The sequence below is a fragment of the Dendrobates tinctorius genome, unplaced genomic scaffold (assembly GCF_039654945.1).
Source record: "Dendrobates tinctorius isolate UK_male_01 unplaced genomic scaffold, ASM3965494v1 ptg000035l, whole genome shotgun sequence".
NCBI lineage: Eukaryota > Metazoa > Chordata > Amphibia > Anura > Dendrobatidae > Dendrobates > Dendrobates tinctorius.
In genome coordinates this window covers 12151782-12223870 of record NW_027361703.1, presented here as the reverse complement: position 1 = coordinate 12223870, position 72089 = coordinate 12151782, and positions in this window count along the sequence as shown.

The window sequence follows — 72089 nt, the reverse complement described above, 5'->3', positions numbered from 1 at the left end:
TCCGATTTTGTGTTTGGGGCCCCTCAGGGTCTGATTTTGTGGCCGGGTCTACTCAGGGTCCGATTTTGTGGGTGGGGCCCCTTAGGGTTTGATTTTGTGGGTGGAGCCCCCTGGGTCCATTTTGGTGGGCGGGGCCACTCTGGGTCCGATTTGGTGGGCGGGGCCCCTCAGGGTCTGATTTGGTGGGCGGGGCCCCTCGGGGTCTGATTTGGTGGGCGGGGCCCCTCGGGGTCTGATTTGGTGGGCGGGGCTCCTCAGAGTCCGATTTGGTGGGTGTGGCCTCTCTCGGTCCGATTTAGTGGGTAGTGCCCCTCAGGGTCCGATTTTGTGGGCGGGGCCCCTCAGGGTCCGATTTTGTGGCCGGGATCCCTCAGGGTCCGATTCTGTGGCCGGGACCCCTCAGGGTCCGATTTTGTGGGTGGGGCCCCTCAGGGTCCGATTTTGTGGGTGGGGCCCCTCAGGGTCCGATTTTGTGGGTGGGGCCCCTCGGTCCGATTTTGTGGGTGGGGCTCCTCAGGGTCCAATTTGGTGGGCGGGGCCACTCTGGGTCTGATTTGGTGGGCGAGGCCACTCTGGGTCCGATTTGGTGGGCGGGGCCACTCTGGGTCCGATTTGGATGCCAGGGTTGCTCAGCCTCCTTTTTGTAGGCCATGGTCTATCAGCCTCCGATTTGGAGCCTTGGGTCACTCAGCTTTCGATTTGGCGCGCCGGCCCTTTAAGACTCATTTTGGTGCGCCGGCTCTTTAAGAATCACTTTGGCGCGTCGGCCCTTTAAGAGCCAGGGTGGCTCACTGGGCTTCTAAATCCACTTTGGCGCACACATTCTCTCTCAGGGGCATGTGTCATGTGATGAAGCTAGATTTGCATTTGTGCTGTGGGTTTTGCTTTAAGAGCTGATATTATGTGGCAGAAGCTCTGTCTTGGAGAGGTCATGTGACGCTTGTAGGCGTTGGCATAGTAACTGAGTCTGCCTGCGCATATCAATGAGCTCAACTGCCATTTCAATCGCCTCAGGGCACGTTTTAAGCTTCCTATTAAAAAGCATTGGAGACAGTGCATTCCAATGACGGAAAAAAAAAATTTCAAACGCAAATTGCGCAAAAGCTACAAATCCGATCGACACAAAAAATACTTAGCACACCTCTCATGGTCGCTTGCTTCGAAATGACACCTCAACGGAGTCTGTGCGTGTAGCGGTTCAGGCTGTATTAATTGCGGAAATCAACTTAATAATAATAACTAGATGTGTATTTCCTGAAGGAAGTACAGATAGTGGTTTGAAATGATGCCCGGGCTGCCCCTTTAAGAGAGACTTGCCTGCTGCCCCTGCAAGACTTTCAACTCAGGATCCGTTTTAACTGTGAGTGCCTCTCAGAGGCCACTTTGGCCTCAGGGTCTGATTTGGTGGGTGGGGCCCCTCGGGATCCGATTCCTTGGCCTGGGCTCCTCAGGGCTTGAATTGTTGGCGGGGATCTCTCAGGCTCTGATTTTGTGGGTGTGGCCCCTCAGGGTCCGATTTTGTGGGTGGGGCCCCTCAGGTTCCGATTTTGTGAGTGGGGCCCCTCAGGGTCTGATTTTGTGGCCGGGGCCCCTCAGGGTCTGATTTTGTGGCCGGATCCCCTCAGGGTCCGATTTTCTGGCCGTGGCCCCTCAGGGTCCGATTATGTGGGTTGGGCCCCTCAGGGTCCGATTTTGTGGCCAGGGCCCCTCAGGGTCCGATTTTGTGGCCGGGGCCCCTCAGGGTCCGATTTTGTGGCCGGGGCCCCTCAGGGTCTGATTTTGTGGTTGGGACCAATCAGGGTCCGATTTTGTGGTTGGGGCCCCTCAGGGTCAGATTTGGTGGGTTGGGCCCCTTAGGGTCTGATTTTGTGGGCGGAGACCCTCTGGGTCCGATTTGGTCGGCGGGGCCACTCTGGGTCCGATTTGGTTGGCGGGACCACACTGGGTCTGATTTAGTGGGCGGGGACCCACAGGGTCCGATTTGGTGGGCGGGGCCCCTCAGGGTCCGGTTTGGTGGGCGGGGCCTCTCTGGGTCCGATTTTTGTGGGCGGGGCCACTCGGTAAGATTTGGTGGGTGGGGCACTCTGGGTAAGATTTGGAGGCCGGGGTCGATGAGCTTCCGATTTGGAGGCCGAGGTCAAAGAGCCTCCGATTTGGAGGCCGGGGTGGCTCAGCCTCCGATTTGGAGGCCGGGGTGGCTCAGCCTCCGATTTGGAGGCCGGGGTGCCTCAGCCTCCGATTTGGAGGCCGGGGTGGCTCAGCCTCCGATTTGGAGGCCGGGGTCGATCAGCCTCCGATTTGGAGGCCGGGGTGGCTCAGCCTCCGATTTGGAGGCCGGGGTGGCTCAGCCTCCGATTTGGAGGCCGGGGTGGCTCAGCCTCCGATTTGGAGGCCGGGGTGGCTCAGCCTCCGATTTGGAGGCCGGGGTGGCTCAGCCTCCGATTTGGAGGCCGGGGTGGCTCAGCCTCCCATTTGGAGGCCGGGGTGGCTCAGCCTCCCATTTGGAGGCCGGGGTCGATCAGCCTCCCATTTGGAGGCCGGGGTGGCTCAGCCTCCCATTTGGAGGCCGGGGTGGCTCAGCCTCCCATTTGGAGGCCGGGGTGGCTCAGCCTCCCATTTGGAGGCCGGGGTGGCTCAGCCTCCCATTTGGAGGCCGGGGTGGCTCAGCCTCCCATTTGGAGGCCGGGGTGGCTCAGCCTCCCATTTGGAGGCCGGGGTCGATCAGCCTCCCATTTGGAGGCCGGGGTCGATCAGCCTCCCATTTGGAGGCCGGGGTCGATCAGCCTCCCATTTGGAGGCCGGGGTCGATCAGCCTCCCATTTGGAGGCCGGGGTCGATCAGCCTCCCATTTGGAGGCCGGGGTCGATCAGCCTCCCATTTGGAGGCCGGGGTCGATCAGCCTCCCATTTGGAGGCCGGGGTCGATCAGCCTCCCATTTGGAGGCCGGGGTCGATCAGCCTCCCATTTGGAGGCCGGGGTGGCTCAGCCTCCCATTTGGAGGCCGGGGTGGCTCAGCCTCCCATTTGGAGGCCGGGGTGGCTCAGCCTCCGATTTGGAGGCCGGGGTGGCTCAGCCTCCGATTTGGAGGCCGGGGTGGCTCAGCCTCCGATTTAGAGGCCGGGGTCGATCAGCCTCCCATTTGGAGCCTGTGGTCACTCAGCTTTCGATTTGGCGTGTTGGCCCTTTAAGACTCATTTCGGTGCGCCGGCCCTTTAACAGTCACTATTGCACTTCGGCCCTTTAAGAGCCAGTTTGGCTCACTGGGCTTCTAAATACACTTTGGTGGACATTCTCTCTCAGGGGCATGTGTCATGTGATGAAGCTAGATTTGCATTTGTGCTGTGGGTTTCGCTTTAAGAGCTGATATTATGTGGCAGAAGCTCTGTTCTGGAGATGTCATGTGACGTTCGTAGGCGTTGGCATAGTAACTGGTTCTGCCTGCGCATATCAATGAGCTCAACTGTCATTTCAATCGCCTCAGGGCACGTTTTGCCATTTCCCCATTCAAAAGCATTGGAGACAGTGCATTCCAATGACGGGAAAAAATATTTTCGAACGCAAATTGCGCAAAAACTACAAATCTGATCGACACGAAAAATACTTAGCACACCTCTCATGGGCGCTGGCTTCGAAACGACACCTCAACGGAGTCTGTGCGTGTAGCGGTTCGGGCCGCATTAATTGCGGAAATCAACTTAATAATAATAATAAGAAGAAGAAGAATAAGTTAGCAGCGTTCGGATTACAATATAGTGGTTTTTTCAAACCACTATAATAATAATAACTAGATGTGTATTTCCTGAAGGAAGTACAGATAGTGGTTTGAAATGCTGCCCAGGCTGCCCCTTTAAAAGAGACTTGCCTGCTGCACCTGAAAGACTTTCAACTCAGGATCCGTTTTAACTGTGGGTGCCTCTCAGGGGCCAGTTTGGCCTCAGGGTCAGATTTGGTGGGTGGGGCCCCTCAGGGTCTGATTTGGTGGCTGGGTCCCCTCAGGGGCTGATTTGGTGGGTGGGGCCCCTAAGGGTCCGATTTTGTGGCCGGGGCCCCTCAGGGTCTGATTTGGTGGTTGGGGCCCCTCGGGTCCAATCTTGTGGCCGGGGCCCCTCGGGTCCAATTTTGTGGGTGGGGCCCCTCAGGGTCCGATTTTGTGGCCGGGGCCCCTCAGGGTCCGATTTGGCGAGCGGGGCCCCTCAGGGTCCGATTTGGCGAGCGGGGCCCCTCAGGGTCCGATTTGGCGAGCGGGGCCCCTCGGGGTCCGATTTGGTGGGCGGGGCCCCTCGGGGTCCGATTTGGTGGGCGGGACAATCGGGGTCCGATTTGGTGGGCGGGGCCCCTCAGGGTCCGATTTTGTGGCCGGGTCCCCTCAGGGTCTGGATTTGTGGGTGGGGCCCCTCAGGGTCTGATTTTGTGGCCGGTGCCTCACAGGGTCCGATTTTGTGGTTGGGTCCCCTCAGGGTCCGATTTTGAGGCCGGAGCCTCTCAGGGTCCGATTTTGTGGTTGGGGCCCCTCAGGATGTGATTTTGTGGCCGGGGTCCCTCAGGGTCCGATTTTGTTGCCGGGGCCCCTGAGGGTCCAATTTTGTGGGTGGGGCCCCTCAGGGTCCGATTTTGTGGGTGGGGCCCCTCAGGATCCGATTTTGTGGTAGGGGCCCCTCAGGGTTCAATTTTGTAGGTGGGGTCCCTCAGGGTCCAATTTTGTGGCCGGGGCCCCTCAGGGTCCGATTTTGTGGCCGGGGCCCGTCAGGGTCCGATTTTGTGGTTGGGGCCCCTCAGGGTCCGATTTTGTGGGTAGGGCCCCTCACGGTCCGATTTTGTGGGTAGGGCCCCTCAGGGTCCGATTTTGTGAGTGGGGCCACTCAGGGTCCGATGTTGTGGCCGGATCCCCTCAGGGTCCGATTTTGTGGGTGGGGCCCCTCAGGGTCCAATTTTGTGGCCGGGGCCCCTCAGGGTCCAATTTTGTGGGTGGGGCCCCTTAGGATTTGATTTTGTGGGTGGGGCCCCTCAGGGTACAATTTGGTGGGCGGGGCCACTCTGGGTCCGATTTGGTGGGCGGGGCCACTCTGGGTCCGATTTGGTGAGCTGGGCCCCTCAGGGTCTGATTTGGTGGGCGGGATCTATCAGAGTCCGATTTGGTGGGCGGGGCCGTCAGGGTCCAATTTGGCTGGCGGGGACCCTCGGGGTCTGATTTGGTGGGCGGGGACCCTCAGGGTCCGATTTGGTGGGCGGGGCCCCTCAGGGTCCGATTTTGTGGCCGGGTCCCCTCAGGGTCTGGATTTGTGGGTGGGGCCCCTCAGGGTCCGATTTTGTGGCCGGTGCCTCACAGGGTCCGATTTTGTGGTTGGGGCCCCTCAGGGTCCGATTTTGCGGCCGGAGCCTCTCAGGGTCCGATTTTGTGGTTGGGGCCCCTCAGGATGTGATTTTGTGGCCGGGGTCCCTCAGGGTCCGATTTTGTTGCCGGGGCCTCTGAGGGTCCAATTTTGTGGGTGGGGCCCCTCAGGGTCCGATTTTGTGGGTGGGGCCCCTCAGGATCCGATTTTGTGGTAGGGGCCCCTCAGGGTTCAATTTTGTAGGTGGGGTCCCTCAGGGTCCAATTTTGTGGCCGGGGCCCCTCAGGGTCCGATTTTGTGGCCGGGGCCCGTCAGGGTCCGATTTTGTGGTTGGGGCCCCTCAGGGTCCGATTTTGTGAGTAGGGCCCCTCAGGGTCCGATTTTGTGGGTAGGGCCCCTCAGGGTCCGATTTTGTGAGTGGGGCCACTCAGGGTCCGATGTTGTGGCCGGATCCCCTCAGGGTCCGATTTTGTGGGTGGGGCCCCTCAGGGTCCAATTTTGTGGCCAGGGCCCCTCAGGGTCCAATTTTGTGGGTGGGGCCCCTTAGGATTTGATTTTGTGGGTGGGGCCCCTCAGGGTACAATTTGGTGGGCGGGGCCACTCTGGGTCCGATTTGGTGGGCGGGGCCACTCTGGGTCCGATTTGGTGAGCTGGGCCCCTCAGGGTCTGATTTGGTGGGCGGGATCTATCAGAGTCCGATTTGGTGGGCGGGGCCGTCAGGGTCCAATTTGGCTGGCGGGGACCCTCGGGGTCTGATTTGGTGGGCGGGGTCCCTCGGGGTCCGATTTGGTGGGCGGGGCCCCTCGGGGTCAGAATTGGTGGGCGGGGCCCCTCGGGGTCCGATTTGGTGGGTGGGGCCCCTCGGGGTCCGATTTTGTGGTTGGGGCCTTTCAGAATCCGATTTACTGGGCGGGGCCCCTCAGGGTCCCATTTGGTGGGCGGGGCCCCTCAGGGTCCCATTTGGTGGGCGGGGCCACTTTGGGTCCGATTTGGCGGACGGGGCCCTTTAGGGTCCAATTTGGTGGGCGGAGACACTGAGTCTGATTTTGTGGGTTGGGCCCCTCAGGGTCCGATTTTGTAGCCGGTGCCCCTCAGGGTCCGATTTTGTGGTTGGGGCCCCTCAGGGTCCGATTTTTTGGGCCGGGGCCCCTCAGGGTCCGATTTTGCGGGTGGAGCCCCTCAGGGTCCGATTTTGCGGGTGGAGCCCCTCAGGGTCCGATTTTGTGGCCGGGGCCCCTCAGGGTCCGATTTTGTGGCCGGGGCCCCTCAGGGTCCGATTTTGTGGCCGGGGCCCCTCAGGGACCGATTTTGAGGGTGGGGCCCCTCAGGGTCCAATTTTGTGGGTGGGGCCCCTCAGGGTCCAATTTTGTGGGTGGGGCCCCTCAGGGTCTGATTTTGTGGCCGGGGCCCCTTAGGGTCTGATTTTGTGACTGAGGCCCCTCAGGGTCCGATTTTGTAGCCGGTGCCTCTCAGGGTCCGATTTTGTGGTTGGGGCCCCTCAGGGTCAGATTTTTGGGGCCGGGGCCCCTCAGGGTCTGATTTTGCGGGTGGGGCCCCTCAGGGTCTGATTTTGTGGGTGGGGCCCCTCAGGGTCCAATTTTGCGGGTGGGGCCCCTCAAGGTCCGATTTTGTGGCCGGGGCCCCTTAGGGTCCGATTTTGCGGGTGGGGCCCCTCAGGGTCCGATTTTGTGGCCGGGGCCCCTCAGGGTCTGATTTTGTGGCCGGGGCCCCTCAGGGTCCGATTTTGTGGCCGGGGCCCCTCAGGGTCCGATTTTGTGGCCGGGGCCCCTCAGGGTCCGATTTTGAGGGTGGGGCCCCTCGGACCGATTTTGAGGGTGGGGCCCCTCAGGGTCTGATTTTGAGGGTGGGGCCCCTCAAGGTCCGATTTTGTGGGTGGGGCCCCTCAGGGTCTGACTTTGTGGGTGGGGCCCCTCAGGGTCTGATTTTGTGGGTGGGGCCCCTCAGGGTCTGATTTTGTGGTTGGGGCCCCTCAGGGTCCGATTTTGTGGCTGGGGCCCCTCAGGGTCTGGATTTATGGGTGGGGCCCATCAGCATCCGATTTTGTGGCTGGGGCCCCTCAGGGTCTGATTTTGTGGGTGGGGCCCCTCAGGGTCTGATTTTGTGGGTGGGGCCCCTCAGGGTCTGATTTTGTGGGTGGGGCCCCTCAGGGTCTGATTTTGTGGGTGGGGCCCCTCAGGGTCCTATTTTGTGACTGGGACCCCTCTAGGTTCGATTTTGTGGCCGGGGTCTCTCAGGGTCCGATTTTGTGGTTGGGGCCCCAGGGTCTGATTTTGTGGCCGGGCCCACTCAGGATCCGATTTTGTGGGTGGGGCCCCTTAGGGTCTGATTTTGTGGGTGGAGCCCCCTGGGTCCATTTTGGTGGGCGGGGCCACTCTGGGTCCGATTTAGTGGGCGGTGCCCCTCATCGTCTGATTTGGTGGGCGGGGCCCCTCTGGGTCCGATTTGGTGGGCGGGGCCCCTCTGGGTCTGATTTGGTGGGCGGGGCCCCTCTGGGTCCGATTTGGTGGGAGGGGCCCCTCTGGGTCCGATTTGGTGGGCGGGGCCCTTCAGGGTCCGATTTGGTGGGCGGGGTCAATCTGGGTCCGATTTGGTGGGTGGGGCTCCTCGGGGTCCGATTTGGTGGGCGGGGCCCCTCAGGGTCCGATTTGATGGGCGGGGCCCCTCTGGGTCCGATTTGGTGGGCAGGGCCACTTTGGGTCCAATTTGATGGGCGGGGCCCTTCAGGGACCGATTTGGTGGGCGGGGTCACTCTGGGTCCGATTTGGTGGGCGGGGCTTCTCAGGGTCTGATTTGGTGGGCGGGGCTCCTCAGGGTCCGATTTGGTGGACGGGGCCCTTCAGAGTCCGATTTGGTGGACGGGGCCACTCGGAGTCTGATTTGGTGGGCGGGGCCCCTCAGGATCCGATTTGGTGGGCTGTGCTACTCTGGGTCTGATTTTTTGAGCGGGCCACACTGGGTCCGATTTGGAGGCCAGGGTGGCTCAGCCTCCGATTTGGAGGCCGGGGTGGTTCAGCCTACGATTTGGAGGCCGGGGTGGTTCAGCCTACGATTTGGAGGCCGGGGTCGCTCAGCTTTCAATTTGGCGCGCCGGCCCTTAAAGACTCATTTCGGTGCGCTGGCCCTTTAAGAATCACTGTGGCACGTCGGCCCTTTAAGAGCCAGGGTGGCTCACTGGGCTTCTAAATCCACTTTGTCGCACATTCTATCTCAGGGGCATGTGTCATGTGATGAAGCTAGATTTGCATTTGTGCTATGGGTTTCACTTTAAGAGCTGATATTATGTGGCACAAGCTCTGTCCTTGGGATGTCATGTGACGTTCGTAGGCGTTGGCATAGTAACTGGGTCTGCCTGCGCATATCAATGAGCTCAACTGCCATTTCAATCGCCTCAGGGCACGTTTTGCCATTACCCATTGAAAAGCATTGGAGACAGTGCATTCCAATGACGGGAAAAAAAAATTTCAAACGCAAATTGCGCAAAAACTACAAATCCGATCGACACGAAAAATACTTAGCACACCTCTCATGGATGCTGGCTTCGAAACGACACCTCAACGGCGTCTGTGCGTGTAGCGGTTCGGGTTGTATTAATTGCGGAAATCAACGTAATAGTAATAATAATAAGAAGAAGAACTAGATGTGTATTTCCTGAAGGAAGTACAGATAGTGGTTTGAAATGATGCCCGGGCTGCCCCTTTAAGAGAGACTTGCCTGCTGCCCCTGCAAGACTTTCAAATCAGAATTCGTTTTAACTGGGTGCCTCTCAGTGGCCACTTTGGACTCATGGTCCGATTTTGTGGGTTGAGCCCCTCAGGGTCCGATTTGGTAGGTGGGGCCACTCTGGGTCCGATTTGGTGGGTGTGGCCCCTCAGGGTCCGATTTGGTGTGCGGGGCCCCTTAGGGTCCGATTTGGTGGGCGGGGTCACTCTGGGTCCGATTGGGTGGGCGGTGCTCCTCAGGGTCCGATTTGGTGGGCGGGGCCACGCTGGGTCCGATTTGGAGGCCAGGGTGGATCAGCCTCCGATTTGGAGGTCGTGGTGGCTCAGCCTTCGATTTGGAGCCTGGGGTCACTCAGCTTTCGATTTGACGTGCCGGCCCTTTAAGACTCATTTCGGTGAGCTGGCCCTTTGAGAATCACTTTGGTGCGTCGGCCCTTTAAGAGCCAGTTTGGCTCACTGGGCTTCTAAATCCACTTTGGCGCACATTCTCTCTCAGGAGCATGCGTCATGTGATGAAGCTAGATTTGCATTTATGCTGTTGGTTTCGCTTTAAGAGCTGAAATTATCTGCCAGAAACGCTGTCCTAGAGAGGTCATGTGAAGTTCGTAGGCGTTGGCATAGTAACTGGGTGAGTCTGCGCATATCAATGAGCTTAACTGCCACCTCACGACTGTCCCATGTTTTCCCTATGGCAACATTTTCCCATTGAAATGCATTGAGGAAAATGTTTTTTCAAACGCAAATTGCGCAAAAACTCCAAATCCGATCTACATGAAAAATACTTAGCACACCACTCATGGACGCTGGCTTCGAAGCGTGGCCTCAACGGAGTCTTTGCGTGTAGCGGTTCGGGCCACATTAATTGCGGAAATCAACTGAATAGTAATAATAATACTAGATGTGTATTTCCTGAAGGAAGTACAGATAGTGGTTTGAAATGGTGCCCGGTCTGCCCCTTTAAGAGAGACTTGCCTGCTGCCCCTGCAAGACTTTCAACTCAGGATCCGTTTTAAATGTGGGTGCCTCTCAGGGGCCACTTTGGCCTCAGGGTCTGATTTGGTGGGTGGGGCCCCTCAGGATCCGATTCGGTGGCCTGGGCTCCTCAGGATTTGAATTAGTTGCCGGGATTCCTCAGGGTCCAATTTTGTGGGTGTGGCCCCTCAGGGTCGGATTTTGTGGGTGTTTGCCCCTCAGGGTCCGATTTTGTGGGTGGGTCCCCTCAGGGTCCGATTTTATGGGTGGGGACCCTCAGGGTCTGATTTTGTGGGTGGGGCCCCTCATGGTCTGATTTTGTGGGTGGGGCCCCTCAGGGTATGATTTTGTGTCCGGGGCCCCTCAGGGTCCGATTTTATGGCCGGGGCCCCTCAGGGTCTGATTTTATGGGCGGGGCCACTCTGGGTCCGTTTTGGTGGGCAGGGCCCCTCAGGGTCTGATATACTGGCCGGGGCCCTTCAGGGTCTGATTTTGTGTCAGGGGCCCCTCAGGGTCCGATTTTGTGGTTGGGACCCTAAGGGTCCGATTTTGTGGGTTGAGCCCCTCGGTCCGATTTTGTGGGTTGAGCCCCTCAGGGTCCGATTTTGTGTCAGGGGCCCCTCAGGGTCCGATTTTGTGGTTGGGGCCCCTCAGGGTCCGATTTGGTGGGCGGGGCCCCACAGAGTCCGATTTGGTGGGCGGGGTCCCGCAGGGTCCGATTTGGTGGGCGGGGCCACTCTGGGTCCGATTTGGTGGGCAGGGCACTCTGGGTAAGATTTGGAGGCCTGGGTGGCTCAGCCTCCGATTTGGAGGCCGGGGTGGCTCAGCCTCCGATTTGGAGGCCGGGGTGGCTCAGCCTCCGATTTGGAGGCCGGGGTGGCTCAGCCTCCGATTTGGAGGCCGGGGTGGCTCAGCCTCCGATTTGGAGACCGGGGTCGATCAGCCTCCGATTTGGAGGCCGGGGTCGACCAGCCTCCGACTTGGAGGCCGGGGTGGCTCGGCCTCCGATTTGAGGGGCCCCGGCCACAAAATCGGACCCTGAGAGGCCCCACCCACAAAATCAGACCCTGAGGCCAAAGTGGCCCCGAAGAGGCACTCACAGTTAAAACAGATCCTGAGTTGAAAGTCTAGCAGGGGCAGCAGGCAAGTCTCTCTTAAAAGGGCAGCCCGGGGACCATTTCAAACCACTATCTGTACTTCCTTCAGGAAATACACATCTAGTTCTTCTTCTTATTATAGTGGTTTGAAAAAACCACTATATTGTAATCCGAACGCTGCTAACTTATTATAGTGGTTTGAAAAAACCACTATATTGTAATCCGAACGCTGCTAACTTGTTCTTCTTCTTCTTATTATTATTATTATTAAGTTGATTTCCGCAATTAATGCGGCCCGAACCGCTACACGCACAGACTCCGTTGAGGTGTCGTTTCGAAGCCAGCGTCCATGAGAGGTGTGCTAAGTATTTTTCGTGTCGATCGGATTTGTAGTTTTTGCGCAATTTGCGTTTGAAAATTTTTTTTCCCGTCATTGGAATGCACTGTCTCCAATGCTTTTCAATAGGAAATGGCAAAACGTGCCCTGAGGCGATTGAAATGACAGTTGAGCTCATTGATATGCGCAGGCAGACCCAGTTACTATGCCAACGCCTACGAACTTCACTTGAACCCCAGCACAGAGCCTCTGCCACATAATATCAGCTCTTAAAGCGAAACCCACAGCACAAATGCAAATCTAGCTTCATCACATGACACATGCCCCTGAGAGAGAATGTGTGCGCCAAAGTGGATTTAAAAGAAGCCCAGTGAGCCAAACTAGCTCTTAAAGGGCCAACACGCCAAAGTGATTGTTAAAGGGCCAGCGCACTCAAATGAGTCTTAAAGGGCCGACACACCAAATCGGAGACTGAGCCACCCCGGCCTCCAAATCAGAGGCTGAGCCACCCCGGCCTCCAAATCGGAGGCTGAGCCACCCCGGCCTCCAAGTCGGAGGCTGGGCCACCCCGGCCTCCAAGTCGGACGCTGAGCCACCCCGACCTCCAAATCGGAGGCTGATCCACCCCGGCCTCCAAATCGGAGGCTGATCCACCCCGGCCTCCAAATCGGAGGCTGATCCACCCCGGCCTCCAAATCGGAGGCTGATCCACCCCGGCCTCCAAATCGGAGGCTGATCCACCCCGGCCTCCAAATCGGAGGCTGATCCACCCCGGCCTCCAAATCGGAGGCTGAGCCACCCCGGCCTCCAAATCGGAGGCTGAGCCACCCCGGCCTCCAAATCGGAGGCTGAGCCACCCCGGCCTCCAAATCGGAGGCTGAGCCACCCCGGCCTCCAAATCGGAGGCTGAGCCACCCCGGCCTCCAAATCGGAGGCTGAGCCACCCCGGCCTCCAAATCGGAGGCTGAACGACCCCGGGCCTACAAATCGGAGGCTGAGCGACCCCGGCCGGGGTGGATCAGCCTCCGATTTGGAGGCCGGGGTGGATCAGCCTCCGATTTGGAGGCCGGGGTGGATCAGCCTCCGATTTGGAGGTCGGGGTGGCTCAGCGTCCGACTTGGAGGCCGGGGTGGCTCAGTCTCCGATTTGGTGTGTCGGCCCTTTAAGACTCATTTGAGTGCGCTGGCCCTTTAACAATCACTTTGGCGCGTTGGCCCTTTAAGAGCTAGTTTGGCTCACTGGGCTTCTTTTAAATCCACTTTGGCGCACACATTCTCTCTCAGGGGCATGTGTCATGTGATGAAGCTAGATTTGCATTTGTGCTGTGGGTTTCGCTTTAAGAGCTGATATTATGTGGCAGAGGCTCTGTGCTGGGGTTCAAGTGAAGTTCGTAGGCGTTGGCATAGTAACTGGGTCTGCCTGCGCATATCAATGAGCTCAACTGTCATTTCAATCGCCTCAGGGCACGTTTTGCCATTTCCTATTGAAAAGCATTGGAGACAGTGCATTCCAATGACGGGAAAAAAAATTTTCAAACGCAAATTGCGCAAAAACTACAAATCCGATCGACACGAAAAATACTTAGCACACCTCTCATGGACGCTGGCTTCTAAACGACACCTCAACGTAGTCTGTGCGTGTAGCGGTTCGGGCCGCATTAATTGCGGAAATCAACTTAATAATAATAATAATAAGAAGAAGAAGAATAAGTTAGCAGCGTTCGGATTACAATATAGTGGTTTTTTCGAACCACTATAATAAGTTAGCAGCGTTCGGATTACAATATAGTGGTTTTTTCAAACCACTATAATAAGAAGAAGAACTAGATGTGTATTTCCTGAAGGAAGTACAGATAGTGGTTTGAAATGGTCCCCGGGCTGCCCTTTTAAGAGAGACTTGCCTGCTGCCCCTGCTAGACTTTCAACTCAGGATCTGTTTTAACTGTGAGTGCCTCTTCGGGGCCACTTTGGCCTCAGGGTCTGATTTTGTGGGTGGGGCCTCTCAGGGTCCGATTTTGTGGCCGGGGCCCCTCAGGGTCCAATTTTGTGGGTGGGGCCCTTCAGGGCCCGATTTTGTAGCCGGGGCTCATCAGGGTCCGATTTCGTGGTTGGGGCCCCTCAGGGCCCAATTTTGTGGGTGGGGCCACTCTGGGTCCGATTTGGTGGGTGGGGTCACTCTGGGTCCGATTTGGTGGGTGGGGCCACTCTGGGTCCGTTTTGTTGGGTGGGGCCACTCTGGGTCCGTTTTGGTGGGCAGGGCCCCTCAGGGTCTGATATACTGGCCGGGGCCCTTCAGGGTCTGATTTTGTGTCAGGGGCCCCTCAGGGTCCGATTTTGTGGTTGGGACCCTAAGGGTCTGATTTTGTGGGTTGAGCCCCTCGGTCCGATTTTGTGGGTTGAGCCCCTCAGGGTTCGATTTTGTGTCAGGGGCCCCTCAGGGTCCGATTTTGTGGTTGGGGCCCCTCAGGGTCCGATTTGGTGGGCGGGGCCCCACAGAGTCCGATTTGGTGGGCGGGGTCCCGCAGGGTCCGATTTGGTGGGCGGGGCCACTCTGGGTCCGATTTGGTGGGCGGGGCACTCTGGGCAAGATTTGGAGGCCTGGGTGGCTCAGCCTCCGATTTGGAGGCCGGGGTGGCTCAGCCTCCGATTTGGAGGCCGGGGTGGCTCAGCCTCCGATTTGGAGGCCGGGGTGGCTCAGCCTCCGATTTGGAGGCCGGGGTGCCTCAGCCTCCGATTTGGAGGCCGGGGTGGCTCAGCCTCCGATTTGGAGGCCGGGGTGGCTCAGCCTCCGATTTGGAGGCCGGGGTGGCTCAGCCTCCGATTTGGAGGCCGGGGTGGCTCAGCCTCCGATTTGGAGGCCGGGGTGGCTCAGCCTCCGATTTGGAGGCCGGGGTGGCTCAGCCTCCGATTTGGAGGCCGGGGTGGCTCAGCCTCCGATTTGGAGGCCGGGGTGGCTCAGCCTCCGATTTGGAGGCCGGGGTGGCTCAGCCTCCGATTTGGAGGCCGGGGTCGACCAGCCTCCGACTTGGAGGCCGGGGTGGCTCGGCCTCCGATTTGGAGGCCGGGGTGGCTCAGCCTCCGATTTGGAGGCTGGGGTGGCTCAGCCTCCGATTTGGAGGCCGGGGTGGCTCAGCCTCCGATTTGGAGGCCGGGGTCGACCAGCCTCCGACTTGGAGGCCGGGGTGGCTCGGCCTCCGATTTGGAGGCCGGGGTGGCTCAGCCTCCGATTTGGGGGCCGGGGTGGCTCAGCCTCTGATTTGGAGGCCAGGTTCGACCAGCCTCCGATTTGGAGGATGGGGTCGACCAGCCTCCGATTTGGAGGACGGGGTCGATCAGCCTCCGATTTGGAGGACGGGGTCGATCAGCCTCCGATTTGGAGGACGGTTTGGCTCAGCCTCCGATTTGGAGGCCGGGGTGGCTCAGCCTCCGATTTGGAGGACGGTGTCGATCAGCCTCCGATTTGGAGGACGGTTTGGCTCAGCCTCCGATTTGGAGGCCGGGGTGGCTCAGCCTCCGATTTGGAGGCCGGGGTGGCTCAGCCTCCGATTTGGAGGCCGGGGTGGCTCAGCCTCCGATTTGGGGGCCGGGGTGGCTCAGCCTCCGATTTGGAGGCCAGGGTGGCTCAGCCTCTGATTTGGAGGCCGGGTTCGACCAGCCTCCGATTTGGAGGACGGGGTCGATCAGCCTCCGATTTGGAGGACGGTTTGGCTCAGCCTCCGATTTGGAGGCCGGGGTGGCTCAGCCTCCGATTTGGAGGACGGTGTCGATCAGCCTCCGATTTGGAGGACGGTTTGGCTCAGCCTCCGATTTGGAGGCCGGGGTGGCTCAGCCTCCGATTAGGAGGCCGGGGTGGCTCAGCCTCCGATTTGGAGGCCGGGGTAGCTCAGCCTCCGATTTGGAGGCCGGGGTGGCTCAGCCTCCGATTTGGAGGCCGGGGTGGCTCAGCCTCCGATTTGGAGGCCGGGGCCGACCAGCCTCCGATTTGGAGGCCGGGATGGCTCAGCCTCCGATTTGGAGGCCGGGGTGGCTCAGCCTCCGATTTGGAGGCCGGGGTTGCTCAGCGTCCGATTTGGGGGCCGGGTGGCTCAGCCTCTGATTTGGAGGCCGGGTTCTACCAGCCTCCGATTTGGAGCCTGGGGTCACTCAGCTTTCGATTTGGTGCGCCGGCCCTTTAAGAATCCCTTTGGCGCGTCGGCCCTTTAAGAGCCAATTTGGCGCACTGGGCTTCTAAATCCACTTTGGTGCACATTCTCTCTCAGGGGCATGTGTCATGTGATGAAGCTGCACCATGTCTTCCTATGGCAAAATTTTCCTATTGAAATACATTGAGACAATGCATTCCAATGATGGGGAAAAAAATTTTCAAACGCAAATTGCGCAAAAACTACAAATGCGATCGACACGAAAAATACTTAGCATACCACTCGTGGATGCTGGCTTCGAAATGACACCTCAGCGGAGTCTGTGCGTGTAGTGGTTCGGGCAGCATTAATTGCGGAAAATCAACTGAATAATAATAATAATACTAGATGCGTATTTCCTGAAGGAAGTACAGATAGTGGTTTGAAATGCTGCCCAGGCTGCCCCTTTAAGAGAGACTTGCCTGCTGCACCTGCAAGGCTTTCAACTCAGGATCCGTTTTAACTGTGGGTGCCTCTCAGGGGCCACTTTGGCCTCAGGGTCCGATTTTGTGGGTGGGGCCCTCAGGGTCCGATTTGGTGGGTGGGGCCCCTCAGGGTCCGATTTGGTGGCCGGGTCCCCTCAGGGGCTGATTTGGTGGGTGGGGCCCCTAAGGGTCCGATTTTGTGGCCGGGGCCCCTCAGGGTCTGATTTGGTGGTTGGGGACCCTGAGGGTCCAATCTTGTGGCCGGGGCTTCTCAGGGTCTGATTTTGTGGGTGGGGCCACTCAGGGTCCGATTTTGTGGCCGGGGCCCCTCAGGGTCCGATTTGGTGGGTGGGGCCCCTCAGGGTCCGATTTGGTGAGCGGGGCACCTCAGGGTCCGATTTGGTGAGCAGGGCCCCTCAGGGTCCGATTTGGTGAGCGGGGCCCCTCAGGGTCTGATTTGGTGGGCGGGATCTATTAGAGTCCGATTTGGTGGGTGGGGCCCCCCAGGGTCCAATTTGGTGGGCGGGGACCCTCGGGGTCCGATTTGGTGGGCGGGATCCCTCGGGGTCCGATTTGGTGGGTGGGGCCCCTCGGGGTCCAATTTGGTGAGCGGGGACCCTCTGGGTCCGATTTGGTGGGTGGGGCCCCTCGGGGTCCGATTTGGTGAGCGGGGCCACTCTAGGTCTGATTTGGTAGGCGGGCCACTCTGGGTCCCATTTTGGCGGGCGGGGCCCCTCAGAGTTCAATTTGGTCAGCGGGGCCCCTCAGGGTCCGATTTTGTGGTTGGGGCCTTTCAGAATCTGATTTAGTGGGCGGGGCCCCTCAGGGTCCGATTTGGTGGGCGGGGCCCCTCAGGGTCCGATTTTGTGGCCGGGTCCCCTCAGGGTCTGGATTTGTGGGTGGGGACCCTCAGGGTCCGATTTTGTGGGTGGGGCCCCTCAGAGTCCGATTTTGTGGCTGGGGCCCCTCAGGGTCTGATTTTGTGGCTGGGGCCCCTCAGGGTCCGATTTTGAGGGTGGTGCCCCTCAGGGTCCGATTTTGAGGGTGGGGCCCCTCAGGGTCTAATTTGGTGGGCGGGGCCCCTCAGGGTCTGATTTTGTGGGTTGGGCCCCTCAGGGTCCGATTTTGTGGCCGGGGCCCCTCAGGGTCCGATTTTGTGTCCGGGGCCCCTTAGGGTCCGATTTTGTGGCCGGTGCCTCTCAGGGTCCGATTTTGTGGTTGGGGCCCCTTAGGGTCCGATTTTGCGGCCGGAGCCTCTCAGGGTCTGATTTTGTGGTTGGGGCCCTTCAGGATCTGATTTTGTGGACGGGGGCCCCTCTAGGTTCGATTTTGTGGCCGGGGTCTCTCGGGGTCCGATTTTGTGGTTGGGGCCCCTCAGGGTCTGATTTTGTGGCCAGGCCCACTCAGGGTCCGATTTTGTGGGTGGGGCCCCTTAGGGTCTGATTTGGTGGGCGGGGCTCCTCGGGGTCCGATTTGGTGGGCGGGGTCAATCTGGGTCCGATTTGGTGGACGGGGCTCCTCAGGATCCGATTTGGTGGGCGGGGCCCCTCAGGGTCCGATTTGGTGGGCGGGGCCCCTCAGGGTCCGATTTGATGGGCGGGGCCCTTCAGGGTCTGATTTGGTGGGCGGGGTCACTCTGGGTCCGATTTGGTGGGCGGAGCTTCTCAGGGTCTGATTTGGTGGGCGGGGCTCCTCAGGGTCCGATTTGGTGGACGGGGCCCTTCAGGGTCCGATTTGGTGGGCGGGGCCACTCAGGATCCGATTTGGTGGGCTGTGCTACCCTGGCTCTGATTTTTTGAGCGGGGCCACACTGGGTCCGATTTGGAGGCCGGGGTGGCTCAGCCTCCGATTTGGAGGTCGGGGTGGCTCAGCCTCCGATTTGGAGGCCGGGGTCACTCAGCTTTCGATTTGGCGCGCCGGCCCTTTAAGACTCCTTTCGGTGCGCTGGCCCTTTAAGAGCCAGGGTGGCTCACTGGGCTTCTAAATCCACTTTGTCGCACATTCTCTCTCAGGGGCATGTGTCATGTGATGAAGCTAGATTTGCATTTGTGCTGTGGGTTTCACTTTAAGAGCTGATATTATGTGGCAGAAGCTCTGTCCTTGGGATGTCATGTGACGTTCATAGGCGTTGGCATAGTAACTGGGTCTGCCTGCGCATATCAATGAGCTCAACTGCCATTTCAATCGCCTCAGGGCACGTTTTGCCATAACCCATTGAAAAGCATTGGAGACAGTGCATTCCAATGACGGGAAAAAAAATTTCAAACGCAAATTGCGCAAAAACTACAAATCCGATCGACATGAAAAATACTTAGCACACCTCTCGTGGACGCTGGCTTCGAAACAACACCTCAATGGCGTCTGTGCGTGTAGCGGTTCGGGCTGTATTAATTGCGGAAATCAACTTAATAATAATAAGAAGAAGAAGAATAAGTTAGCAGCGTTCGGATTACAATATAGTGGTTTTTTCAAACCACTATAATAATAAGAAGAAGAAGAACTAGATGTGTATTTCCTGAAGGAAGTACAGATAGTGGTTTGAAATGGTGCCTGGGCTGCCCCTTTAAGAGAGACTTGGCTGCTGCCCCTGCAAGACTTTCAACTCAGGATCCGTCTTAAATGTGGGTGCCTCTCAGGGGCCACTTTGGCCTCAAGGTCTGATTTGGTGGGTGGGGCCCCTCAGGATCCGATTCGGTGGCCTGGGCTCCTCAGGATTTGAATTAGTGGCCGAGATTCCTCAGGGTCCAATTTTGTGGGTGGGGCCCCTCAGGGTCTGATTTTGTGGGAGTGGACTCTCAGGGTCTGATTTTGAGGGTGTGGCCCCTCAGGGTCCGATTTTGTGGGTGGGTCCCCTCAGGGTCCGATTTTATGGGTGGGTCCCCTCAGGGTCTGATTTTGTTTGTGGGGCCCCTCATGGTCTGATTTTGTGGGTGGGGCCCCCTCAGGGTCCGATTTTGTGGCCGGGGCCCCTCAGGGTCCAATTTTATGGTCGGGGCCCCTCAGGGTCTGATTTTGAGGGCGGGGCCCTCAGGGTCCAATTTTGTGGGCGGGCCCCTGAGGGTCCGATTTGGTGGGCGGGGCCCCTCAGGGTCCAATTTTGTGGGTGGGGCCCCTCTGGGTCCAATTTTGTGGCCGGGGTCTCTCGGGGTCCGATTTTGTGGCCGGGGCCCCTCAGGGTCCGATTTTGTGGTTGGGGCCCCTCAGGGTCCGGTTTTGTGGTTGGGGCCCCTCAGGGTCCGGTTTTGTGGTTGGGGGCCCTCAGGGTCCGATTTTGTGGCCGGGGCCCCTCAGGGTCTGATTTTGTGGTTGGGGCCCCTCAGGGTCCGATTTTGTGGCCGGCACCCCTCAGGGTCCAATTTCGTGTCCGGGGCCCCTCAAGGTCCGATTTTGTGGCTGGGGCCCCTCAGGGTCCGATTTTGTGGCCGGGGCCCCTCAGGGTCCGATTTTGTGTTTGGGCCGCTCAGGGTCCGATTTTGTGGCTGGGGCCCCTCGGGTTCCGATTTTGTGGCTGGGGCCCCTCAGGGTCCGATTTTGTGGTTGGGGCCCCTCGGGGTCCGATTTTGTGGCTGGGGCCCACCAGGGTCCGATTTTGTTGGTTGGGCCCCTCAGGATCCGATTTTGAGGGTGGGGCCCCTCAGGGTCTGATTTTGTGGCCGGGGCCCCTCAGGGTCCGATTTTGTGGTTGGGGCCCCTCAGGGTCTGATTTGGTGGCCGGGTCTACTCAGGGTCCGATTTTGAGGGCGGGGCCCCTCAGGGTCCGATTTTGTGGGCGGGGCCCCTCAGGGTCCGATTTTGTGGGCGGGGCCCCTCAGGGTCCAATTTTGTGGGCGGGGCCCCCAGGGTCCAATTTTGTGGGCGGGGCCCCTCTGGGTTCGATTTTGTGTCCGGGGTCTCTCAGGGTCTGATTTTGTGGCCGGGGCCCCTCAGGGTCCGATTTTGTGGTTGGCGCCCCTCAGGGTCCGATTTTTCTGATTGGGGGCCCTCAGGGTCCGATTTGGTGGGTGGGGCCCCTCAGAGTCCGATTTGGTTGGCGGGGCCCCTCAGGGTCCGATTTGGTGGGCGGGGCCCCTCAGGGTCCGATTTTGAGGGCGGGGCCCCTCAGGGTCCGATTTTGAGGGTGGGGCCCCTGAGGGTCCGATTTGGTGGGTGGGGCCCCTCTGGGTTCGATTTTGTGGCCGGGGTCACTAAGGGTCCGATTTTGTGGCCGGGGCCCCTCAGGGTCCGATTTTGTGGTTGGGGCCCCTCAGGGTCCGATTTTGTGGTTGGGGCCCCTCAGGGTCCGGTTTATTGGTTGGGGGCCCTCAGGGTCCGATTTTGTGGCCGGGGCCCCTCAGGGTCTGATTTCGTGGTTGGGGCCCTTCAGGGTCCGATTTTGTGGCAAGCACCCCTCAGTGTCCGATTTCATGGCCGGGGCCCCTCAGAGTCCGATTTTGTGGCGGGGGCCCCTCAGGGTCCGATTTTGTGGCTGGGGCCCCTCAGGGTCAGATTTTGTGGATGGGCCGCTCAGGGTCCGATTTTGTGGCCGGGGCCCTTCAGGTTCCGATTTTGTGGCCGGGGCCCCTCAGGGTCCGATTTTGTGGGTGGGGCCCCTCAGGGTCCGATTTTGTGGCCGGGGCCCCTCAGGGTCCGATTTTGTGGTTGGGGCCCCTCAGGGTCTGATTTTGTGGCCGGGTCTACTCAGGTCCGATTTTGTGGGTGGGGCCCCTTAGGGTCTGATTTTGTGGGTGGAGCCCCCTGGGTCCATTTTGGTGGGCAGGGCCACTCTGGGTCCGATTTGGTGGGTGGGGCCCCTCAGGGTCTAATTTGTTGGGCGGGGCCCCTCGGGGTCTGATTTGGTGGGCGGGGCTCCTCAGGGTCCGATTTGGTGGGCGTGGCCTCTCTTGGTCCGATTTAGTGGGCAGTGCCCCTCAGGGTCCGATTTGGTGGGCGGGGAACCTCAGGGTCCGATTTGGTGGGCGGGGCACCTCTGCTTCCGATTTGGTGGGCGTGGCCCTTCATGGTCCGATTTGGTGGGCGGGGCCCCTCTGCTTCCGATTTGGTGGGCGGGGCCCCTCAGGGTCCGATTTGGTGGGCGGGGCCCCTCTGCTTCCGATTTGGTGGGCAGGGCGCTTCATGGTCCGATTTGGTGGGCGGGTTCACTCTGGGTCCGATTTGGTGGACGGAGCTCCTCAGGGTCCGATTTGGTGGGCAGGGCCCCTCTGGGTCCGATTTGGTGGGCGGGGCCCTTCAGGGTCCGATTTGGTGGGTGGGGCCACTCTGAGTCTGATTTGGTGGGCGGGGGCCCTCAGTGTCCGATTTGGTGGGCTGTGCCACTCTGGGTCCGTTTTTGGTGGGCGGGGCCACTCTGGGTCCGATATCGAGGCCAGGGTGGCTCAGCCTCCGATTTTAAGGCCGGGGTGGCTCAGCCTCCGATTTGGAGCCTGGGGTCACTCAGCTTTCGATTTGGCGCGTCGGCCCTTTAAGACTCATTTCGGTGCACCGGCCCTTTAAGAATCACTTTGGCGCTTCGGCCCTTTAAGAGCCAGTTTGGCTCACTGGGCTTCTAAATACACTTTGGCGCACATTCTCTCTCAGGGGCATGTGTCATGTGATGAAGCTAGATTTGCATTTGTCCCGTGGGTTTCGCTTTAAGAGCTGATATTATGTGGCAGAAGCTCTGTTCTGGAGATGTCATGTGACGTTCGTAGCCGTTGGCATAGTAACTTCAATCGCCTCAGGGCACGTTTTGTCATTTCCCCATTCAAATGCATTGAGACAATTCATTCCAATGACGGGAAAAAAAAATTTCTAACGCAAATTGCGCAAAAACTACGAATCCGATCGACACGAAAAATACTTAGCACACATCTCATGGACGCTGGCTTCGAAACGACACCTCAACGGCGTCTGTGCGTGTAGCGGTTCGGGCCGCATTAATTGCGGAAATCAACTGGAAAATAATAAGAAGAATAAGTTCCGCAATTAATACAGCCCGAACCGCTACACGCACAGACTCCGTTGAGGTGTCGTTTCGAAGCCAGCGTCCATGAGAGGTGTGCTAAGTATTTTTCGTGTCGATCAGATTTGTAGTTTTTGCGCAATTTGCGTTTGAAATTTTTTTTTCCCGTCATTGGAATGCACTGTCTCAATGCATTTGAATGGGGAAATTTTGCTATAGACAAAACATGCCCTGAGGCGATTGAAATGGCAGTTAAGCTCATTGATATGCGCAGGCAGACCCAGTTACTATGCCAACGCCTACGAACGTCACATGACCTCTCCAAGACAGAGCTTCTGCCACATAATATCAGCTCTTAAAGCAAAACCCACAGCACAAATGCAAATCTAGCTTCATCACATGACGTATGCCCCTGAGAGAGAATGTGCGCCAAAGTGGATTTAGAAGCCCAGTGAGCCACCCTGGCTCTTAAAGGGCCGACGCGCCAAAGTGATTCTTAAAGAGCCGGCGCACCAAAATGAGTCTTAAAGGGCCGGTGCGCCAAATCGAAAGCTGAGTGACCCAAGGCTCCAAATCGGAGGCTGATAGACCCGGCCTACAAAAAGGAGGCTGAGCCACCCTGGCATCCAAATTGGACCCAGATTTGCCCCGCCCACCAGAGTGGCCCCGCCCACCAAATCAGACACAGAGTGTCCCCACCCACCAAATTGGACCCTGAGGGGCCCCGGCCACAAAATCGGACCCTGAGGGGCCCCACCCACAAAATCGGACCCTGAGGGGATCCGGCCAAAAAATCAGACCCTGAGGGGACCTGGCCACAACATCGGACCCTGAGGGGCCCCACTCACAAAATCAGACCCTGAGGGGCCCCACCCACAAAATCGGACCCTGAGGGGCCCCAACCACAAAATTGGACTCTGAGAGGCACCGGCTACAAAATCGGACCCTGAGGGGCCCCGGACACAAAATCGGACCCTGAGGGGCCCCGGCCACAATATCGGACCCTGAGGGGCCCAACCCACAAAATCAGACTCGGTGTCCCCGCCCACCAAATCAGACCCAGAGTGGCCCCGCCCACAAAATCAGACCCTGAGGGGCCGCGGCCACAAAATCGGACCCTGATGGGCCCCAGTCACAAAATTGGACCCTGATAGGCCCCGGCCACAAAATCGGACCCTGAGGGGCCCCAACCACAAAATCGGACCCTGAGAGGCCCCGACCACCAAATTGGACCCAGAGTGTTCCCGCCCACCAAATTGGACCCAGAGGGGCCCCACCCACAAAATCGGACCCTGAGTAGACCCGGCCATAAAATCAGACCCTGAGGGGCCCCAATCACAAAATCTGACCCTGAGGGGCCCCGGCCACAAAATCGGACCCTGAAGGGCCCCGGCCACAAAATCGGACCCTGAGCGGCCCATCCACAAAATCGGACCCTGAGGGGCCCCAGCCACAAAATCGGACCATGAGGGGCCCCGGTCACGAAATCAGACCCTGAGGGGCCCCGGCCACGAAATCGGACACTGAGGGGCGCTGGCCGCAAAATCGGACCCCGAGGGGCCCCAACCACGAAATCAGACCCTGAGGGTCCCCGGACACAAAATCGGACCCTGAGGGCCCCCAACCACAAAATCGGACCCTGAGGGGCCCCAACCACAAAATCGGACCCTGAAGGGCCCCAACCACAAAATCGGACCCTGAGGGGCCCCGGCCACAAAATTGGACCCTGAGTGGCCCCGCCCACCAAATCGGACCCTCAGGGGCCCCGCCCACCAAATCGGACCCTGAGGGGCCTCGCCCTCAAAATCGGACCCTGAGAGGCTCCGCCCACCAAATCGGACCCTGAGGGGCCCCGCCAACCAAATCGGACTCTGAGGGGCCCCATCCACAAAATCGGACCCTGAGGGCCCCCAACCACAAAATCGGACCCTGAGGGGCCCCAACCACAAAATCGGACCCTGAAGGGCCCCAACCACAAAATCGGACCCTGAGGGGCCCCGGCCACAAAATTGGACCCTGAGTGGCCCCGCCCACCAAATCGGACCCTCAGGGGCCCCGCCCACCAAATCGGACCCTGAGGGGCCTCGCCCTCAAAATCGGACCCTGAGAGGCTCCGCCCACCAAATCGGACCCTGAGGGGCCCCGCCCACAAAATCGGACCCTGAGGGGCCCCTCTCTCAAAATCAGACCCTGAGTAGACCCGGCCACAAAATCAGACCCTGAGGGGCCCCAACCAAAAAATCGGACCCTGTGGGGCCCCGGCCACAAAATCGGACCATGAGGGGCCCCACCCTCAAAATCGGATCCTGAGGGGCCCAACCAACAAAATGGGACCCTGAGGGGCCCCACCCACAAAATCGGACCCTGAGGGGTCCCGGCCACAAAATCGGACCCTGAGGGGCCCCGGCCACGAAATCGGACCCTGAGGGGCCCCGGCCACAAAATCGGACCCTGAGGGGCGCAGGCCACAAAATCGGACCCTGAGGGGCCCCAACCACAAAATCGGACCCTGATGGCCCCCAACCACAAAATCGGACCCTGAGGGACCCCAACCACAAAATCGGACCCTGAGGGGCCCCAACCACAAAATCAGACCCTGAGGGGCCCCGCCCTCAAAATCGGACCCTGAGTAGACCCGGCCACAAAATCAGACCCTGAGGGGCCCCAACCACAAAATCGGACCCTGTGGGGCCCCGGCCACAAAATCGGAAAATGAGGGGCCCCACCCTCAAAATCGGATCCTGAGGGGCCCAACCAACAAAATGGGACCCTGAGGGGCCCCAGCCACAAAATCGGACCCTGAGGGGCCCCACCCACAAAATCGGACCCTGAGGCCATGTGCACACGATGCAGATTTGCAGCGTTTCCGCAGCAGATTTTACCGCGCAGAAACGTTGCATATCCGCATTGTGATGTACAGTAGCCTTAAAATCAATGGAAAAAAAAAAACGCTGTGCAGACACTGCAGATTTTTCCGCGCGGTTTTCCTGCGGTACAAAATCCGCAGCATGTTACTTCTTTTGTGCGGTTTTCTATCTCCCCTGTTACCAAATCCGCAGGGGGAAGACCGCAATGGAAAACCGCACAAAAACCGCCTGAAAACCGCGTGAAAAATGGAAGAAATCCGCAGGAAAAATGCAGGTCATTTGACCTGCGGTTTTCTTCCATTCTGCACGGAAAAATCCGCAGGGCTCAAAACTCCGTCTGCACTCAGCCTTAGGGGTCCCGGCCACAAAATCGGACCCTGTGGGGCCCCAGCCACGAAATCGGACCATGAGGGGCGCTGGCCACAAAATCGGACCCTGAGGGGCCCCAGCCACAAAATCGGACCCTGAGGGGCCCCGGCCACAAAATCGGACCCTGAGGGGCCCCGGCCACAAAATCGGACCATGAGGGGCCCCAACCACAAAACCGGACCCTGAGGGACCCCAATCACAAAATCTGACCCTGAGGGACCCCAACCACAAAATCGGACCCTGAGGGGCCCCAACCACAAAATCGGACCCTGAGGGGCCCCGGCCACAAAATCGGACCCTGAGAGACCCCGGCCACAAAATCAAACCCAGAGGGGCCCCACCCACAAAATTGGACCCTGAGGGGCCCCGCCCTCAAAATCGGACCCTGAGAGGCCCCGCCCACCAAATCGGACCCTGAGGGGCCCCACCAACCAAATCGGACTCTGAGGGTCCCCACCCACAAAATCAGACCCTGAGGGCCCCAATCACAAAATCAGACCCCGAGGGGCCCCAACCACAAAATCGGACCCTGAGGGGCCCCGGCCACAAAATCGGACACTGAGGGGCCCCACCCTCAAAATCGGATCCTGAGGGGCCCAACCAACAAAATCGGACCCTGAGGGGCCCCAGCCACAAAATCGGACCCTGAGGGGCCCCAGCCACAAAATCGGACCCTGAGGGGCCCCAGCCACAAAATCGGACCCTGAGGGACCCCAGCCACAAAATCGGACCCTGAGGGGCCCCAACCACAAAACCGGACCCTGAGGGGCCCCAACCACAAAATCGGACCCTGAGGGGCCCCGACCACAAAATTGGACCCTGAGAGACCCCGGCCACAAAATCGAACCCAGAGGGGCCCCACCAAGAAAATTGGACCCTGAAGGGCCCCACCCACAAAATTGGACCCTGAGGGGCCCCGCCCTCAAAATCGGACCCTTAGAGGCCCCGCCCACCAAATCGGACCCTGAGTAGACCCGGCCACAAAATCAGACCCTGAGGGGCCCCGACCGCAAAATCGGACCCTGAGGGGCCCCGGCCACAAAATCGGACCCTGAGGGGCCCCAGCCACAAAATCGGACCCTGAGGGGTCCCAGCCACAAAATCGGACCCTGAGGGGTCCCAGCCACAAAATCGGACCCTGAGGGGCCCCACCCACAAAATCAGACCCTGAGGGGCTCCGGCCATAAAATCAGACCCTGAGGGGCCCCGGCCACAAAATCGGACCCTGAGGGGCCCCGGCCACAAAATCGGACCCTGAGAGACCCCAGCCACAAAATCGAACCCAGAGGGGCCCCACCCACAAAATTGGACCCTGAAGGGCCCTGCCCACAAAATTGGACCCTGAGGGGCCCCGCCCTCAAAATTGGACCCTGAGGGGCCCCAACCACAAAATCGGACCCTGAGGGCCCCGCCCACCAAATCGGACCCTGAGGGGCCCCGCCCATAAAATCAGACCCTGAGGGGCCCCAACCACAAAATCGGACCCTGAGGGGCCCCACCCACAAAATCAGACCCTGAGGGGCCCCACCCACAAAATCAGACCCTGAGGGGCCCCGGCCATAAAATCAGACCCTGAGGGGCCCCGTCCACAAAATCGGACCCTGAGGGGCCCCGGCCACAAAATCGGACCCTGAGAGACCCCGGCCACAAAATTGAACCCAGAGGGGCCCCACCCACAAAATTGGACCCTGAAGGGCCCCGCCCACAAAATCGGACCATGAGGGCCCCGCACACCAAATCGGACCCTGAGGGGCCCCGCCCACAAAATCAGACCCTGAGGGGCCCCACCCTCAAAATCGGACCCTGAGTAGACCCGGCCACAAAATCAGACCCTGAGGGGCCCCAACCGCAAAATCGGACCCTGAGGGGCCCCACCCACAAAATCAGACCCTGAGGGGCCACGGCCATAAAATCAGACCCTGAGGGGCCCCGGCCACAAAATCGGACCCTGAGGGGCCCCGGCCACAAAATTGTACCCTGAGGGTCCCCACCCACAAAAACAGATCCTGAGGGGCCCCACCCATAAAATCGGACCCTGATGGGACCCACCCACAAAATCGGACCCTGAGGGGCCACACCCACAAAATCGTACCCTGAGAGGCCACACCCACAAAATCGTACCCTGAGGGGCCCCACCCACAAAATCAGACCCTGAGGGGCCCCACCCACAAAATCGGACCCTGAGGGGCCCCACCCATAAAATCGGACCCTGAGGGGACCCACCCACAAAATCAGACCCCGAGGGGCCACACCCACAAAATCGGACCCTGAGAGGCCACACCCACAAAATCAGACCTGAGGGGCCCCACCCACAAAATTGGACCCTGAGGAATCCCAGCCACTAATTCAAATATTGAGGAGCCCAGGCCACCGAATCGGATCCTGAGGGGCCCCACCCACCAAATCAGACCCTGAGGCCAAAGTGGCCCCTGAGAGGCACCCACATTTAAAACGGATCCTGAGTTGAAAGTCTTGCAGGGGCAGCAGCCAAGTCTCTCTTAAAGGGGCAGCCCAGGCACTATTTCAAACCACTATCTGTACTTCCTTCAGGAAATACACATCTAGTTTCATATTTGATATGCCTTACAAAAGCCACTATGAAATGTATTACTAAAGCCATTTTGCTATTCGTATTTCACATATTTCATATTTGGTGTGCTACCATTTTCTATTTAATATGTAAGTTGCCTTTTGGTATGCACCTATTCAGACTAGTTCTAGATGTGCCATCAGTTTTTTCTATAACTTGTATACTAGCTTTCTGACTGAGCACTCCGCCCTTCATCAAGTGGTGATTTTAATCGCATTCAATCACATGTTTGGTTCCTATCGTCCTATATATACAGGCTTTATCATGTTACTAGCCAGAGGTCAGTTCACACCAGGCAGTCAGTATAGGGACCCATTCAATCTGAGATCACCTTGTCGTTGGTGAATGGGCTCACATCTTTTGGCCAAATTTTGTGCTAAGTATCTCATATGTTTTTCTAGATTACAAAAGCCATTATGCTATTCATATTTCACTTATTTCATATTTGATATGCCTTACAAAAGCCATTATGAAATGTATTACTAAAGCCATTTTGCTATTCGTATTTCACGTATTTCATATTTGGTGTGCTACCATTTTCTAATTTAATATTTAGAAATGAGATCACTATGAGGAGATTTTATATCAATAATACAAAATTTATTTAGGTAAATACTAACAATATCCATGATAATAGGTCATAACAATAATTTATATGAGAATTTGATAAACAGAATGAAATATCATCACAATAACATTGGGACTCACTAACATAGAGCACCCAAAATGGCTGGAGGTTCAAAAGTCAAACTGACTATATATAATAGCAGGTGTTAAAGCAGTGCAAACACAATATGAGCAACATTATTTGATGTAAATAAGAACCTCACCAGTGTTGATCACAGATAAGTGTACATATATCTAATCCATATAAAGTTAATGGAATAAAAATAGTATAATCACCACTAAAGATATATAATTAATAGTCAGTCTAGACATATGTTTAAATAATAGCCCAAGCAGAGTTTATAAACATCCCTTCAAATAAGTGGGGAAAATTATACCTGAAGTCATGCTGTCAACAGCAATAGGTTGGTGCCCCTGTAGGAGTCCCACTCAGCAGCCTCGACGCGCGTTTCGCCCTAAGCAGCTTCGTCAGGAGGCGTGGCTTCATGTTAATTAGGGTACCTTTTATAGCTGGTTAGAATTGGACGATATGGAGCAGCTGAATACAATCGCTCAGTGACAGCCAGCCAAATTATGTAATCAAAGGCTGCATTCAGCGTCTGGTCGGCTGCAGCTGCATGAATGTATAATTAGTTACCTTAAATGAAAAGGCTTTCCATGGCATATATGAGCTGGCTGCATCAGTCAGCGCGTGTAGTTGTGATGCTGCGCCCCCAGCGCCGACATAGGCTACCGGCATACCATGTGATCGAGAGGAGGATATAACATCATCCCCCGGATCACTGAGGCAACCAGGACGCCCAGTCAACACCGCAGGCTGCGGCAGCGCACAGTCATAACGCGTCTGGATGGGCATACCAGTAGCGCAAAGCACTCCCATGGATAAAGTGCAGTGTATATGGGTTCGAGAATCAGTATAATTGAATAATAAAAATCACGGTATGCATCCATTTAAATTACAACAATAAATAGTTTCCATAGTGGATACAATACAATATATCACAAAAAATATCAAGAAACCAATACATTGCAAAGTATGTCAATACAATCCAATATCCCATGGATATCTCCGGAAGAGGGCTCTCATAGTGGTATTTCTCCCATCTTGTTAAGCAGACATAAATAGGCAGCATCGTCATGTCCATCTTTATGGCCCACTGACCTCTATGAACTAGAGGCTTTCAGACAATTAAATTCACCAACTGTTACAAACGTTTGGATTGTAATCCAATGAATAAATTTAAGGATGAATTACGGGCCATTCTCAATGAGGCATTTGAAAAGGGCATTATTAATATCAAATTAAGAGATTCTTTACTTCAGGAATGCCCTATTACACCTACATTTTATCTGCTTCCGAAGGTTCACAAGGACCCCCTTCACCCACCGGGTAGACCCATCGTCTCGGGAATTGGGGGTCTTTGTGAACCTATATGCAGATATGTTGATTTTTATCTTCAGAAATGTGTAGAGACCATGCCCTCATTTACTAGGGATACAACTGACATGTTAAGGAAGCTAGATGGGATACATCTAGAAGATGATATGATCATGGTCACTTGTGACGTGGAGTCCCTGTATACATTAATAGACCATAGCCATGGGATGTGAGCTGCCAGATTCTTTCTTGAGATGATGAATCTTGATGGTGAACTTACGGAGTTCATTATCTCTCTACTGTATTTTGCACTTACACACAATTTCTTTGTGTTCAAGGACCGCCCCTTCCTACAGCTCCAGTGCACAGCTATGGGGGCGACTTGTGCGCCCTCGAATGCTAACCTGTTCCTGGGGCTGTGGGAAAGGGAGACGGTCCTTGACACACCGGGGTATGGCAGCCTCACCTCGTGGTCTCTGTATATTGATGATATATTTTTTATCTGGCAGGGCTCCACGTCACACCTTGATACTTTCCTTGGTAACCTCAATACCAATGATCAAAATATCAATCTGACTTGGAAATACAGTGAGAACAAGATTGAATTCTTTGATATCCTAATTTCCAAAGGACAAGATGGTATGGTGGTTACCAATATCTATTGGAAAAGTACAGCAACCAATGCACTGCTACATGCAGAGTCATCTCACCCTCCTCAATTGATCCGCTCTATACCAACAGGGCAATTTTTGAGGACATGTCGTATTTGCTCTAATGAGCAAATTTACCATCAACAGGCTAAAGATCTCTCTAGTAGGTTTTTAGAAAAAGGTTACAAGCTCAGGGATATTAATAAAGGTTATAATAGAGCCACTAAAACGGATAGACAATCGCTTTTATCGCATAAACCTAAATCTATTCCTAATAGATCTTATGATTGTGACATAAAACCACGTTTCATATCTACTTTCAATTCAAATTGGAGACAAATTAAAAATATTCTCTCAAAAAATTGGTCTATTCTTTTGACAGATAGGGATTTAAAGTATCATTTATCCCCTACTCCATCTATTACATGGAGGAGACCAAGCAATTTAAGCGATATGTTAACGAAAAGTCAATATGTTCCACCTAGAGCGAGCCCTTTTCTCTTTGGTAGTAAAGGCCCACCATGGGGAGCTTTTCCATGTGGTTCTTGTTCTATATGCAAATTTATCCCCAAATGTACACAATTTCTAAATGATAGGGGTGACAGGACATTTAATATTGTCCATCATGTTACCTGCAATACAGAGGCTGTTATATATCATCTCACATGCCCCTGTGGCCTGATATATATAGGTATGACTACCAGAGCTCTTAAGGTCAGAATTCAGGAACATGTGAGAGATATAATCAATGCCAAGAAAGAAAAGGACTCTGATAAATTGAAAAATGTCCCAAGACATTTTTATGATTTTCATGACTGCACCCCTAAGGGGTTAAAAGTATGTGGCATTGACCATGTCTATATGGGCAGAAGAGGAGGAAATCTTAAAACTGTTGCAATTAGAAACAAAGTGGATGGTTACACTTAATACTGTTAGCCCACACGGGCTCAATGAGTCTATTAGCTTCAAGTCTTTTTTGTAACAGCCTAATGTGACATATAATCGTAGTCACATTTAGCGCTTTTTAAAAAAAATTTCTAGGGTCCTGTTTTATTTTTAATGGCACCATGACTTCAGGTATAATTTTCCCCCCTTATTTGAAGGGATGTTTATAAACTCAGTTTGGGCTATTATTTAAACATATGTCTAGACTGACTATTATATATCTTTAGTGGTGATTATACTATTTTTATTCCATTAACTTTATATGGATTAGATATATGTACACTTACCTGTGATCAACACTGGTGTCTGAGGTTCTTATTTACATCAAATAATGTTGGTTCATATTGTGTTTGCACTGCTTTAACACCTGCTATTATATATAGTCAGTTTGACTTTTGAACCTCCATCCATTTTGGGTGTTCTACGTTAGTGAGTCCCAATGTTATTGTGATGATGTTTCATTCTGTGTATCAAATTATCATATAAATTATTGTTATGACCTATTATCATGGATATTGTTAGCATTTAACTAAATAAATTTTGTATTATTGATATAAAATCTCCTCATAGTGATCCCATTTCTACATAGTCACATCTATTTAGTAGAATATGTGTTCACATTTTGGTTGTTTGTTTTTTCAAGACCCTGCAGATAACCCCAAACATTCAATTTGCACCACCTACCATGCACGCAACAGCAGGGGTAGCAAAACTACCAGTCTGGCCACCACCAGTATGATCAGGCATTTGGCAGAAAAGCACCCAACTTTGAGGGCCAAACTGCAAGGTCCAGGAACACTGTCTGCAGGTGACACTACTGCTCCTTCCTCTGTTGTGCGTGGAAGCCAATCCATGCACAAAAATTCATTGTATTTTTTGCACTATATTTTTCGGGGTGCAGCCAAGCCCAGACATATCTGGTCTCTCATGAGGGGTGTTCCAAAACTATGCACTGAGAGTGTGCTGGCCAGCCCACCTAATAGAAAAGTAGGGGCGTGGCTAATAGGCTGTGAACCAGACACTGTGCGTTACCTTTGTGTGAACAACGCCCTATGCAGCCCTTTATTGTGCAATTGTATACTGGGCAGTCACCTCCTCCAGGAATGGGTAGGTGGAGAGTGGCTGCTTATCTAGTATTTTGCACCTATGTTGCTGATATCTTGCTTTATGGGCTGGCTGCACCCTGTAGTGCATTTGTTTCAAGATCTGGGCAAGTAAGCATTGCTGCCATTTTGTCTGCTGTTTAAGAATTAATTTTTGGAGACCTTGAGTCTTCTTTAGGAGCTTTGCTATTTAGTTTAGTGTAGGGACCCGTAAGCATGAGGACCTTTGGCGCAGGTTACGGGCTCATGTATTTTGGCCAAAATATCAACTAATACCTCACTAATTTTGTATTTTTGCACTATATTTGTCGGGGTGCAGCCAAGCCCAGACATGTCTGGTCTCTCATGAGGGGTGTTCCCATAGCTATGCACTGAGAGTGTGCTGGCCAGCCCGCATAATCGAAAAGTAGGTGCGTGACTAATAGGCTGTGAACCAGACACTGTGCGGTACCTTTTTGTGAACAACACCCTATGCGGGACTTTATTGTGCAATTGTATACTGGACAGTCACCCCCACCAGGAATGGGTAGGTGGAGAGTGGCTGCTTATCTAGTATTTTGCATCTGTGTTGCTGACATCTTGCTTTATGCACTGGTTGCACCCTGTAGTGCATTTGTTTCAAGATCTGGGCTGACAATGCTGAACCTACAGCCAGGCATGGTCATGTGTGACAATGGCTGGAACCTGGTGGCGGCTCTGAGGAGAGATCACACACGTACCATTTCTAGCCCATGTGCTTAATCTCGTGGTTCAGCGGTTTCTCAAAGCCTACCCAGAGCTGCTGGATCTGTTTATCAAAGTACACCGCCCGTGCTTCAGCAGAGTTTGCAGATTCTGGCTCACTGACTGGTGTGCGATGTTGACTACCAGCACCAACAAGGCCTTCGGTATTCAGTTCAGACTCTCCTCATAAGACCTCAGGAGTGGACATGGATGTCAGACATATGTACCATCCTACAAAACTTTGAGTACTCCACCAAGATGGTAAGCGGCGATAACACCATAATTAGCATCACCATCCCACTTCTCTGTATTCTGAAAAGCTCTCTGCACACAATGGAAGAGTATGCATTGCAGATGGAGCATGATGAAATGGAGCAAGGAACCATACAGGGTGATGACACACAGCCCAACCTCATGTCATCTCAATGTGGATTGGTTGACAATGAGGAAGAGGAGGAGGAAGAACAGGAGCTACTTTCATGTGCTTCAGATGGTACTACAAGCACAATAGTCATACTATCTGTTCAGCGTGGATGTCCTGAGGACAGGGAGGAGGAGGTCAGCATGGTCAGTCGTCCTGTTGGTAAGGACATGGAAGTCTTGCCTGTTAGCAGTCTGGCACTAATTGCAGACTCTATGTTGCGCTGTCTTTCCCGTGACCCTCGAATTATCAAAATTTTCAGTGACACTCATTACTGGTTGGTGACACTTCTAGACCCACGCTACAAGTAGAAGTTTCAATCTCTTCTTCCAGAGGCAGATAGGTGTACTACAATGTTGCAGTATCAGAGGGGCATTCTTGCGGAATTATTAAAAAAATTCCCATCTGAAAACACTGGTGGCAGAGGTCATAGTTTGTTGGACAACCAAGGAGTGAGGTGAGAGAGACACAACTCCAATCCAACAGAGGAAGGGGAACACTTCCAAAGTTCTGGGAGAGTTTTCTCAGCCCCTCCCATTGCCCAGGCCCAGAGGCACGGGGTATTCTCACAAGGAGTGCAAATTTTGGGAATATGCTGAGGGAGTACCTTGCTGACCGTACCAATGTCCTCAATGGATTCCTCTGTGCCTTTTAATTATTGGGTATCCAAACTGGACACATGATGAACTGGCTCTCTACACCTTGAAGGTCCTGGCGTGCCCTGCTGCTAGCGTTTTGTCAAATCGGGTTTTTAGTGCCACTGGTGGAAATATAACTGATCAGCGCTTCCACCTGTTAACTGAAAATGCTGACAGGCTGACTCTTATAAAAATGAACAAGGGCTGGATTGGGCCAGACTTCTTTATACCACCAAATGATAACAGCTAAACATAACCTCAAATCCAGTGTCTTTTCTTCGGAGGTGTATTCCCATGCACTTCTTCACAGCCACACATGGGTATACACTTCCTGATTTGGCTATTTGGTGTTATCCTCCTCCTGTCACGTAGTGACTTGCCCTGTGTGATTTGACCAGCAGGTCGGTATCTGAAGCAAGACAAACAAGAGAACACCGGGGACACAATTACAACGGTGGGCCCTACAATAGGGAACAGAGACGTGGATACCTCCTGCACTCTCCTGAGGCTGTGTCCCTGAACACTCCTAATGTTCCCTATACAGGCTCTTCACCTGTCACCGACTAGGATACCTGAATCCCTCACTAGCCCTGCACCTATCCCTTACTAGGGAACTGGCTAGTGAGGACACTGGTCCCACGGCTGTACTAATATAACATTAGGGAAAATAACAAACTGGGAAAAACAAACAACTTAGCTTTCTCTGTTTCCAATGCTCCTGAGGCAACAGAGTACGGCACCCGGATACAGCTTCCAACTGAGCAGCTGAAACACCAAAGCTCCGGATGAGCTGCAAAGCACTGCTCCCAATAGCTCCTCTCTCTTACAAGGTTGGTTAGGAAATGACCAGTATCACCAACAGTGATCCAGAGCACCTGACACCCTTTTATAGGAAGGAGGGGAGGGTTAACACCTGCTGGCTAATTTAGCGTGTAGTAACCCCAGTGGCCACCGGAGGCAAAATCCTTTAACAGCAACAAGGTTATAATAACCCCAGGGGCCGCTGGGGTCAAAAACTAACATTAAGCCAGAGGCTTGAAGGAAAAAGAAAGTTATATGTGAGCCCAGATCTGCCACAGATCCAAACATGGATTGTGACACCTCCTTCTCCTCATCCTCATCATCCACCACCACTAGATCACCATGGTGACTGTGAACTGTGATGCAACATCCAACTTACTGTGTAAAGTGGTTGTTTTGATGCCCTTTAAAAAAAACTGTTAACACAGTATGTTGATGTGTACCCCCAGGGAAAAATGTTTCTCAGTCCATACACTTAGTGTATGGTTATTATAAGTATAGGAGACCCGCTCGTTTAAGCTGGGAAAACATTTTTCGGAGGCCATCCTCCACGTCTCTTCAGACACCACCACTAGAACATGAGGTTGAACGTGTTCCGTGATGCTACAGCCATTATACTTTTTTGCAAGGGTGTTTATGATGGCCGTAAAAACAATAATTAAACAGTATGTTGATGTTTACCCCCCCAGGAAAAAATGTTTTTCAGCCCATACACTTAGTGTATGGTCATTACAAGTATAGGATACCCGCTCCTATAAACTGGGAAAGCATTTTTTGGAGGCCATCATCCACGTCTCTTCCGACACCACCACTAGATCACCAGGGTGAACGCGTTCCGTGATGCAACAGCCAAGTAATTTTTTTCCAGGGTGTTTATGATGCCCGTACAAAAATGTTTATGCAGTATGTTGAGGTGAACCCCCCAGGGGGAAATATTTGGCAGCCCATACACTTAGTGCATGGGCATTACAAGTATAGGAGACCTGCTCCTTTTAACTGGGAAAACATTTTTCGTAGGCCATTGTCCACATTTTTTCCAAGGGAGATTGGAGTGCGTGCAAATTTGGGGCAGGCTTTGCATTCACTTCATGGGCAAACTTTCTGGGAGTCCGAAAATCATAATAATGGGAACTTTGGTTTCATGTGGCTATCCAGTACATTAGTTCAAAGGGTTAATGGGGTGCGTGTATTTTTGGGGCAAGGCAGGCCTTGCATTGAATGCATAGGCTAACAGTATGGCAGTACCAAATGAAAAATAATGGGAACTTTGGTTTCATGTGGCCATCCAGGATGTCTGGTCCAAGTGTTATTGGGGTGCATGTAACTTTGGTGCAGGACAGGCCTTGCATTCATTTCATAAACTTTCTGGGAGTACAAAAATCATATTAATGCAAATTTTGGTTTCATGTGGCCATCCAATATGTCAGTTCAAAGGGTTATTGGGGTGCGTGTAACTTTGGGACAAGGCAGGCCTTGTATTCAATGCATAGGCTAACAGTATGGCAGTACCAAATGAAAAATAATGGGAGCTATGGTTTCATGTGGCCATCCAGAACGTCTGGTTCAAGTGTTATTAGGGTGCATGTAACTCTGGGTCAGGACAGGCCTTGCATTCAATGAATAGGCAAACTGTGTAGAGTAAAAAAAGAATAATGGGATCTTTGGCTTCATGTGGCCATCAAGGACTTCTGTTACAAGTATTATTGGCGTGCGTGTAACTTTGGGGTAAGCCAGGCCTTGCATGGAATGCATAGGCAAACACTATGGTAGACCCATTTTCTTATATTCTTATAATGGGAATATTTTTTCATGAGGTCCTCCTGTACGTCACATCAAAGTGGTATTTGGGTGCGTCCTAATTTTTGGCAGCCCAGCCCAGCCACTCACTACATAAGCAATAACAGTTTAGGAGCCCCACTGTTTAATAATGGGAATAACAATGCATCGCCAGCTTATGACTCGCTAAGAAAAGTGAGGGCCGACTGCTGAGCCTATAAAAATAGACTTTGTGACTTTCAGAATACCTCCTTCATAAATGAATCAGGATGTATCTGATGATGATGATGATGGCCAGCTAAGGTTGTTAAATGTTAAAATGAAATTTACCGGTGAATGCATTTGTATTGGTTGAAAGCAATGCTACAGTGGAAAAACGCATTAAAACGCTATGTGTGAACATAGCCCAAGTGGTGGAGGAACATTTTTGTTTTAGGTTATTTATTTTGCCTTACACACAAACCATTACCCTGGAATGTATGTAATGTAATTGTATTTTTTTAACAATTTTTTAACTGTGAACACAGGCGCCGGCAGATGGTACTACTATCCCTTCAGCGGCACCTGCTATCACTGTTATCAGTGACATTAGACATAGCCCAATGAGAGGAATAGTCTCGTTGGGCCAAGCCTACCGTATGTTACCGCTGCAGGTCACAGTCAGCTGCAGATTCACGCTGACATCTGACAGCATGATCCCGCAGCGTTGTGACCGACAGAACCAGCGGTAGTGTTACCGCACACACAGACACCGCAGACACATGCACACACACAGGCACCGCACACAGCCGCACACACAGACACAGCATGTGATGGGCATGGTGGCGCTAGGTCTGATATACACCTGATGACGCTGGGTGGCCAGCCAATCACTGTAATGCCACAACCAACTCGGCTGCGGCATTACAGTGTCCTTACCTAATAGTGGTGAGCATGCTCACTTATCACTATTCACCATCCAATCACAGAAGACCTTGTGTCATAGTGTTGTGGATGGTTTTTGCGCCCTGATTGGTTGCCAAAATCAACACACATAAAGTTAAGTGAGAAAAAAGCATGCGCCACTGCTGTAATCTCTTCAGACGCTCTTTTAACTCCTCCACAACCCCTCCCCTCATCAAACACATCCACCTGACTCCCCCGCTCATCATACAGCACCACTATCCCAGCCAATGTAATACAAAAGTGTAAATGCATGATTTACCGAACTGTGACCAACTTTTGCCGACTCTGAGTAAAAATTTTTGTGAAAGCAAACACGAATCCAAATGTGCTATGTTTGTGCTGAACAAGCTTGCTCAGCATTACTCTCCAGTACTAACCTGTGGGCTTGAAGTCAGTGGCCATAAAACAGCTGACATCAACCGCACTACTATTACCCCACTTTCAACTGCACCAGGGCAAGTGGGAAGAGTTGGGCAAAGGAATAGAATTGGTGCATCTAATAGATGCACCTTTTCTGGGGTAGCTGTGGCGCCCCCAGGAGTATGGTCGCCACAATGGCATTGCCTTCCTCCAGGGAGGGTGATGTCATGCTTGGAAGCAAGGAAGGGTCTCTCTGACAGTTAATCATTTACATGCAACACAGTTCCCATTCCAGGCCAGCAGAGGGAGCTCTGAACCAGGATTGAGGGAGGAGCGCGCTTTGAGGGCCAGGAAGGGAAATAGTTAGTTAGTGTGAGGAGGGCCACATATGTAGACGTGTGGAGAGAGGCTGGAGGTTGAGCTGAGGAAAGAGAGCTCCCTCCCAGTGAGAGCGCATGATCTGGAGCCTGGTCTCCACGGTTGTATGGATACTGAAGGTTCTGCAACAGAAACCAGAGGAATAGGAAGCTGTAAATGCTCTATTCCCAACTAAGACTCGGAGGCACAACAGCGATGGGTGAGCCAAGAGATAGAGGGCTACAGCTGTCTGCCATACGAGGTAGTCCTAAGAGACAATAAGAAGGAGGAACTTCAGTGTAACACTATTCTGCAAGTACCTCAAGCCAGCACTAGGAAGGAGACTACACAACCCATCTGATAGAGAGATCCCTGTGTTGCTTCCAGGCTAACCTGCTCCAGTGCCATCTGTAATCAGGACCCTGGATTGCATTTGCCAAGTAAAGGTAAAGAAACTGCACCCTGTTGTGTCTTTGCCTCCTTCCTGCAACATCCGCAGCACTGCTACATCTCTGTGCCAAACACTGCACCCACTTCCTAAACATTCCGCTACACTGCCCTGGGACCAACAGCCCTACCTGTGGAGGGCTACAACATCATTGTTGCACCACACCATCTGTCCCAGAGGATCTGTCTGCAGCGTCGGCTTAACACCTCCCTTGCCGAACACCACAGGTGGCGTCACGAATCACTTATAAACTTTATTCCCAACTCAACCCCTTTTATATGGGCGCCAAGGACCACGGACCGGGTCACCGCTGCTGTGACAATCCCCTCTGAGAGACCGACCCGGTACCGAGTACCCCACAGCCCTGGGAGGGCGACCCATAGCTATGGACTGCTATTTTTACACTGGGGGGGTCTAATATCAATGGCCCTGACAAGTCTGAGAATATAAGCCCTCTGCTATTTGCTTTAGCTTGGTTGGTTGCCAAAAATGGAGAGGACCACACACCATTTTTTTAAAATTATTTATGTAAATAATTTTTTAAAAAATGGCATTGTTCCCTCTATTTTTGATAATCAGCCATGATAAAGCTGTCAGCTGGGGGTTGCAGCCCCCAGCTGCTTGCTTTGCCTGCACTAGTTGTCCAAAATAGCAGAAACCCCACGTTATTTTTTTACTTTTTTTATAGCACAGGCATCAGCTGATGAATACTTCCATCAGCGGCTCCTGCTTGCACTGTTAGCAACGACAGCAGGTGTAGGTTGATGAGAGTAGTACTATCACATCAGCTGACGCCTTTGAGCAGCAGTAACCTTTTTTACCGCTGGTCAGCTGCTGGCTCATGCTGTCTGTCACGCTGCAGCACTGTAGGTAAATGCAAACTCCACTAGTTGGCAGCAGAGTGGAGAGAGAGCTGAAATCTTGCTCAGAGCAGACCAGAAGAACTGCAGCGAGGCTCCACCAGGTGGCAGCAGAATAGTCAGACAAGCCCGGTCGTAACCAGAGAGTAGAGAAGTACCAAGGAGAATCCCAAACACAGAGTCAGAGGACTGCCAAAAGGTCAGTACCAGTCTGTAGCAGAATTTCAAGAAGGAAGAGACAAAATCAGGTCAGAGCCATAGCAGAGTCAAGTACCGGTGAATCCAAACACACAGGTATACACAGAGTCGGGGTGGGAAGAGAGGAATGAACAGACATGGGCAAAGACAGCTAAATGCAGCAGGACAAATCAGGGTTTCGCCAGAGTCAGCTACACATGCTGTAGGCAGGAAATATAACTGGTACTGCCTGCAGGATGCAGCGTAGAGAAATAGCAGATCCGACAATGAAAAGGGGAAGGAGAGACAAGACCCAAAACCAAGTCTGGATCATGACAATGTCATCTGGCAGTGTGGGAACCATTGCTCTATGATGATCTTTCTGCCTATCAGAGCCACCAGTATTTCTCGCACTGTGAGGCTATGTACCTACGTTGCAGAAATGCTGTGGAAATTTCAGCAACATTTCCGCACTCCCGTCGCAGTTAAAACACATGCGAATTCGCATGTATTTTTCCCATGGAAAACAAGTGTTTTGCAAGTGTTTTTTGCTTGCGGAATCCAAGAAGTATCATTTCTCCTTGCGGAGAATGACATGCTAAGCATGTTGAGGTGAGGAGACTTAAAGCCGCAATGCTCCTCTGGGAAATATTCTAATTATGCAAATTGTCTCTTCAGAGAGGAAGAGGATTAGAACTCTAGTGCCACCTATTGGAGGTAGCAATCCTAAAAGTCAATGTTGACCCTTTAACGAGCCTAGTTACACTTTTATCCTAAGTCATGTAACTAGGCTCGTTAAAGGGTCAACATTGACTTTTAGGATTGCTACCTCCAATAGGTGGCACTAGAGTTCTAGTCCTCTTCCTCTCTGAAGAGACAATTTGCATAATTTGCTTGCGGAATGCTTGCGCATTCCAAGTGATTAGCATCGCTTGGAATGTGATAGATAGGATGTTAAAATAATTAAAAAAATAAAAAGTATTGTTATTCTCACATTCTGACGGCCCCCGACATCTTCTGGTCCCAGTAATGCTTTGCACGAAGGACTTGAGATGACATCACGCTTGCAAGACATCATCGCGGTCTTTCACGCAAAGCATTACTGGGCCCGGAAGATGCCGGGAGCGTGGTGAGAGAAGGACTCCGGGGGCCACAGGAGGTTGAGTATATCACTATTTTTTTTGTTTTTCAGGATTATGGTACAGAGGGCCTGGAGGAGAGTCTCCTCTCCTCCAGGTGCTGGGTACCATCCGCACATGATCCGCTTACTTTGCGCATGGTGGGCATAGCCATATGCGGAAAGTAAGCGGATCAATGCATTCCTAGGGGTGCGGAATCGCGGTGATTCCGCAAAAAGAATGGGCATGCTGCGGATTTTTCCGCTATGCAATTCCGCAGTGTAAAAATCTGCAGCATTAGCACAGCATTGCGGAATCCCATACGATTGCATGGAATGCTTTTTTTCGCTTTTGAGCGGCGATTCTGAAGCGGAAAAATGCCACGAAAATGAAAAAAAACACAACGTCTGCACACAGCCTGAATCTGTGAATTTGATGAGATGGCGTGTCCTGGCTCCTCCCCAGTTCTTCCTATTTTGGAAGGGCTACTGGTAAAAAAGGCTTTGATGAACTGGGGAATTTATTGGGGTTTTCCAATGAACAAAGTTAATTTAAATCTACACTTTATTCAATAGATCTTTGAATAATAATAATTTCCACAATTAAATGTGTTTAAAAAAATGTTCCTGTGATGAAATAATCTTATAAATGTGCCCCTGCTGTGTACTGTGTAATGGTTGTCTGACAGTTCAGGAACATGGTCTGATCATACCACAGCTCCTGGGCATGGGAGGAAGCAAAAAACAGGATAAAGATATTACAGCATTGGATTAGGTCGCCCTCCCTGGGCCGTGGGGTACTCGGTACCGGGCCGGTGTCAGCGGGATGTGTCACAGCAGCGGTGACCCGGTCCGTGGCCCTGGGTGCCCAAGTAATGGGGGAGATTGAATGGTGGAATGTTGTTGATTAAATGAATAGTTCGTGACGCCACCTGTGGTATTCGACAAGTGAGATGTTAAGCCGATGCTGCATGCAGATCCTCTGGGACTGGTGTTGTGTTGCAGCCAAGATGGTGAAGCTCCCCACAGGTGGAGCTGTAGTCCCAGGGCAGTGTAGATGTAGGGGTAGAGGAGAGGCACAGGCGGTGTGGAAGCTGGTACCCCGATGTAGTGGTACAGGGTGTGTTAGCGCAGGAATAATTGGAGGAAACCTGGGCATGTAGTTCCAAAGCTTTACTCCAAACTGTAGTACACACAGGTGCCTGCCACCGTGCTGTGTCCTCCGGGTCAGGGGCTCAGCTAACCTCCAGGTCAGATGGAATGCACCCTTCCAACACTCTGAACGTCTCCTCTTATAGCGCCTTTGGTGTGAAATACTCCTAGTACTGAGTTACACTGGAGTTCCTCCTGACAGATGTTCCCAAGAACTATACTTGTACGGCAGACAGCTGTAGCCTGCTTCGGGGACTCCTTACTCCTAAGTCCCGGCTCACTATCCAAGTTGCTGTTGTGCCCTCAAGTCTTAGATGGGAGTAGTGCATTTACAGCTCACTACTCCAGCGGTGTCTGCTGTAAGACCATTAGTATCCATACAACCTCGGGGACCGGGCCCCGGCCTTGCGCTTAGAACTTCTAGGCAGGGTTCTCTCCTAACCCACGTCCTCTGTTCCCTTTTACTCCTACATTCTGTACTAGTCTCTCCTTCTTATGGAAGTTCAGGTTTCCGTTCCGTCTTTCTCCTTCTTTCCTTTCCCGTGCCAGCAGACCCAGGTCACTGAGATCTGCTGCAGCACTTCCTTCCTCCATCCCTCTCCCAGGGATCTTCTCTCTTCACTCTCTGACTCTGAACTGAACTGAACTCAACTGAACTGAAATCCTAAACCTTCCCGCTCTTTTATGTATTCTAACTCCACCCGCCTCCCAGCACGTTTCGTGTTCCAAGCAGGGAGCCACCAAAGGTGCTCTGCTACACTCCAAGCAGGGAGCCGCAATGTGGCTTTGCTGAACTACTCTGTTGTGAGGGATGCAAGTGTTGGAGCGTGGTCAGGAGCCTCCAACCTACCTGGATGGTGGGGTACCACACTTCAGGAGGAGGTGCAGTACCTCTGTGGCAACTGAATCCCCAGGGGTGCCACAGGATCACAGCTGATTCTTTCTTTGAGGTAAAACATTGATTAAAACCAGGCAGTGAAATGTTTTGCTCACAAGAAAAAGCAGTTGTGATGCAGTGCTGTAAAGTCTGTATCCTCTCTTTTGATTCATCCCCTGCCCAGGAGCTGTGGTATGATCAGACCATGTCCCTGCATGGTCAGGCAAAGCCATTAAACAGTACAGGGGCACATTATAAGATTATCTCAGCACATAAACATTTTTTAACACAACCAATTGTGGAATTTATTTTTAATCCAAGATCTATTAATTCTTATATACTTTGTTCATGGGAAACTGCCTTCAAATATGTTGTGTTTTTTTGCCATCATAGTTTTCTTTACATTTAACAGAACAAGGTAAATTCAATAAACCTAGCACAAATAATAAGAAAACTCAATTTCATTACTTACAGTAAATCCTATAGGTTTATCATGTTACAAAAAAAAGTTAAATATTCCAAAGAGAAAAAATAAGGTTAGCAAAGCTAGAAATGCAACATCCAAATTACTAAAGAAACTCAATCTGAGACTTTTCTTCAAATATAAAGAGTACAGTAATTAACTCTAGTAGTTTTGGTGGTCTGGTTGTGAGAGATAAGAAAATAGATGCATGAGTTCTTTTTAACAATGTTTACTGAAGAAGATAAAATACTAAATGCTAATATTGTACATGGAGTTGCAAAATCGACAATTTAAAAGTAAACTAAGGTACACTTCAGATTTTTCTACTAAGTGTTTCCATCCATGCGGATCTTAAGGAAAAAATACAATACAGTTTCAGCATGTGATCATGAAGGATTGGTCTTGCTAAACTAATCTTATTAGCTTTTACTGAGAAGTCTTCCGTTGCATCTTAAGGCCCTGCTACATTTAGCGATGCACCAGCGATCCCGACCATGATACGGCCCGGTCAGGATCGCTGGTGCATCACTAAATGGTCGCTAGTGACCTGCCAAACAGGCAAATCTCACTAGCAATGCAGCAGCGGTTGGCGGTCGATACTTACCATCAGACGCAGCTAAGATGTCTTCTTCCGCCCGTGTCCATGGCTCGCTCGTCGGTGCCAGCAGGAAGCTGACAGCGAGAAATGGACCAGGCCGATCTCGCGCGATCAGCGATAACCAGCGGGGGAGCCGGTCGGAGGTGAGTATCACATGTAGCGATATTGCTAGTGGTATCGCTGCTGCGTCACAAAATCGGTGACGCTTTAGCGATATTGGTAGCGATATCGTTATGGGTAAAGGGCCCTTAAGTAAAACATTTGGTATTTGATTTGTTATAGATATGTTTTCTTTTTCAAATACATTTGATACTGTTCCACATTAAAGATTTGTTCATGAAATAAGAACACTGGAATTTTTAATAAATATGCGATCGTAAGTCTTAAGGTACTGTCACACTTAGCGATGCACCAGCGATCCCGACCAGCGATATGACGCGGTCAGGATCGCTGGTGCATCGCTAAGTGGTCGCTAGTGAGCTGCCACACAGGCAGATCTCACCAGAGACATTGCAGGGGTCGGGGGTCATTACTTACCTGTCAGACGAGGTGATCCTGACGTCCTCCCGCCCGCGTCCACACGTCGCTCGTCTCCACAGCAGGAAGCCCAGCAGAAAGCTGACGACAAGAAACGGTCCAGGACGTTCTCGCGCGATCAGCGATAACCAGCAGGGGAGCGGTCGGAGGTAAGTATCAGACATAACAATATCGCTAGCAATATCGCTATAACGTCACAAAAACCAGTGACGTTATAGCGATATTGCTAGCGATATCGCTTAGTGTGACAGGCCCTTTAAAGAGAACCTGCCAGCACAATTTTGCATGTAAAAGTAGAGGCAAGGCCATAATGGCTCTGTTGTAAAGATTAAATAGATACGTTTTGAATAAATCCACATAGTGTTTGTCCTTTAACCAGCGTTTGATCTTTTTGAGCAATAAACTTTAGGTGCATAACAATGTTACATCTGGATTTAATAACAGCTGATTGGTGGAGTTGCTGGGTGTATGGATCCCTACCGATTTGACACTGACGACCTATCCATTGAAATAAAAATAAGAAATATTTTTGATATGCCTATTATTATTTATTTATATAGCGCCATTAATTCCATGGTGCTGTACATGGCGCTGCTTTCTGGTTCTCCAGACATCCATCTCCTGGCAACCGATGCGAGCACCTGACTGGATATTGGAGGTTTAAAAGGGAGTATTAGCTTCCTAGTTAGCACGCCCCCAGAAGAAGAATCAGCAAAACGTGCGTCGGGGTGGATGCAGCAGTCCTGGCACATCAATAAGGTATTTTTGATTACTTGAATTACATGTGGTTTTAGTGTCTATGTGTGACTTTAAATTCAATCGCAGGTGCAATTTATTCACTCATATGTAGTGTTGAGCATTCCGATACCGCAAGTATCGGGTATCGGCCGATACTTGCTGTATCGGAATTCCGATACCGACTTCCGATATTTTTTCAATATCGGAAGTCGGCATCGGAATTGGAAGTTCAAAGTTGATTGACAGCCTGACGTCATCATGATGCGCGGTGTGTGCGCATCATGATGCGCCGTCATTTCGGGCCTTCCGGGGGTCTCTGCCGGCCTGCCGGGGGGCTGTACCGGCCTGCCGGGGGGCTGTGTGGACTGCCCGGGGTCTGTACCGGCCTGCCGGGGGGCTGTGCCGGCCTGCCGGTGGTCTGTGCACCCTGTGGGGGTCTGTGCCGGCCTGCCGGGGGGCTGTGCTGGCCTGCCGGTGGTCTGTGCACCCTGTGGGGGTCTGTACCGGCCTGCCGGGGGGCTGTGCCGGCCTGCCGGTGGTCTGTGCACCCTGTGGGGGTCTGTGCCGGCCTGCCGGGGGGCTGTGCCGGCCTGCCGGGGGGCTGTGCTGATGTCCGGGGGTCTGTGCAAGCATCGTCCGATGGGACTACAAGTCCCATCTGGCGATGCCTGCTACCATGACAGTGATTGACACATTAGCCAATGATGGGACAGTAGTAGTCCCATCATCCGGCTAATGTGTTAAATGTTAAAAAAAAAAAAAAAAAAATACTACATACATACTACATGCATGCTACATACATACTACATGCTACATACATACTACATACATACTACATACATACCACATACATACCACATACATACTACATACATACTACATACATACTACATACATAACACATATATACTACATACATACTACATACATACTACATGCATGCTACATACATACTACATGCTACATACATACTACATATATACTACATACATACTACATACATACTACATGCTACATACATACTACATATATACTACATACATACTACATATATGCTACATACATACTACATATATACTACATGCATGCTACATACATACTGCATGCTACATACATACTACATGCTACATACATACTACATATATGCTACATACATACTACATATATACTACATGCATGCTACATACATACTGCATGCTACATACATACTACATGCTACATACATACCACATATATACTACATACATACTACATGCATGCTACATGCTACATACATACCACATACATACTACATACATACTACATACATACTACATGCTACATACATACTACATATATACTACATGCATGCTACATACATACTACATGCTACATACATACTACATATATACTACATGCATGCTACATACATACTGCATGCTACATGCATGCTACATACATACTACATACATACTACATGCTACATACATACCACATATATACTACATACATACTACATACAATACATTCATACAATACATACATAGACATACAGTACATATAACATAGAGTAACATACTTACCAATACTTGTCACATTGTTCCCCGAAGCCATTGTCTTTTACGGAATAAATATTAACATAACAAACCACAAAAATACTCACCCACGATCCGAAGCAGTCCACGAGTGTGTCCCACGACGATCTTGGGTAGAGAACTGCAGCATCAGCTGTTGCTGCCGTTCTCTACGGGCTGCAGGAATCCAATGACGGAAGGTAGGTATCCTTCCGCACTGTATTCCTCCGCCACTTAAAAAAAAAAAAGTCCCTAGTCTTTTTTCCCACACAGCAATGGCATAAAGTGAGACTAGGGACTTTTTTTTTTAAGTGGCGGAGGAATACAGTGCGGAAGGATACCTACCTTCCGTCATTGGATTCCTGCAGCCCATAGAGAACGGCAGCAACAGCTGATGCTGCAGTTCTCTACCCAAGATCGTCGTGGGACACACTCGTGGACTGCTTCGGATCGTGGGTGAGTATTTTTGTGGTTTGTTATGTTAATATTTATTCCGTAAAAGACAATGGCTTCGGGGAACAATGTGACAAGTATTGGTAAGTATGTTACTCTATGTTATATGTACTGTATGTCTATGTATGTATTGTATGAATGTATTGTATGTAGTATGTATGTAGTATATATGTGGTATGTATGTAGCATGTAGTATGTATGTAGTATGTATGTAGCATGCATGTAGCATGCAGTATGTATGTAGCATGCATGTAGTATATATGTAGTATGTATGTAGCATGTAGTATGTATGTAGCATGCATGTAGTATATATGTAGTATGTATGTAGCATGTAGTATGTATGTAGTATGTATGTGGTATGTATGTAGCATGTAGCATGCATGTAGTATGTATGTAGTATATATGTGGTATGTATGTAGCATGTAGTATGTATGTAGCATGCAGTATGTATGTAGCATGCATGTAGTATATATGTAGTATGTATGTAGCATATATGTAGTATGTATGTAGCATGTAGTATGTATGTAGCATGCAGTATGTATGTAGCATGCATGTAGTATATATGTAGTATGTATGTAGCATATATGTAGTATGTATGTAGTATGTATGTAGCATGCATGTAGTATATATGTAGTATGTATGTAGCATATATGTAGTATGTATGTAGCATGTAGTATATATGTAGTATGCATGTTGCATGCATGTAGTATATATGTAGTATGCATGTTGCATGCATGTAGTATTATATTTGTAGTATGTATGTTGCATGTAGTATATATGTAGTATGTATGTTGCATGTAGTATATATGTAGTATGCATGTTGCATGCATGTAGTATATATGTAGTATGTATGTTGCATGTAGTATATATGTAGTATGTATGTTGCATGTAGTATATATGTAGTATGAATGTAGCATGTATGTAGTATGTAGTATGAATGTAGCATGTATGTAGTATGCATGTTGTATGTATGTAGCATGTAATTTTTTTTTTTTTTTTTTTTTTAACATTTAACACATTAGCCGGATGATGGGACTACTACTGTCCCATCATTGGCTAATGTGTCAATCACTGTCATGGTAGCAGGCATCGCCCGATGGGACTTGTAGTCCCATCGGACGATGCCTGCACAGCCCCCCGGCAGGCCGGCACAGCCCCCCGGCAGGCCGGCACAGCCCACCGGAGCCTGCACAGCCCCCCGGCAGGCCGGCACAGACCACCGGAGCCTGCACAGACCCCCTGGCAGGCCGGCACAGCCCCCCGAAAGGCCCGTACAGACCCCAGAGAGGCTGTACACGGGAAAAACAGGATTTTTCTTATTCCGATACCGGAAGTCCCATAGACTTGAATGGGACTTCCGGTATCGGAATCGGCGATACCGATACTTTTTTTTAAGATCGGCCGATCCATTCCGATCCGATACTTTGAAGTATCGGACGGTATCGCTCAACTCTACTCATATGCATTCTGGCATTCTATTATTAGGAATATTGTCCCATTTTAACACCCAGCTGATTGATTTCTAATTATTTTTTTTGAGGACTGTTTTCTAATTTATATTTTCACTGGTAGTGAAGGATTTGTTCACTATATAATATAATAATTAATCTAATTTACACTGTAATATTTTGGTGGTCAGGCTTTGCTTCCAGTGGGATTAAAGATTTCCAATTATTGGATTTTTTTGCCCTACGGTTTCTCATGGACAATCATTTTTTTGTAAAAACCACTGTTTTTCTTATTAATAATAATAATAACCTGTAACATATGTCAACCCTGCTGCTTCTTGCTTCTAGTTTGACAAGTAGCATCCATTATACATTTTGGCAATTCAATTGATATATTGATAACATTTTGATATATTTTTCTACACGTTCCTTGTGCTCTCCTTTGTGGGCTCTGGACTATTAGGATTATGGAGAAGGAGACAGTAGGTCAGGGGTTGCAGTAGCTCCGATGGTGTTGAGGTGGCCGCTTGGTCATTACAGGTTGTAAAATTTTTTGAAGAGATGGGTTTTCAGGTTCCGTCTGAAGGATCCAAATGTGGTGGATAACTGGATGTGTTGGGGCATAGAATTCCAGAGGATGGGTGATATTCGGGAGAAATCTTGGAGGCGATTGGGTGAGGAGTGAATAAGCGTGGAGGAGATAAGGACATCTTGGGAGGACCGGAGATTACTTGAGGGAAGATATTGAGAGATAAGTTCAGAAATATACGGAGGAGAAAGGTCATGGATGGCTTTGTAGGTCAGTATAATTAGATTATATGTCATAAAAAGTCATATTGATAGGGATCTAAAATCAAAGCAGTAAACAAGGCCATAATTCAAAGATCGTATTTCAATAGAAAGCTAGTCAAAAACAATATGTATTGGGTTCATTTATTATTTCCTTAAAAATATAATTATTTTTTGTGATAGAACCCTTCTTCAAATGAATAGTGTGGATTGACTAAAATGTACAAATATAAATACACAAATGTAATTTATAAACAGCAAATCACTGACTTTTGAATTTATTTATCATCATACTTGCAACAACCAAAAAAGTTATTTTACTATTAAACTATTTTTATGTTCTGTTTAGATTTTACAATGTGGCCATAAATTCCTTTTCCACTGGGTGAATTTACATTTTTTGTGCTTTTGTTTTTCCCTCTCCTTCTTTCAAGACCTGTTGGTTTGTGGAACCTCTGTGCCACGGACCGTGGAGAGCCTGGAGGTGCATGACTAAGCGAACACCTGACTGTTAACTAGAGCCTACAGTGCCGGGTATTGTTGCATGAGACTCGTGCGAGTTTCTCGCAAGTCTGACCCTGGCTTAAGGCACATTGTGGGGGTCAGAAGGGAGAGGGCATTTGGATTTGGGAGCACTGAATTTGCTGAATTTCTTTTGGGGTGCAAGGAGTCATTTAGCTTTTCCAGAGTCTTTGTACTACTAGTAACATGGAAGCCCTCTATATTTCCATTAAAAGATGATGGTCCTGAAAGGGGACTTGCTTTTTTAAATTTTTTATTTGCTACATTTTACATAATATTTTAGATCATGTTTATCAAGCACTCTACACTGAGCACTTACCGTACTTTAGGGTTTCAATCTAAATCTCTGAGTGACGTAATTCAGATGAATCCTGAGCGATGTGTTACCTATGATGAGGCAGCAGAGTTACTCTGGACTCAGTCTGGCCTCTGTTCAGTGGTGTTCTTTTTAAAAGTGCAAAAAACTGTGTTTGATCGCACTTTTATGCAAAAAAAAAGACAGACACTGCTCCTGGCAGTGAGCGCTCATTTTCATTTTGGCTGCTGCTACCAAATTGGATTGAACTGCAGTCTGAATGTAATTGTAAGGGGTGCGGGGGAAGGCTAGTTTAATACCCTGCACTCCTTGCATATGCTCCTGGTAAAAGTGGTATACTTCATATGTCATGTAATGTGTGTATATATTGTGTATTGCATTGTACCGATGTTTATGTGTTATAAAGATATAGGGATAGTGTAGGACTTACACCAGTAGGGGAAGCACAATAAAATAGGATAGGGATTAGCTAGACCAATAGGATTTTTCTGGTTAGGAGGGACTGAAAAAGAGTAGTTGGGGAGCTTGGACAGGAGGGACTGAGAAAGAGTAGTTGGGGAGCTGGACAGGACAGCCGTGTCCGGGAGAACTTTTAAGCAAAGGAGCCCAGCGGTCCAGGGCATAAGAGCTGACATTCACACAGTGGTGGAGGAATATCACGGCAGAAGAATGGTAGCAGCTAACTTTGTGGGAACAACCCTTAACGTCCAAGGCCTAGTACTTGGCGTAGTACGGCAGGATCCGGATACCTCAAGTTCAGAATGCGGAGGTACCCTTAGTACCCTTAGATGGTGGACATTGGCGCAGAGACTGAGGACAACTCTAGTTCCGCCCATCGTGGGTGTCCTAACTTGAAAATGGCGCGAAACTCCATATGTCAAAGACAGGGGCCAAAGCCTGAGATGCATCCCTTGGTGAGAGGTGCCTGCCCATAATGGTCGCAATAGAAGAAAAGAAAGCCTCACCCCTTACAACAAATCCTGAGGGGAGGGCGGAGTCCTATTATGAACGGGTGGAGCAGCCAGAAGCGGCTGCACCCTGGAATGGGTGGGGCCAAGAAGAAAACCTTGTGTGCAGATGCATGGCGCCATTGCAAGGCTTGGCACCGGCACTGATGACACACTCCTGTATCCGTTGTTGCAGCCGTGTCGGTGTTATTAAAGCATTTCTCGTTTTCTAGGACCCTAACCTAATGACAATCCTCACTTAGACTAAAGTCTTCTTCTGTATGGGAATCTATGCAAATCCTCTCCTTAGACTGAAATCTATATCTCCACCCCTCCACAGAGATATAGATGCTATGGCGCTACAGTGTGCTTCCTTTTTGTTTCAGTGTATATGAGTTGGTGACTCTAGGTTTAGCACCTGTTCACACTTAGTTTATGCTTGGATGTGACGGTCAGTTTTTTGAAATTTGTATTCATTAACCTTCTGACTGAGCATGCCTCCTCTTAGCCGCAGGCGGTTTTAATCACAGCAGGGCCACCACCCCTTCACAGAGATAGAGATTTCAGTCTAAGGAGAGGATTTACATAGGTTCCCATACAGATCAAGACTTTCGTCTAAGTGAGGATTGGCATTAGATTAGGGTCCTGGAAAACGAGAAATGCCTTAACGTGGCTTCCAGGTTCACATAAATTGGCCATTTTATGTGCTAAGCTTTCTCAATTTTTCATATAACTAATGCAGTAATGCAATTCATTTTTCACATTTCATGTTTGCATGCTATGGCACTACAGTGTGCTTCCTTTTTTGTTTGAGTGTGTATGAGTTGGTGTCTCTAGGTTAAGCACCTGCTCACACTTAGTTTATGCTTGGATGTGATGGTCAGTTTTTTTAAATTTGTATCAGTACTTTGATGGACAGCATGGCCATCCAATCTGGTACAGGGGCGTGCTGAGCTGTCGGTGTGTTGATTGACAGCTCGACTAGCCAATCTGTGACTGTGAGGCGTTGGCTGTCTCAGGTGTTCACTATCCCTGGTAATTGCATTACCTACTTAACTGAGCATCTTCTCCCAGACCACTGCCAGATGTACATTCATCTTGTGAGGTTTGTGCTCTGTGCTCTCCTGTGCCATGTGTTCTGTTTGCTTGATCTGTTGCCTGACTTTGAACTTCGTTCTGACCATCCACCTGTTTAACCCCTTCAGTTCTGATCCATTAACCTCCCGATACTCTGACCTCAGAATGTTACCTGACTATGCTTTTGTCTCTTCCTTCTGTTTATGATGTACTCTTCTGACTTATGACCTTGGACTCCTTGACCACTCTGACTCACAGCTTGGCCGTGAGAAGTGACTAGCGTCACACCAACCCTTTGAACTGCACACTCGACACCAGTGCTGGCCACAAGCATAGTTTGGGCTGAAGATACAGTGATTGTCATGGTTTCATCACTTCGTGTCTGTGTGGGAATCCGCAAAGCAACCTCCTCATCTTCCTCCTTCTCCACCTCCTCTTCTGAGCTACTAAAGGTACTGTCACACTTAGTGATGTACCAGCGATCCCCACCAGCGATATGACGCGGTCAGGATCGCTGGTACATCGCTAAGTGGTCGCTAGTGAGCTGCCACACAGGCAGATCTCACCAGCGACATCGCTGGGGTCGGGGATCGTTACTTACCTGTCAGACGAGGCGATCCTGCGTCCTCCCGCCCGGCTCCACGCTCGTCGCTCGTCTCTCCACAGGAAGCGCCGCAGGAAGCTGACGACGAGAAGCGGTCCTGAACGTTCTTGCGCGATAAGCGATAACCAGCGGGGGAGCGAGTCGGAGATAAGTATCAGACATAGCGATGTCGCTAGCAATATCGCTATAGCGTCACAAGTTATAGCGATATTGCTAGCGATATCGCTTAGTGTGACAGTACCTTAAGCTGTATACCTCTGGATTCACACCAAGTTGGATTTGCAACCTCATCGTCATCATGACTGTTGACACACTACTCCCCCTCCTCCTTTTCCTGCCCTGACACCACAGTACAGCCAGTGTGTGCATCTGGTATCTGAGTCTAAGATGATAAGGTGGAGGCAGAGGAGAGGCCAATTGATGTAGCGCTTGCCATCCACTCGAGCACACACTCTTTCCAATCTGCTGTGTGGTTGCCAAAGAAAGTAAGTCGAGTAGGCCGGCTACTTACAGATGTTGTCAGTGGTCTTTGGATAGGACGAAATGGTGTTAGTTCAGTTGAGCTTTCATTCACATTAACAGCTAACCCACATACACGTCGAACACCAAGCCTATTCCCCACTTCCAAAACTACCTCGCCTTTCCCATTCATGTTATAAGTAGCCTTCCCCTCTTGTACCCTGCTGTTTCACAACCTTAGGTCCACATCTCAGTCACCTGTCACTAAATGAACAATCTCTATTGATTTTAAAGTTTGTGAAAAAGTGTAATAAAGATTAGGCATTCTATTGTAATTAAAGCAATAATAAAAATTTGTATTTTTGGAAAATTACATGTGTTTAATAGTAGATATTGATATATGTGTGTATAATAAATAACTACTTTTCACACTTCATATGTGAGAAGTTTTATTATGGCACAGAAAAAATCTTTTCCTGTGGGCATTTGACTCACATACAGTATGTGTGTAGGTTTCTTGTATTGGGAGTCGCCCATGAACCATGTTTGTTTAGGATTGATGATCATTTGTAGGTATGACATTTTTTGTTAAATTAGCATGTGCTGTGTAGTGTGAAAAATAATCTATTCCATACATAGTCACAACCTTTGTTTTGTACCAGACACATACTGTAACAGTGTGAATACACAAGTCATCCTACTGTAGAGTATCAAAATCTTAAACATTTAATAACTTCTTGTAATTTCAGGGTTCTCAAAACTTCATTTTGCCAACCATAATCACAATATACCATCTTTTCTGCCAGTGCGTTGTAAATTTGTATAGATTTTGTTACAATGTGGCAGCCAAATGAACAGCTAATGGTATTAAAATAAGATAATTGCCAATAAAACTGGCTTTAACATTGCCAAATCAATGAATCAGTAAAGATGTTTAGCAGAGGATGTAATGAACTTCTCATACCCATACCTTGCATTACTATTTACTCATTTACTCTGCAGTTTATTTTTTCTCATTTTAAGATATCAGATTAATGTTGGTAGTAAGATGGAAAAAAAAGTCCTAAAAAATGTTCAAGAACAACAGTTTTATATATAGTAATGACATCTGAATGAAAGTATGCTGATGAAGGAGTCAACCCAACTTCAAAATGTATTGTATGATTGAATAAAAATCCAGAGAACATACCCTTGAATTCACGATGTAGCAACGCCTGGCAATCAGTGCTTGTTTCCCTGTTTGGATTGAACATGTTTCTTCCGACTGGCTTCCTCAGGAAGCAATGTGGGATCATGTATAATGTGTGTATTTATGTACAGTACACCTTCTCACAGGTGTATGTGTTTGAATTTGCAGTCACGGATTCAGAGCAATAGCAGTGGCGACCTGGCAGCCGGTCACGTCGCAGTCGGCCAATCCCAGTGACAATGTGGGTGAGGGAAAATTTTCCCATGATGTCATTACTCAATGTTGCCCTCGTATGGATGCTGTTCAAGATGCAGGCAGAGCGGAGTACGTTATGCATGCGCAGGTGGTGGCTGCCATTTTTCTTAATGGAAAAACTCAGGGCAAACATGCAGATCTATAAAATAAGTGGAGATGCGAATATGAAGATGAGTGATATGTAGTCAAGGAAAGAGGGGGGAATGGGGAGAAAAAAGAAAAAGGGGTGGAGAGGAAAAGGCAAAACAAAGGAAAAGTGAAAACGTTATTAGGTATGTGTAAGCCAAATAATAACGAATTAAAAGTGCAAATAGAGAAGAGAAAGTGCCCAGCTGATTATTACATTATTAGGGTACTCTGCACCAGACTTTTAAGCCCCCGTTACACACTGCGATATCGCTAGCAATATCGCTGTAAAGTCACCGATTTTGTGACGTTACAGCGATATTACTAGCGATATCGCTGCATGTGATACTTACCTCCGACCGGCTCCCCCGCTGGTTATCGCTGATCGCGCGAGAAGCTGCTGGACCATTCCTCGTCGTCCACTTCCTGCGGCGCTTCCTGCGGCGCCGACGAGCGATGCGTGGAGCCGGGCGGGAGGACGCAGGATCGCCGCGTCTGACAGGTAAGTAGCGATCCCCGTCCCCAGCGATGTCGCTAGTGAGATCTGCCTGAGTGGCAGCTCACTAGCGACCACCTAGAGATGCACCAGCGATCCTGACCACGTCATATCGCTAGTCGGGATCGCTGGTGAGTCGCTAGGTGTAACGGTACCCTTAGAGTACTGTACAAAAGGTTGTTAGGGCACTCTGCACCAGACCCTTGTGCACTTTTCACAGTGTTGTTAGAGCACTCTGCGCCAGGTTGTTAGGACAATGTGCCTCATGCTATTACGGCACTCTACACCAGTCTGTGACGACCCTCGGCACCAGGCTGAGATTAAAATAGCAATGCAACCTGTAAGCCAGCATTTATACAGGCCGGATCATGTGATGCAATAGACATTCACAGCCATGCCAATACTTGGCATGGCTATGATGGCTCTGGAAGTGCCCACAGCCTAAAAGCTTGTTGATTGGCTGTGCTGCAGCCTGTCAAAAAGCTTTATTCAGTATCTGAACCCAAACAATACAACGAACATTAGAAGTCCTTGTTTTGAGTTCTGCACTGGACACTAGTAGTAGTGTGTACAATAAATAGAAAAACTAAGTACACCCACTTTGCCCTCACTAGCTTTATGTATCATGGCTTAATAAAACAAAAAGTCTGATCCATCAACGGTCTTAAAATTACTTACATACAATCTCAGATAAATAAATAATGACATGAAATAATTTGCTTACCAAAAACTGTGCCAAAATGCAGAAACAGTATGTGAAAAATTAAATACACTCTTTTTGTTTGCATAGTAATTAAGAGGGAAGCAATAGTCAGATGCTGTTATTCCACCTGCTACTGATTAATTGATCATCAGTAGAGATAAACAAACCCAAACTGTAAAGTACGGGCTTCATAGGTGTCCGGTGCTTAACTTCATACATGTACTTCAAACAAGAGATTGATTTCAAAGGTGTTCAGGTTCAAATTCAGGTACAGTTCTGGCACCCCAAAGAAACTTTGGACTAAAATTCAGTTCGGTACCAGAACTTGAGCTTCCACGGGTCTGCTCATCCCTAATCATCAGACAGTGTGACCACCTCTATAAATACAGAAGTTTTGGTAGTGTCACGCCACCACTGTATACTCACCTGCCTCCGCTCCCTCGTTGCAGCACCTCGCTGCCCGGCAGTGCGGCGGCCTCTTCTGACAGGTCTGTGGCCAACAGTGTCTTTGCATGCTATGCGCATGCGCCGTAGGCCGTGCCTCCCTCCTGTCTCTTGTGCTCCGGCGATGCCCTGACCTGAAAGCACCGCTGGACCAATGGGAGACCAGGCAAGGCCATATCAGGACGCCCTCCTGTAATGGAGGCACCTGATCTTCGTGTTTCATTGCACATTAAGCCCATTGTTCCGCTACCATTGCTGCTCACCTTTTCCACACTTGTCTCCCGCAGTCCTACTCCGGTCCTGTCTTCCATGTCCCTGCCTGTCCTGTTGTCCATGGTCCAGTACTGCAGTCCTACTCCGGTCTTGTCTTCCGTGTCCCTGCTTAGTCCTGCTGTCTGTAGTCCAGTCCCGCAGTCCTACTCCGGTCCTGTACTCCATATCTCTGCTCCGTTCTACTGTCCGTGGTCCAGTCCTGCAGGCCTACTCCGGTCCTGTCCTCCGGATCCCTGCTTTGTCCTACTGTCCATGGTCCAGTCCGGCAGTTGTACTCCGGTCCTGTCTTCCGTGTCCCTGCCCGTCCTGCTGTCCATGGTCCAGTCCTGCAGTCCTACTCCGGTCCTGGCTTCCGTGTCCCTGCTTCATCCTGCTGTCTGTGGTCCAGTCTCGCAGTCCTACTCCAGTCCTGTCCTCTGTATCCCTGCTCCGTCCTACTGTCAATGGTCCAGTCCTGCAGTCCTACTCCGGTCCTGTCTCCTGTAGTCCCGTGGTCTTACTCCAGTCCGTTCTGAGCCGCCCCTCTCGGCACCGGCTATCGTGATACCCGAATCCCTGGGCCTGCTCCTAATGATCCCTGTATAGGGATCGGCTCCACCTGGCGGCTCGCCCGGGCCCCTCGGTGCCACGATCCAGAGGGTCCACTCCTGGAGACATACCTCACCTGACCACCCCACTAACCGGTAGTTTGCTGGTCTGAAACCTTTAGGTGTGTGCTAATGCAATTCCAGGGAAGAAAAACATTATCAATGACCCTAGACAATTGTTATTGCCCTTGTGAAGATCTGAGGTTGTGTGTTGTAATAATCACCTACGCAGTTTAATAATGCAACTATTTTTTTGTTCCTTACATCAATGGTTTTACAACAACTACGGGTAGATGGCCAAAATACATTGCCCCCAGCTCTCAAGGGTCCCTCCCTGGGGCTGGTAGATCTACTTCCCCCGTAACAGGTGATATTCACTGTCACCCAGCTTTCGTTGGCCCACAGATTTAGTATCTCTTGCCAGTATAGTCTGTAGTCAAAGTCAACGCTACTCCAAATGACAGGTTCCTGATATCAAGATGACAGATCCTTCAACAGTAGCATTGATGTCCAGGAATCATTGTTTCCATTCAGTGACAGCAAGCAGAAGAAAAACGTGCTGGTTGGATCTTTTGTATACATAGGCCAGACAGGAGATTGCTAAAGGTAAATGTAAAGCAATCATTCTATTAATCTCATCAGAATCTCAGGCTCCTCAAGCCATTGTTCTCCCAGTCACTAGGCCTATTGTGTGGATGGGGATTGTGGACCCAGAGGAGCTGTCACCACAGGGGGCCTCACATACAATCCCAGGGCTTATGGAATATTCTTCACTCTTTAAGCTAAAAGCAAATGCTTAAGGGAGAGGGTGTGAACATTTCTGTCCAGTCAGGTGGCTGATCCCAGGGTGTTGGGGAGAGTTGCATTGAAGAGAGAGGATCTAGGATGAAGTCCTGGAGTACATGGATAGATAGCCTATGGAGTTTGGAGATTAGTAGCCGGCTGGGCTGGACACGTGCTACTGTTGAGGGATCTGTTGTCTGGATTTCAGGAACAACTGTTGCTGCTGGATACATAGATTTTGGTTGTGCTACATGTCATTTGGAGGAGTGTAGACTGTGACTACAGACTATTTCAGACTCCATCTACAAAAGGCTCAAGAAGGAGGAGCCGAGAGACCTTTTCTCTGGGAGAGAGCTGGAGTGGTTGCCAGAGGATAACCGAGCAACCCTAATACAAAGTTTGGACAACTGAAACCGTGAACAACCAGAGGATGAGGTCAGTTCAGACTGGAAGAGGGCATCTCCATGGAGGGACCACAGCCCAGGGCCATCATCCGGATGTCAGAGGATCGACCGACTGGGTTGAGGCAGATGCTGGATGCGCTAGGAGAAAAAGCCATGGAGATAGAGTATGGAGATAGAGTGGGCGGCTGTGTTAAGTAAACATCTGGGTGTCTGTATGAGGCTGCACAATTGGCTGATTCTTGGTCTGTCAATCAACCCGGGCTACGTGAATGGACAGCCCCAGTGAGTCATGAAGAGGGAAATACAAGGAAGCCAGTGAGAGCCATCGACTGGCGAGAGGAGGAACTGCCGGGATTTCAGACTTCAAAAGATGGGAAGGTGTCCCAAGTACCAAACTACGGCCTACATCGGGGCAAGGAGGGTTAAGCTGCCATAACTGTGGATGCATGGGACACTTTGCCAGGGAATGTCAGGAATGTTCTAACCCACATCACAACCTAGAAGTAGGATTAGTGTGCCACTGGACCAATGTCATAGCCTGAAGCCAAGGACCAGTTCCCACTGTGTCATCCAAGAGGGAACAGAGTGATTTCAACATGCTGACTAACCCCCCAGCAGTGATTAGTAATACACAAAATGAAATGACTGTTGCTGAGATGAAACATGACCTAGGGAAGAAAATTACATCAGAGAGGAGGCCCAGGGACTTTGGGACACTGGGTCTACCATCACTCTGGTCAGTCCAGATATTGTCCCCCTAGATCACTATTTACCAGACCATCAAGTTTCCATCCCCTAGCTGGGGGTCAGCACTATGGGGTTAGGGCACTGGATACAAGTTCGGTTCTCATTGGAGATCAGGGGGTAGATATGAGGACCCCGTAAAAGAAACAGCCCCCTGTCCCAGCGAATTGAATACAGAGTCATCATCTGAGGGTTTCCCCCATTGGGTAGTTGGAAAGACCTGAAAGATCATGAGAGAAGCTGGAGATGTCTATTATGCTGATGTACACCAGGGTGAAATGGGGACTGTGGAGTTTATTCGCAAGGATGACATAGAATATGCTTTGAGGAAACTAGGTGTTAGGCATCGAGTTTCCCCCACTGCACAGGGGGAATCTCAAGCCATGTCCTCTGCGGTCTCCCATTCCTCTGCGGCCGCAGAGTTTCCTGGTCAGCAGAGACGTCAGCCCAGGCTAATACTAGGCATCTGGTTGCTCCTTCAGGCTCTGCTGTAACACCATGTTTGAGTCAGCAGCAAGCAGACGCTCCAGGGAGTAAGTCCTGTATTCTGTCTGCTGAGCAAGCCCATGGGATGACCTGTCATTGGAGGTCGGAGGTCACATGCACAGGTCCCATTCCTGCTCTGATTGGTCCATTATTGGGAAGGTCCCAGAAGGACGCCGCTATAAAAGAGCCGCATGGCCACTCAGCCATGCGTTAGTATAGACTCTTAAGCTTAAGGTGTGTATGATGATGGATGCATGTATCTGGTGACTGACTCATTTGAAACCCCTACCCTTGGCTGTGCTGGGGAGTCTAGAGGGATTCCGACCCTGTGTTTTGGGGCAGAGTTCTGTGACTTTAGACCAGCGCTCACTTCGCCGAGCTCTGTGAGCTTAACAGGCTTCAGCATTTATATTCAGCGGTAGTCCTGCTCTGTGAGGCAACAGAGTTCGCCTTGTACTCACCGGGTGACATTAAGGCCTCTTTCACACATCAGGTTTTCGCCGTCAGGCGCGATCCGGCGCTTTTGACAAAAACCGGATCCGGCGAAATGCAATGCCGGATCCGGTTTCCCCCCCATTGACTTGCATTTGCGCCGGATCGCGCCGGATGGCCATGCGTTTCATCCGGTTTTCGCCGGATCCGGCAATGTGTCTAAATCCGGCGTCTGGAAAAAACGGCTACTGTAACGTTTTTTGTCTCCGGCGAAAAAGCCGGACACGCCGGATCCGGCGCGTCCGGCTTTTTCACACAATGAAAGCCTATGAGCGCCGCAATGCGCCGGATCCGGTTTTTTTGGTCTGAGCATGCTCAGTAGCTCTGCCCACAAGACACATATATAAAAGCAAGACAGTGGGACCCTCAGCCACACCCAACATGCCACCCAAGACAGCAACCAGGCGCAGGAGAAGGCAGGAGACCACTGCAGCACCATCAGCACCACCACCACCACGCCAAATGGAGCAGCAAATGGAACATGCTGAGGAGGGGAGTCCAGCAGCAGATGAGAGACGGTAATTATCAAATCCCCCATTGCTCCAAACTAGAGCCATGGAATATCAAGATATTCATTGGCCCTTTGTTTCTCTTTATTCAACAGCCGCCCAAGAGATGCAGCAGCAGCAGCACTGGCAGCACTGGCAGCAGCTGTAACACCACGCACAGGCATGGAGTCTGGCCAGCAAGAGGACAGCACATCTTCTTCTGGGAGCCCTCCCTCGCATCGTCAGCGTTTGATGGGAAGTTTTTATTTCCAAAATCTATCATCTCTGTAATATATGGCTATTCATTGCCTTTTATTTCAAAACAGGAATCACAAGATGAAGAGGAGCTCCCAGACGAAGAAGGAAGGGGTGGACAGACACCTGGAGTGGGCTCACAATTGGTAAGTTTTTGGCATCAAACGCAGAAACACAACATCACACTACACACAACACATAGAAAACAATGTTCTGCAGACCACACACAGCAAACAAATGCCTACATCCAAAGACATAACATTTTTTGTTTTCTTCTCTAGTCTTCCCAATCTGGTGCTCGGCCAAGAGGTCCTCGCAGTGCCTCCCAGGGTCGTCGGCGACAGCAACGCGGCGGTCACCAGCGTGTAAGTATAAATATTTTTGCTTTGTTTTTTTGCACTTTTTATTTCATTTCTTTTGTGGAGGCTAATTATGTTATTTTTGTCTTTTTCATTAACAGACTTCACAGCGTGCTCCCGACTCTGACAGTGAGGATGGAGGAATCGATGTGGACCACCTCATCGATCTCGTCAGAGAAAGGGAGCCGCTCTGGAATATGGCTGACCGCCGCCACGCTGACCTGATCGTTACCCGACGACTCTGGGAGGAAATCTGTTCGCTCCTTGTGGACCGCTGGGAGGACCTCGATGCTCGGGCCCAGATTAAAGAGCGTAAGTATATACAGTACCGGTTGCTTGATGTAAACCAGTGTTTCCCGAACAACAGTCCTCGTGGTCCCCACGGATCATGTGTTCAGGATTTCTATTTACTATGGAAATCCTGAAAACATGACCCCTGGGGACCATGAGGACTGGAGTTTGGGAAACACTGATGTTGTATACTAACCACTCCTTTCTCGATTCAGGGTCACAGAATTGTGAAGCGGTGGCAGTCTGTGAGGGATCGTTTCAAGAAGGAGTTCAATAAAGAGATGCGGGCCCCGAGTGGATCTGGAGGACGCAGGAGCAAGTACAAGTACGCACAAGCCCTGTCGTTCCTCCGGGATACAATGGTCACCAGAAGGTAAATATTACACACCACATGTGAAAAAAAAATGTTTAGATGTAACAATTTTTTTTCAGCCAGGGCCATGCCATGTCACTTTTTTAATTGTTTTTTTTTCTCTTTATTCCACAGCACGGTGAGCAGCACTCGGGAGCCTGCACGGTTGGACCCTTCTGAGGCGATCCCTGAGGAGACCGGCACCGAGGGACACTTCGACCGCCCCGGTACATCTGCACCTTCACAGCCTTCCCACACATTCGACCCCTCTGTCCCATCCACCAGCACAGGAGCATCGTGGCCGCCTACATTACATGAAGCTGCTGGTGAGGAGATCGCTTTCCCTTTACCCCACTCTTCTGCCCCTGCCACCTCTAGTACACCTGCGGGTACTGGGCGGCAGCGGCAGAGGGGTCAGGAAAAGACTTATGCGCCAGAGTTCTTGCATCTGAATGCATCTTTCCAGAACTGTCTAAAAGTCTTGTCAGAGCAAATCTCCGCAGGCTTTCAGCAGATCAACTCCAGCATTCTGGAGGTGAAGACACTTATGCAAACCATGCATTCAGAAGCAAGATCTTCGCCAAACCACACCTTTTTCAGGTCTGTTGTGGAGCGCATGGAAACGCTCTCTCCTGCCCAACAGATGCATGTAATGCATTCATGCCATGCTGCTCTCCAGCAAGTTACCTCCCAACCTCCTCCTCCCACCACAGTAGTTCCTCCACCTGCACCCCCTCCAGCCACTTTCCATCCTCCCCCTCCTATTACATACCATCCACCTCCCCAGTACCAGCAACCTCCCCAGTACCAGCAACCTCCCCAGTACCAGACATCTCCCCACTTCCAGCAACCTGCCCCATACCAAACTCCTTCCCCATACAACTTGCCATCAACATCATCTGCTCCTACAGTCCCTGCCCAACCCTCTACTCCACCGCCCACCACCTCTTCTGCCTCCCACATGTCCACCCATTCTGTAGCTTTTTCCACACCTTCACCTCTAACTGTTCCTTCCCCACCACGATCCCAGTCCTCTCTCCACACTCTTAGTGTCGAAGTGTCCCGCAGCCCCTCCAGCAGTATTTCCACCCCACACTACACAGATTTATAATATGTGTGTATTTTAATAAAAATGACCAGTTTTATGGTTTCAAAGCTTTATTAAAAAAGTTTATTAAAATTTAAAAACAGTTTACTAAAAAAAACATTTTTCAATAAAAGTTAAATTATTTTACACTGGTTGTCTGTAATTTCTTTCTGCGGCCAAAAAGGTTAAATACAGGGTATTTAAAAGGTAAAATGGTATTCAAAACTAGGTATATAACTGTGGGTAAATTTTAGCTTTTTGCCACAGTTGTGTTCCTGGTTGTGTTTGAAGCAAAGTATTTCACCTAAAAAGTTGTGTTTATTGTTGGTGATTTCCTAACAATGTACACAACTTTTGTTAAAAGGTGAAATACTTTGCATAAAACACAACCAGGTACACACCTGTGGCCTAAAGCTAAAAATAGTAAGACCATGACAAGATAGCCAACTTTGGTTGGCAAAGGTATATACTGTTGGTACAGAAGGTACACAATTTTGGTTAAGGGCACAAATCTTTCACACTCTGTCATCCTGCCAGTGTACTCTGCCTTGAGGTGACATAAAGTATAGTGCAAAATTGTCCCTCATTACTGAAACTGTCACAGAACTTCTAGTGGTAATGTCATGGTAATCTTGCAAGGTGGTTTCTTCAGAGGTGTCCTCAATGGAAATGGGTTCCTTGCAGATAACAAAATTGTGGAGTACCACGCAAGCTTTGATCACCTCGTCCACAGTTTCTGTCTTGAGGTTGATCGCAGTCAATAGGACCCGCCATTTGGCTGTCAGAATACCAAAGGTACATTCAACCATTCTTCTTGCTCTTGTGAGGCGGTAATTAAAAATGCGTTTTGTTCTTGACAATCCTCTGCTACCGTACGGTTTCAAAAGGTGTTCTGACAGCTGGAAGGCTTCATCCCCTACACAGACAAATGGCATAGGTGGACCAGATGTTTGCGGCAGCGGTCTAGGGGGTGGGAACTGGAAGGTGTTTCCATACAGTTTACGCCCCATGGCAGACAGTTTGAAAACTTGAGAGTCATTGGAGCGGCCATAGGCCCCAATATCAACAGCAATAAATTTGTATTCCGCGTCAGCGATGGCCATGAGGACAATTGAAAAATATTTCTTGTAATTGAAATATTCCGATCCCGATCCGGCTGGCTTTACAATGCGGATATGTTTCCCGTCCACAGCGCCCAAGCAGTTGGGAAACTGACATATCTGTTGAAACTTTTCTGAAATTTCAATCCACCTCTCCGTTGTGGGCTCTGGTAAAAACTCTTCAGCTAAGGAGTCCCACAGTGCACGGCATGTGTACTTCACTATTCCAGATATGGTGGAAATCCCGAGTCTGTACTGGAAATGCAGTGACGAAAGGGATTCTCCAGTTGCAAGAAATCTGTGGGGAATTAAAAAACAATCAATTAGTTTTAAATCACAGCATTACATACCAAAACTCAGCTATAACACTTGGAGATACAAACTACCACCAACAAGATTGCAGTGAAAGTGTGCTCTGATGCGAGCATATCCAATAAATGTGGCTTACCTTAAAGTCACCATCAGACGCTCTGCGGGTGAAACAGAGAAGCGGCAATAGGTGTCTGCTTATCTTATGAGGTGTGCAATGCGCTCCACCAAGTAATCAAAATTCTCCATTTTCATCCGAACATATCCAAAAAATGTATCCGGGTTTCGTCGAAGGTCCATGCAGAGTGTAGAATAGACCCCACGCGTCATTCTCTTGGCTGTGATGGGGTGGATCCACAAACGTCGTCTACGATGCCTGATGCGCTGCTGTCTCGCTCTCTCCTTCTCCAGAACAATCACCCTCAAACGATTCGCCTCCGCTGTAAAATCCGCCAAATTCTTCAAAATATTTCCAATGACAACATCCATCTTCGCCAGTAACTTGCTCTTCTCTCCAACCTGCACTTTCTCCTCTACAACCTGTCAAAGAAGGGCTGTAGGAACACGCTATATATAGTTTTCCAGTAGCCAATCCCGTTCGGAAGGCCACAAGGGGTGTTTTTAAAAACCGGATCCGGCGTAATCCGTCGAAAAACGGATCGAAAAATGGATGAACCGGATGAGACGGATCCGGTTTTGTCTGTCAAGAACAAGACGGATCCGGCAGAAAAACGGATCCGTCACATCTGGTTTTATGAAATATTTGCCGGATCCGGCGCTCCGGCACGACGCCGGATCGCGCCTGACGCCGAAAACCTGATGTGTGAAAGTAGCCTAACCCGCGTGCGTTCATTTATTATACTACCATATAGTGTCTGCCATTACTTAGCAGCAGTATTCCATCTCTGCACGGTGGACCCCAGGATGCGATCGCACCTCATTATTATTTTATTATTTGGTGCGTTCCACCAGCCTAACATTATACTAGCACCAGGGTATGGCTAGTAATGGCGGACGATCAGTGACTGCTGCAGTACATCCGGCAGCTGCATGGCAGGTTGGCGGCTCTCGAGCGTTCAGCCTCAGCTGCGGATACTACTGCGGTCGCAGTTCAGGCAGCCATGGAAGCTGTCTCCCGTGTGACCACTGCCATCCCTGCCTTGACTTTGTCCCGCCTCCCGCTGCCCGAGAAGTTCTCGGATGATAGTGCTTCTTGTAGGGGTTTTGTGAGCCAGTGCACTATCCAGCTGGAGCTGCTGGCAGCACGATTCCCCTCCGAGCGGGCTAAGGTGGGATTTATTGTTTCCCTCTTGTCGGGCAGGGCTTTGGAGTGGGCCACACTGCTGTGCGAGCGTGGTGATCATGTGGTGCAGAGTGCCTCGCAGTTCTTGGGCACTCTGAAGCAGGTCTTCCTTGGGCCGCGAGTCACTCATGACACCGCGCTACGGCTGCTGGCATTGTCACAGGGCTCGTCCATGGTCGGCCACTTTGCCATCCAGTTCCGGACGCTGGCCTCGGAGTTGGAGTGGCCAGATATGGTCCTCATTCCGACATTCTGGAGAGGTTTGGATGACCATGTCAAGGATACTCTGACCACCAGGTAGATTCCCGCTACACTGGAGGAGCTTATGACCGTCTCCACCCGTATAGACCTTCGCTTTGCCGAGCGAAGGTTGGAGAGGTCCCAGTGTAGGCAGAGGTTTAGGTTGGCACCCAGTTTTGCTAAACCTCTGGAATCTCCTGATCGAGGCGTCCAAGCATCAGGGGGCTTCCCGTGAGGGATCCATGCCCCGATCCACTTGAGCTCCTGTGATCTGTCATGCTTGCCGGCAGTCTGGTCACCTTGCCAACTGGTGTCCACAAAGGCAGGGAAAACGCTCGCGTCTAGTAGCCGTAGGAGGCGGCTCACTAGAATCAGCAGCGTTTTCCTCCAAGCTGTCCTTTAAGGGGACACTTGAGTTTGGTTCTTCCACTCTGGCAGTGGAGGTTTGCATGGATTATGGAGCAGAGGGCAATTTTATGTCGTCTGCCTTTGCTCAACGGCACTCAATACCCCTGGTTATGATACCTAAACCAGTCACCGTCAGAGTGGTGAATGACGCAACTCTACCCTCACAGATTACCCACCAGACCGCCCCCTTGTTACTCTCGGTGTCTCCATCTCATCAGGAGACGATATCCCTCCTCATCATGACCGAGGCTATCGACCGGGTTCTTCTAGGGGTCCCCTGGTTGCGGTATCACTCTCCCCATATAGAGTGGTCCTCGGGGAGGATTCTTGGTTGGAGTAAGTCCTGTGAGGGTAGATGTCAGAGGGAGTGCATACAGGTTGCCTCCACTGAGGTCCCCGCAGATCTTTCCTCACTCCCCAAGCACTATCAGCAGTACGCAGACGTGTTCTCCAAGAAAGCGGCAGAAACTCTTCCACCGCACTGCCCCTATGACTGTCCTCTAGACCTCTTGCCAGGTGCCGAGCCTCCCAGGGGTTGTGTGTATCCCCTGTCTCTCCTGAAGATGGAGGCCATGTCACAGTATATCAGGGAGAATCTGGCAAGAGGATTTATTAGGAAGTCGGTGTCACCAGCGGGGGCGGGATTCTTCTTTGTCCAGAAGAAGAATGGAGAATTGCGGCCATGCATCGATTACAGGGGTCTTAACGCCATCACCGTTAAGAATAAGTACCCATTGCCCCTGATATTGGAACTGTGTGATAGGTTGCAGGATGCGAGAATGTTTACCAAACTCGATCTACGGGGGGCTTACAACCTGATACGCATCCATGAAGGGGACGAGTGGAAGACGGCTTTTAATACCATGGATGGCCATTATGAGTATCTGGTCATGCCCTTTGGCCTCTGTAATGCCCCAGCCATCTTCCAAGACTTTGTAAATGATATCTTCTGAGATATGCTTTCCTATTCGGTGGTGGTCTATCTGGATGATATCCTCATCTTCTCTCCAGATATGGAGTCCCACCGGAGAGAGGTTTGCAAGGTCTTCGCCCGCTTACGTGCTAATTCCCTCTACGTCAAGTTGGAAAAGTGCCTGTTTGAGCAGGAGTCCTTGCCTTTCCTGGGCTATATTATCTTGGCCCTGGGTTTGGCTATGGATCCTGCCAAATTGCAGGCGGTAGTGGACTTGCAGGAACCCCACTCCCTCAAAGCGGTGCAGCGCTTTTTGGGGTTCATAAACTACTACAGCCAGTTCATTCCCCACTTCTCCACCTTGGTAGCTCCCTTGGTCGCCCTCACCAAGAAGGGAGCCAACCCCAAGTTGTGGTCAGAACAGGTCTACAAGGTTTTCGTCTCCATCAAGACTCATTTTGCCGGTGATCCCATTCTCCACCGCCCCGATGTTAATAAGCCTTTTCTCTTGGAGTTGGATGCCTCTTCCGTCGGTGCTAGAGAGGTTCTTTTCCAGAAAGGCGCTCAAGGTCAGAAGCATCCATGCTTCTTTTTCTCCAAGACCTTCTCACCGGCGGAGAGGAACTATTCCATCGGGGTCAGGGAGTTGCTGGCAATGAAGTTGGCCTTCTCGGAGTGGATACATCTCCTGGAGGGGCCTTGCTTTCCCTTCCAGGTGTTCACTGACCACAAAAACTTGGTCTACCTACAGACAGCCCAGCGGCTAAATTCTCGCCAGGCCAGATGGTTGCAATTTTACTCTCGGTTCCACTTTACCCTTCATTTTTTGTCTAGTGAGAAGAACGTCCGGGCCGACGCTCTCTCTTGCTCCGTGGTGTCATCGGAGGCGGAGGAGACAGAGCCTTGATTGATCGACCCATCTGAGAGCCTGAGGACCGTGGCTCCGGTCGCTCTAGATTCGGTGCCCTGGGGCAAGACTTTTGTCCCCGCCCATTTGCAACCAGAGGTCTTCTCTTGGGCTCACGCATCCAGGGTGGGTGGACACTTTGGGACGAAGCATACAACCAACCTCCTGGCGAGAACATATTGGTGGCCACATATGTCCTGGGACGTCAGAGACTACATTCGGGTGTGTGTCTCTTGTGCCCAGAATAGGTCTCCTCGGCAACTGCCTGCTGGGCTACTTTACCCCCTGCTGGTGACGGTCAGGCCCTGGGAGATGGTTGGCATGGATTTTTTGGTGGGACTGCCCAAGTCCAATGGTAGCACAGTTATTTGGGTTGTCACTGACCATTTCTCTAAAATGGTGCATCTGGTGCCTCTCTCGAGATTACCTTCTGCTCTGGGCCTGGCAAAGCTCTTCATTAAACATGTCTTTCGCCTGCATTTTATGCCGGACAAGGTAGTCAGTGACCGGGGTCCCCAGTTTGCATCTCGGTTCTGGAGAGAACTATGTAGTCTCTCAGCATTGAGCTGAGTCTCTTCTCGGCCTATCATCCCAAGATGAATGGGTTGGTAGAGAGGGCCAACCAGACCCTGGTCACATACCTACGACACTTTGTCTCAGCAAGACAGGATGACTGGGCATCCCTGTTACCATGGGTGGAGTTTGCATTGAACAACGCTGTGGCCAATTCCACTGGTCAGACCCCATTCCTCCTCAATTATGGCCAGCATCATTGCGTCCCTGTTCCCATGCCCGTGTCTTCCACCGATTCTAAGGTGGCAGACTGAGCGGTAGAGGCACGTGACATTTGGGACCACACTCAGGATGCCATCCGAGCCTCCAAGGAGAGAATGAGGTTCTCCACCGACGCACACCGGTGCACTGCTCTGACCTTCTCCCCTGGTGACTTAGTGTGGCTCTCTGCCCATCACATCAGGCTGCATGTCGAGTCCACTAAGTTCGCACCTCACTACATTGGTCCTTTTAAGGTCCTTGAACAGGTCAACCCTGTAGTCTACCGGCTGGCCCTTCCCTCTCGCCTGGGTATCACTGATACCTTCCACGTTTCTCTCCTTAAGCCCGTTCACATGTCCCGGTTCTCCAAGTCATCTGCTTGGGCATCAAGCTTCTCCTTGGACAAGTTTGAGATGAACGCCATTGTGGGCTGCAAGGTGGTACATGGAAAAAAGTATTATCTGGTGGATTGGAGGGGTCATGGCCTAGAGGATCGGACCTGGGAGCCGGTGAAGAACATCCACGCTCCACTACTCATTGCGGCCTTTGAGTGTAGCGAGGCTCAGGGGGGAGGGGGCCTAGGGGGGGTAATGTTAGGCATCAAGTTTCCCCTACTACACAGGGGGAATCTCAAGCCATGTCCTCTGCGGTCTCCCATTCCTCTGCGGCCTGCTCAGCAGAGACATCGGTCCAGGAGTCTTGCCCAGGCTAATACTAGGCATCTGGTTGCTCCTTCAGGCTCTGCTGTAACACCATGTTTGAGTCAGCAGCAAGCAGACACTCCAGAGACTAAGTCCTGTATTCTGTCTACTGAGCATGCCCATGGGACGACCTCTCATTGGAGGTCAGAGGTCACATGCGTCGGTCCCGTTCCTGCTCTGATTGGTCCATTACTGGGAAGGTCCCGGAAGGATGCCGCTATAAAAGAGCCGCATGGCCGTTGGCCATGCGCTAGTATAGACTCTTATGCTTAAGGTGAATATGATGATGGATGCATGTATCTGGTGACTGACTCATTTGAAACCCCTACCCTTGGTTGTGCCTGTTGTTAGGGTCTTGTGGTTAGAGTCAGCGCCTGTCAGTGGCCAGGCTTTATGCCACAGTCCTTCAGGTCAGCACTTCACTTAGCGCCATATTGTGCCATCCAGCTAGGCCCATAAGTACCGCATCTACTGCGGCGCCGAGTGCTGGTGAGTCTAGAGGGACTCCGACCCTGTGTATTGGGGCAGAGTCCTTTGACTTTACACCAGCGCTCACTTCGCCGAGCTCTGTGAGCTTAACAGGCTTCGGCATTTATATTCAGCGGTAGTGCGGCTCTGTGAGGCAAGAGAGTCTGCCTCGTACCGGGTGGCATTAACCCACGTGAGTTCATCTATTATACCACCATATAGTGTCTGCCATTACGTAGCAGTAGTATTCCATCTCTGCACGGTGGACCCCAGGCTGCAAACGCACCTCATTATTATTTATTATTTGGTGCATTCCGCCAGCCTAACACTAGGTGATACAAAGTTTAGTTCTCATGAATGTAAAACCTCTTACATTCGTGTACATGCTGAAATAGTGGGGGAGGAGTGTGTGGAGCTGGCCACTTTCTAAATACTATTAGACCAATGCACGTAGAACGCAGTCCACAGCTCTAAGGGATGTAGACTTTTTCCAGACTGGAGCATCGATAATGTTGATATTGTTGTGTGTTATTAGAGATTGGCTTGCTGTGCTTTATTAGAGATTTGCTTGTTTATCAGTGACAGCAAGCAGAGGAAGACACGGTGGTTGGATCTAATATATACATAAGGACAGACAGGAGATTGCTAAAGGTAAATGTCAAGCAATCATTTTATTAATCTCATCAGTGTCTCAGGAGCCTCAAGCCATTGTTCTCTCAATTACAAGGCCAATTGTGTAGAAGGGGATAGTAGACCCAGGGGAGCCGTCACCACAGGAGGTTTCTCTTTTAATCCCATGGCTTCCGGTATATTCTTCATTCTTTGAGATAAATGCAAATGTTTAAGGGGAGAGTGTGAACATTTTTTCCTATTCAGGTGCCTGATTCCAGGGTACTGGGGAGAGTGATGTTGAAGGAAAGGATCTAGGATGACGTCCTGGAGCACATGGAATGATGATCTATGGAGTTTGGAGATCGGTTGCTGGCTGGGCTAGCTAGTGTTCACTAGTGTCGATGCCATGACCGCATGATCCATTAGTAATATGCCCCAAAGGGGAAATATCTAGGACACTAGAGGACACCAGCGATCATCTCTACTGGAAGTATTGTCAGACATTTCCCCTTTGGGGCATATTATTAATGGATCATGAGGTCATGGCATCGACACTAGAGAACACCAGCATGTATTGACCCCGTTTCCCTCAGATTTATGCTTGAAAAAGGCTTAATCAAGCTAAAATGTCGCTGAAATAATCTCTATCCAAAGGGTCGAGTTTTTTTTTCTTTTTTTTGTTTTTTTTCAGTACTTAGTTGTATTCACAAGGGTTGTGCCTGCTCTTTTTTTCTTATATTTGTTTTTTTTGCCTTCAATGCTGTATATGACAATAAAACTTCATTTTTGATTGCTGAAGTTCTTGATATTTTTGCAGCCATAGGACTTGACATCTT